General features: G+C 38.0%; 2 protein-coding genes across 2 annotated transcripts; both read left to right on the plus strand.

The window, feature by feature from the left end:
• The first annotated feature begins 7837 nt into the window (after positions 1-7837).
• Positions 7838-22610, plus strand: LOC130889654 (acidic mammalian chitinase-like). The gene is made up of 11 exons (XM_057793526.1): positions 7838-7862; positions 9024-9053; positions 9985-10186; positions 15221-15277; positions 15960-16125; positions 19683-19807; positions 19987-20110; positions 20384-20569; positions 21350-21469; positions 21556-21694; positions 22366-22610. Exons 1-11 carry the CDS (start codon positions 7838-7840, stop codon positions 22608-22610), a joined length of 1419 nt encoding a protein of 472 aa, XP_057649509.1.
• Positions 22611-53891: 31281 nt separating this feature from the next.
• On the plus strand, positions 53892-68924 carry LOC130889615 (acidic mammalian chitinase). Its single transcript, XM_057793472.1, has 11 exons — positions 53892-53916; positions 55056-55085; positions 55969-56170; positions 61387-61443; positions 62118-62283; positions 65837-65961; positions 66146-66269; positions 66554-66739; positions 67482-67601; positions 67688-67826; positions 68659-68924. Exons 1-11 carry the CDS (start codon positions 53892-53894, stop codon positions 68922-68924), a joined length of 1440 nt encoding a protein of 479 aa, XP_057649455.1.
• Positions 68925-72089: the final 3165 nt, after the last annotated feature.

Consider the following 72089-nt stretch of genomic DNA (forward strand, 5'->3'; position numbering starts at 1 on the left):
TGGGTCCTGTACCTAACCTACATTACAGGAGTATGCCATGAATTACTGGAAGAACAATGGAGCCCTGGCTGAGAAACTCATTGTTGGATTCCTAGAATATGGACACAATTTTCTCCTGAGCAATCCCTCCAATAATGGAATTGGTGCCCCTACCTCTGGTGCTGGCCCTGCTGGACCCTATACCAGGGAGGCTGGGTTCTGGGCCTACTACGAGGTCAGTAGATTGGCTGTCTAGTGCTCTGTGAATTTCACACCCAACATTGTACATAGCCTTCAATTTAGGATCTCCTGGATCTGAATGTTCACTTTGCCTATTACCTACCTGTAGTAAGCAGTTTACTCCTGGTGCCGTATGTTTGGAAAACATACTTCTATGTTTAGTCCAAATAATGTTCCTATAAGCAAAAGATTATGCTACTAAGAACAGTTACATTACATATAAAGAAACAAAATGAACATATTTATCATTCTACGGTGGATTCCAAAATTCTAGTACTAAAGCATGGGTAAAAAGAATTTGACAAATAACTCACTCTTCGAATGAAGCTCAGTGGTACAGCATTTACCTAGAATGCTAACAGCCCTGGATTTAATCTCTAGCTGCATAGGACAAAATGAAGTAGGATCATGTTGTACAATAGTTTTTGTGAAAGATTTTCCCAGGCTTGGTTGCTTGTTCCTTTAATTTGAACATTCAGGAAGCTGAAGCAGGATAATTCGAAGTCCAAATCAAAGCATAGACAGTCTACCTTAAAAGATAAGACTAGGGGTGTGATGTAGCTCAGTGACAGGGTCTGTACTGAGCAAGTATATATCCTGGGTCCATCGCCACCACTGCCATGATGAAAACAACTCAATATTTTTTTTGCTACTAACAAAACTGAATCATAAAATTGAGGTAGCTCCAACTGAAGATAAGAAAGGAAAAAAAAAATCAATGTTTTCTCTCTTTCATGGAATTAATATGTGAAGGGTTTAAATCTCTTGATGTTTAAAAATTTGCACCTTCCTGAAAAATGGAGCTACTGAGGTCTGGGATGCCCTTCAGGAAGTGCCCTATGCCTATATAGGCAAAGAGTGGGTTGGCTATGACAATGTCAGGAGCTTCAATGTCAAGGTAAGATCAGCTCCTTGGATTTTCTGACATCACAGCATCAAGGCTCGGGAAATCAAATTAACCTTACACCTTCAATCTTTAAACAGACTCAGTGGCTTAAGCAGAACAATTTTGGAGGTGCCATGATCTGGGCCATTGATCTTGATGACTTCACTGGCTCTTTCTGTGGCCAGGGCAAATTCCTTGTGACCTCTACTCTTAACAAAGCCCTGGGTGTGTCCACAAGTAAGTGATGACCTGAGTATGCAGATGGTGTGTTTCTAATGTCCCTTTATCAATATAAAGGCAGGCTTGAATGCTCACCACCATTGCATGGGGTAAACTCTTTCCATTCCACTCCCTTGTTCTTGCCCAGGTGATCTTTCCTAAATCTCAACTTCTAAGGGAATTTTGGGAAACCATACCTAACGTTGGAGTGTGTGGGAAAAATTTCCTAGGACTTCAAAGTTTGTAAGAGTCTGCAGAAATTGTGTTTATTATTAGCATCCAAATCTCTCTGTGTGTCCGTTAATGAGTGTGTGTGTCCCTCATTCAATGTCCTGCTTAACCTCCTGGAAGAATTAACAGGAAGCCACACCAGTGTTCATATTTATCCACCTCTCAGGGATTGTTACCATTTTCATAACTGTTTCCAGAATTTTTTTCCTCAGAGGTATTATATTCAGATCTTGAAAACATTTGCATGTGTCAATTATTGAATGCCTTAGATGACAAAGGAGACACAAATGAAAAGTAGGACTTGATCCATACTTTTTCTTATTTCTGATACGTAATTGTCTTTGAGTCTCTTCAGTTGTGAGATTGTCACTAATTGCATCTTCTCCTGGGAATAATGTACCTAGTTTTCTTTACTTACACTTCAAGTTCATGGCCACAGCATGAACACCCCTCTACTCTCTCTATTTTTATTTTTATATTTTAGGTTGTACAGCCCCTGATGTGCCCACTGAGCCTACGGAGGCAGTGACTTCTCCTCCAGGAAGCAGGAGTGGGAACTCCGGAGGAAGCTCTGAAGGCAGCGGATTCTGTGCTGGCAAAGCTGATGGCCTGTACCCTGTGGCCTATGACAGACATGCCTTCTGGCACTGCTCCCATGGAATCACATACCAGCAGCACTGTCCGGCAGGCCTTGTCTTTGATAGCAGCTGTAATTGCTGCAACTGGCCATGAACCTGACTCTGTCACACTTTTCCAAACTTCTGTACTTTCCACTATGCCTTGACAAAGACATCTTGCTTCCATCTAAAGCTATGTAATAAAATCAGCTGCCAAAACATGAGTGTCCTTGATTTTTATGATTTAGTGTAAAACTTTTATCCATTTAAATATCAGTTCTGTGCGTGTGAGAAAGAGGAGAGAGAGAGGGAGAGAGAGACAGAGAGAGAGAGAGACAGAGAGAGAGAGAGACAGAGAGAGAGAGAGAGAGAGAGAGAGAGAGAGAGAGAGGAGTTGAGGTAAGGAGTGTGATAACATGTTGCTGCCAAGAATACTACATTTTCTTCCCTCCCATGTTAATGTGCATGATAGCTTAGACTCTGGAAGACATCTGAAGCTTGGTGATAGGTCAGTACCCTAGTGACCATTTTTTCCAACTCCAGAGGATTCACAGTGCTGCTTACATTGCTGAAGAATGATTCAAGACTTTCTCCTATTACTGTTGGGGATATGTTGCTGTTCTAGCATCCCTAGAGTTGGAAACAGTGGCTAGATACATGCCATGGACCTCTCTTTGATGTCTGCCTAGCAAAGAGACTTGCAGGTGCCTTTATCAAGAGTATCAAACTAACTCCTAATGATTTACTGTCTCTCTAAAGCTTCACAAGAGGAGCTTTGTTCATCAGTAGATGGCAGTTAACACAAAGACTGGTCAATATGGAGAAAATAAGAAACTGTGGAATTCTTATCCCTAATTGGGATATCTACACCACACCCTGAGACTCAGGGAGAGAAAAGAACCCCATACCTTTGTTGGTAGGATTGAAACCTTGTATCACCACTAGGGAAATCAGTGTGGAGAACTCTCAAAATGTTGGAAGCAAATCTACCATTGACCTATACATAGCACTCCTTGTCATATGCCCAGCGGATTTGACATATATTTTTTTTTAGCCATGTACATTTTTGCTTTATTTCCAATAGGCAGGAAATAGAAACAACCTATGTGCCCTTCAACTGATGTATGGATAATGAAAACTTGGTAGATATATATCATGCAATATTATTCAGCTGCTGAAGAAAAATGAAACTATGAACTTTGAAGATAAATGGATGGAACTAGGAAAGACCATATTGTGTGAGGCAACCCAGAACAAGAAAGACAAACATTGCATGTTCTCTTCTATTGGAGACTTCCAGCTCCAAATCTTCAGATACACACATACACACACACACACACACACACGCACACACACACACACACACACATCTTAGGTAACAGCAAAAACTAGAAAGGTAAAAGGGGACCACTTCTGGGGTCTCAGGGTTGGGGAGCAATAGAGAATGGTATAGTAGGGTACAAGTGACCGGATCAGAGAAATGGGGAGAAATGAGGACTCTAATTAGGAAAGGGGGATGGAAATAAATACAGAATAATGAGGATAAAATAATGTTAAGGATGTCTGAAAAAGTAATAATGAATAATACTATCAACTATTTACCTAGAATTCTTATAATAGACACATCGGTGGACAATATATGAATAAATTTATAGATATAAGTGTACATATATTTATAAAAATTTCTCAACTTGTCTGACAATGCTTCTTCTAAAACCCCAAGAAATTCTAATAAAAACCCCAACACCAGGCATGAGCAGTGCTCTTTTGAGTTGTTAGTCAGGGTTGTCTAAGAGACTCACAAAATATTATATGCTACTGCTATTGCCCTTGTTGCCCTCCAAGAGTAAGTCCCTGTTGCTGAAGACATTTTACACATCAGACACAGGACACAACTCACCTGAGTGTCTCCTTCCAGAGGACTAGCTTACATTGTACCAGAAGATGCCATACAAGCCTCCAAATGACACAATAACCAACTGCAACACCTATGAATCATAGTAATGACCAACATTGTACAATAACCATAAGGTGCGGTAGTAGCATGCATATCTTGGTAGTAACTATTAGCTCTTTACTTGGCCTTAAGGTCCACCCAACAAGAGGGAAACAATTCTTGGTACTAGTCTAGTACCAACTGTCTAGTGCTAGTAAATTCATGGATCCTGGAGGAGAAACTTCTACCACCACATTACTAATCAGTAAATTCCTAACTGCATTCTAAATATTTGTCTCTGTACACACAGATAAGTGTAGTTCTCACCCTTTAACACAGAAAGTTTTCTTTGCAGCACTAGGAGCCCATTACAGAAGTCTACAACTGATTAAAATGTAGAGTTATGGAACCCAGACTCAACGGATGTATCTATCAAAGAATTTTTGAACCCAAGTCTTAGGGATCATTTCAGAAATGTGGTGGAAAGATTTTAAGAGCCAGTGGATCAAGTGGCTTGCTGTGAGACTGTGTCTTCTAGTAATGTCAGAAGTTACACCTACAGTCTTACATGATGGCCAAAGCATGAGTTGAACTAGGACAACAACTATGGACATTCCAAAGTGGAAAGGCAAAAGCCTATGGTACCTCTAAACAGCATAAAGCACTATAGGAAGTAAGGGATGCTAAAAGTAGGAGGAATAGTCTTCTCCAGGGAGGAGCACACAAATTATTTATCAAATGCCAAATACTACTGAAAACATACATATAATTGCATTATATACTGAGCAGGTTATACTCAGGAATTTATATGTTTTTACATATGCATATATGCCATGCAACAATTAATAAAAATAGTACATTTTAAAGAGAGCAATGAGGAGTATTTAGTAGGATTTGAAGGACAGAGGGGAAGGTGAAAATGATGTAATAATATTATTTCTCAAAATAAAAGAAAAACACTATTTTGAGATTCCATCTCACCACACTTACCATGGCTATCATATAGAAAACAAATGACAAGAAGTGCTGAATATAATGTGGGCAAAGAGGAACCATCATACACAGTTGGTAAGGAACACAAATTGGATCATCCACAATGTAACTCAATATGTAGGTTTTCAAAAAAAGATAAAAACAGAACTATGATATAACCCAACCCCACCACCAGACACACACCCAAAAGATTCAGTCGTACTGCAGAGACATGCCCACTCTCATTATTTCTCTATTTCAAGAAGGTTGGAAATGAAATTAGCCTAGATGTCCACCAGCTGAAGAATGGGTAATAAAAATGTGGCATATACAATGGAGCATTTGTAGAGACATGCATATAACTGGAAAATATCGTAGTTAACCTAGGTCCAGAATCATGAATGCCACCTGTTTTCTCTCATACACAGATTTCACCTTTTGATTTTTATATTTGTTCATTTAACATGTCTGCAAGATATTCATCAGTATGGCTATAGGATAGGGTCATTTCAGGTTCCCTTTCCTCAGTTGCCCAAGGTACTAGCTGGGACATCTCCCTGGACACCTGCGAGCCCCTCTAGAGTCAAGTCTCTTGCCAACCCTAAGATGGCTCCCTTAATTAGGATATATATTTCTCTGCTCCGGTATCCACCAGAGGCCAGGAAGCTCTAAAGGGCCTCTTGGGGTTCGTAAGAGTTCTTAGAAGTAGATAAGCACATATAGTAGAACACATGTATTATAGAAGTACAGAGAGAAATTCTGCAAGTAGATAGGTTTAAACTAGAATGATGTGGGGCACGAGTCTGAGAATATAATGTATGTGGTGTTTGTGGGGGCCTACATAGGAGAGAAGCACAAAACAAGATTTAGGATATATGAAAAGCCACCTGGAAATATATTACTTTGCAAACTAATAAACATGATTTTTTAAGGAAAGAGTTTTAAATCAGGTGTGTGTGGATGATGCCATAGTTATATAAACAAAAATTCCAGTGCTAAGCATGGAATACCTGGGTATGGATGTTAATTAGGAAGGTCCTTGTAATTCCCCAAACAATTTAAGTTTTTGCAATTGCTCTTGGATAGTTAAACCTTATTTCTGAAGGAGCTAGATCCTTATACCTTATTGCTGAGAAACTAGATAATTTGACCCTATTGCTGAATGAACTGGATAGTTAGACTCTGTCGCTGAAGGACTAGATAGTTAGACCCTATTGCTGAGGACACTAGGTAGAACTTTTTTTGCTGAAAAAAACTAGATACTTAGACCCTATTGCTGAAGGAAGTAGATAGACCATATTGCTGAAGAAACTATATAGTTAGACTTGGAGAGGTCAAGTTGGAACTCATGTGAAAGTTTTCACCTTTTATGTTGTGGAAGGTGCTGTGTAGGCTTCTGGTGAAGAAGAGCCAATCATTTTACAAGGCAGTAGATAAAGTGCACTAGAATACTGATGTGTCAGGCAAGGTGCTCTTATTTGTAGAGCAGTGAAGTGACTGCCATGGAAGTAACCAAAAGCTTTGTGGTCGGATATGAGGGCTTTTTGCCAGAGGGAATTTATATCTAGTGCTTTAAATATATGGACTTAAGAGCTTGAAGAACATATTTCTATTGTTCTGCAAAATACAAATGGTGTCAAACTGCCTTCTATATATTTATAAGTATATATTAGTGTTATTTTAGGAATAGTGGATACATCTTGGCTAAAGAAGAAGCTGATTAGGAATGATCAATCAGAATTAATTTCCAATCCTTAAAGTCTTGAACCAATTTTCTTTTTTTTAAAAAAATATTTATTTATTTACTTATCATGTATACAACATTCTGTCTGCAGACCAGAAGAGGGCACCAGACCTCATTCCAAATGGTTGTGAGCCACCGTGTGGTTGCCGGGAATTGAACTCAGGACCTTTGGAAGAGGAGGCAATGCTCTTAACCACGAGCCATCTCTCCAGCCCTCCAATTTTCTTTATAATTATTGCTTGAAGTCAATCCTAAGAACAGATATGGGCAGAATATTTAGGAAGCATCTCCAAAAGGGGTAAAGTTTTTTAGGTACTTACTGTGCATTTTACATGTGGAATCTCCATGAAAGCGAGATTTTTAAAACAGCAATAATTTTCAAAGATTTTTTTTGTTATTTTTTTATTATTTATTTTTATTCTTTTTTAATTATAATTTCCACCTGCTCCCCGTTTCCCATTTCCCTCTCCCTCCTCCCACATATTGCCCCCTCCCCCCACTCCCCTTCCCCTATCCCCACTCTTCTTCTCCTCCCCCCACTCCATTCCCCCTCCCTCTCGATACTGAAGAGCAGTCCAAATTCCCTGCCCTGCGGGAAGACCAAGGTCCTCCCACTTCTATCTAGGTTCATGTTTACTTTGCAATAAGAGCCTTCTTTAGTGCCAGGTACAAAATATCCACAAAATGAAAATTAACTTCAGTATATGAAGAGGTGTTTCTCCACACAGGGAAGTGCCAAAAAAGGTATTAAGTCTAAAGGTCACATTTAATGGATGTCCTACATGCCCTTCCTAAGGAGACATGGTGCTATTCATTTGACAAGAGGAAGGAAAGGTGATGACATTGATGACAGAATTAAGCAACCAAAGCTGATGAAGAGATCTATGAATTTAATGATTAGTAATGTACACATCTTAGATAAACACTGTCCATTCAGAAACCCCTGTGATAAGTTGGCACTCAGATGGTATAAAAAGCCATTCATGGCCTGCTTGAGCAGTACTGAAGGCACCATGGCCAAGTTCTTTCTTGTTGCTGGTGAGTCTGTAGCCTTGCCTTGTGTCTGTCTTTCTCAGGCTCTCTGAACCATTACACTACACCTCTATACTTTTACTTCCTTTCTTCTCACTGCAAGTGTTCTTCTTTCATACAATCAGTCTTTCTCTTGTTTTCAAAGCTCATGCTACTAGCATGGCCACAAAAGCAAGTGTCACTAACTTTCAATAATTGTCTTTCTCTTTCCTGTACCATCCAGTCATTTTTTCCATACTTATCTTCCTGTACCACCTGTTTTAAATGATATTACGTTCATTTATTTCTTTGTGACTTGGAACTAACTCCTTTGGAGGTAAAAATAGCATGATCCACGTAGAGTCAAGCAAGTTATCTTTGCTCTGCTTTTTTTCAGGATTATTTCTTATTTATCCTTTATAGTCTTGGTTAGGTGATGATGACATACGTGTCCCTCTGAGACAGTCAATCTAAGTGGTGGATGAAGTAATTGTTTAGACCCAGTTCCCATCTAAAGCTTGCTATCTGCTTTAAATTTGTGCTTCAGAAACTTTATTTTTCTTCAAAGACTTTTCAAAGGGATACTGAAGCCCAATGTATAAAAGAAGCAGTGGCCCACTTCTCTTGACAGTGTTCAAGCTTGTGGTTCCAGTACTCAGGTGACACAGGCAGGAGGTTCTCCATGTCAAGGCCAGATTGTGCTGTAGAGTGACGTGATGCCTAAAAGACAGTGCTCTACTGAAGCCAAGGAGCAGCTTCTGGAGGCTTGCATCGTACATTCTCTAGGAAATCTTCTCTGCAGATGCTTCTAACATATTCCTGCTGCTTGACTCACTTCTTTGGAGGATGTCTTATCTGTTGAAGTCCTGAGCTCATATCAGCTCTGGAAATGAGACACATCTGATGCACGGTCACTGAGTGCAGTGAATTTGGAGCAATTTCAGTCAGTGCTGCTTTGTAGATAGTAGACTTCATACTTCTAAAAATTATGACTCAGAGTGGAGAAAAGGGTGATGGGTATTTTTGATCAACTGGTAAAGTGTAGATCAAAGAATGTTTACTGAAAAGTTCGTCCTTTTACACAAGTCACAACACATGGCAAGCAGGATGAACCATAAGGCTCTAGAGTTATATCTGAGAGGATTCAGACAGCTGGTTCAGAATACATATGTACTTTTCTCTCACTAGGTCTGGCCCTTCTGCTGAATGTTCATCTGGGTAAGTCATTAATTCAATGTTTTATTGTTGACAAAATGATTAGCTACCCTAAAACTTAAACACCCGAATTTACATAAAGCGATTTTCTGATTAATATAGTTAAAAATACACCCTGTTGAAGTAAGACTTCCTTCTTTGTGGGACCACCAGCTCCCCAATATTGAAACTGAGACTTACTGTTAATTATGGGAACTTGTCCTTTTGCTTAGGCTTGTTACCAACTAATTCTATAACTTAAATTAACCTGTTTTTATTAATCTATATTCTACTATGTGGCGTTTACCTGTCTCCCCTTCTGTATGGCTGACCCATTCCTCAACTCAGTGGCATTACTCTTGCAGGTAGATTCTAATGGCCTGAGTTTCTCCTTTTGTCCAGAATTCCTGACTTTCCTTTCCTGTCTAGTTTTTGGCCACTCAGATTCTTTATTAAAACAATCACAGTGACACATCGTCAGATTATGTACAAACATCCAGCAACAAACAAGTGTTACTCTATTTGGAAAATAAAACAAGAGATAAAACAAGAGAGACAGAGACAGAGAGAGACAGAGAGATAGACACAGAGAGAGAGAGACAGAGACAGATGGGTTTGTTTTGTGTAAGAGTAGACTTTTAGCTCAGATGTTACTACTATCCTCTGTACCCTGACTACTTAAGAGTTATTAAATTCTCATTCACTGAGCTTCATGGGACCACTGGACTCGAAGAACTATGAGTATTGTATCTTAGAAGAAGTCTAAGATTTTCCAAACTCTCAAAGAGAATATATACAATTTCTTAACTCATCTGCAGGAGTGCTCAACTAGTCACCTCCAGCTGGAGATCAGGTTTATAAGGTGGGTGGGTGGGGGCGCAAGCAAAGTGCAAGCTTTCATCATAGTTAAATGATATCTATAATGGATCATCATCTTTATTTTTGACCACCACAGGGTCTGCCTACAATCTCGTATGCTACTTCTCCAACTGGGCTCAGTATCGGCCAGGCCCGGGTCGTTTCACACCTGATAACATCGACCCTTGCCTGTGTACTCACCTGATCTATGCTTTTGCTGGGATGCAGAACAATGAGATCACCACCATAGAATGGAATGATGTAGAGTTCTACAAAGCTTTCAATGGCCTCAAAAACAGGTAAAAGAAAGGGGTAAATCTCTAAATTAGAATCATTTGGACCAGTTGTTGCCAAATCCCAGTTTCTTTGAAGATATTCCTCAAAATTGACTAAAACAAGTCAACATTTATCTTCTATCTTTCTATATGTCTATCTATCATCTATCTATCTATCTATATCTATCTATCTATCTATCTATCTATCTATCTATCTATCTATCTATCTATCATATATCTATCTATCAATCAATTATCTATCTATCTATCTATCTATCTATCTATCTATCTATCATCTAGCTATCCATCATCTATCATCTTTTACTTTTAAAAATTAATTTTAAGAATTTGTATAATGTATTCAAATCATATCAGTACCTTCTCAATCCTCCTCAGATGCTCTATCTTTCTCTACCTATACACCTTTATGTAGTCTAATTTGTGCTGTCTATATATTTTTGAGTGTGCGGGAATTAACTGGAATAATGTTTGCCTACAAAAAGTCAACTACTCTCCCAGAACCTATCATTTGGCACCGATGCTTCAGATAGAGATGTGACCTTATGCCCACTCTCTCTTTCCATGATGATATTTATTCTGGCTTGAGATATTGGATGTCCTGTGCAGGGTGTTCCACCTGCAGTGACATGTATTCATATGTGCAACTTTCCTGTTATTTCTGGAAAACACTTTTTACTCTAGTCCACCATCTCTGCTTCTTTCTATCCCCTCTTCTGTGATATCTCCCTGTTTGATTTATGGCCTGGTCCACATGATGAAAGTCATAAAGGCATTATTGTCAGAACCAAGAACCTGTGGATAGACAGGTTCTTTTGATTTCTTGTTGATACAAATGGTTTTCAAAATATGATACAATGCTATGAATTGTAGGCCCTATCTTGTAGAGATAAGCTCTGAACTCATTGTTTCTAACTCACTCAAAGTTTGTATTGCAACATCTCTTTAATCCTTTCTTCCCCTGCTTAAACATTATAACTTCAGAATCATAGTTTTTTGCTTTATTTTATTATATTTTATTTTGTCATGTTTAGCTATCTTTTAGAGGCTTATTCTTTTCTAATAACGGAAAGGGAGTGAATACAGAGAGAAGATAAAGGTGAAGGAGTGGGAGTGTGGAGGGGGGATAAGCAATAATCAGGGTATGTTGTATGAGAATGCAATCTATTTTCAATAAAATAAAAAAGATAAAATTCTGCCATCTACTTCTATGAGTTCAAATATTTTAGATACTTCTTATAACTGGGATCTTGTATTATTTGTTAATCTGTGCCTTGTTAGTTTAAGTTAACATATCTTCAATTTAAAAAATTTTGTTACAAATGGCTGATTTGACTTTAAGCATTGCATATATGTGCTTCGTCTGTATAGCCACAGAGAGTATCTAATTTAAAAGGGATAAGACAAAAGGATACAGTCTTCCAAAGAAAAGAAATATAGTTTTATAAAGAGATAAAAGGAATATAGAATAGGAAGATTAACTCTGGGAGGGGATAGTGGGCCAAATAAAGGAGAGAATAAGGGGAGTGACAACCTACACAAAAGGCTTTTTGACAAATCGTATGGAAACATACTACTATAGAGATTATATATATATTAGATTACATATAATATATATATAAAGATATTTTTCTTTTAGTGAAGACAGATTCTTTTATTTTACAATATATCAAAATTATAGTTTCCCATTCCTCTTCTCTTCCTCCTTTACCTGGCTAAATGTGTTGAACAGTTGAGATATCATATGCCCCATTATTAGGAATCCTCATGAGGGTTATCCTTACAGATTTGAGGAAATTTTCATTTTATTAGGTTCCTACCCAACGACCCAAAATTCCCCTCCCTCTTCTAACTGTGTTATTGGGACTTTTTTCTCCTACCAGTGAGGTCCCAAAGCATGGAGACTTTCTTAATTATGAGAGCTCAGTCAATAACAGGCTGGTTTCTAACTAGCTTCTAGAACTTAAATTATCCCATTTCTATTAATTTGCATGTTGCCACATGGCCCTCGGCTTGTTAACTCATCTACATGACTTTCTTACTCTATGTCTGGCTGGTAACTCTTCCTTTCTTTATCCCAAAATTGTCTCTGCCCTGAAAATTCTGCCTACCTGTTGGCCATTTAGCTTTTTATTAAACCGAGCACAGTAACTTATCTATACATATATCTCACAACAGAGACTTCTCAATTATGAACACTTGGCCAAAAGAGTAGGCTTGCTTCTAACTAGCTCTTAGAACTTAAGCTAACCATTTCCATTAACTTATGTGCTGCCACATAACTCATGGCTTGTTACCTTATCTCCCTCATCACCTACTTCCTCTGTTTCTTCTGGAAACTCCACCCTTCTTCTTCCCAAAGTTCTTTTTGCCCTGAAAATTCAGCCTAGCTATTGGTCACTTAGCTTTATATTAAACTATTTACAGTGACATATCTTTATACAGAGTAATCAAATACTTTGCAACACAGCTGTCTCTTCCCACACGCTTCCTCTCTACCCCACATCTCTCTTACATGATTTCTCCACTCCCATCTTCAACCTTAACTTGCCCACAAAACCTATTCTATTCTCTGTCTCAGGGAGATGCCTGCACCTACCGTAGAATCCTCTTCTTTACATAACCTCTCTGTGTCTATGGGCTGTAGCATGGTTATCATTTACTTAATTGCTAACATCCCCTTATAAGTATATAAATCCTTTATTTTTCTTTGTGGGTCTGCGTAATCAGTGCGATTTTTCTAGCTCCATCCATATGATGCACATGTTGTGTCCTTTTCCTAATTCCTTTATTCTATTGTAGTGGAGTAGCTTTAATTTTATGCAATTCTAGTGCTCATTTTGCAGTTCCTACCCATGCAGCAGTCACAATGTAGCAGTTCCAGTCATAAGAACTCATCCCCCTACAGAGATCAGTGCTTAGTGAATCTATCATGGACCTCTCCTCATGTTCCCTATATTTCTTCTAGTAGTTTTATAGCTTTGAGTCTTATATTTAGTTAGTTTTTTTTTTTTAAATTTGGTAAGAGGGATGATTCAAATTAATTCTTCTGCTTGTGGGCAATACTATATCTATTAAACTCTGATACATGAGGGTGATGCTTCTGGTCCATGAGCCTCAATTCAAGTACCAAGGATGTAGATAACTTTTATACATATTATTCTAATATTGCCTGCTGCAGTCAGTATTAATATATATTACATTAAAATATTAAATTATTTAAAATAAAATAAAATTAAGTTAAATTAATAAAAATTTTAAAATGTGTGTTTGATGATTTGTTCTTTTCTGTCTTTGTGTAATGACCCAGGAAACTCCAAATCATTTTTACACACTGCAAGAGGAAACAAGGAACAGAGGATTTTAAAATTAGACATGTTTGAGTTCAAGAATAGAAGAATTTGCTGTATTTTGATAGCATTCTTTTTGTTTTTTTTTAAGTTTTTATTTTATTTTTATGTGTGCATATGTGTGTGTACTTGTATTCAAGTCCAGATGAATTCGGGAGTATAAATACAACATTCGATTCCCTGGATTTGGAATTACAGGTCATTAGTTGTGTTGTAAGTCACCTGATGTGAGTGCTGGAAAACTGGAGTTTGATTACTGCAATACCAACATGTGCTCATAATGTCTGAGCATCTTCTCCAGCCATTGGTTATTTTCATTAAAATTATGTGGGTATCTTGATAAAAATGTTTGTCTTCACCCTAAAGCAGAGGTTCTTAACCTGTGGGTTGCTATTCCCTTGAAGGTTGAATGCCCCTCCCACAGGGGTTTCCTTTTTTATTGTTTTTCTTGAGCTATACATTTTTCTTCACCCTCTCCTTCCTCCCCTTCCCTTCTACCTTCTCTCATCACCCCACACTGCCAAGTTACTCAGGAGATCTTGTCTTTTTATCCTTCCTATGCAGATCCATGTATGTCTCTCTTGGGGGTCCCCTTTGTTGTCTTTGTTCTCTGGGGTTGTGGGCTGTAGGTTGGTTTTTCTTAGCTTTCTGTACATAATATATTTGTCTTTCTGGGTCTGGATTACCTCACTCAGTATGACTTTTTCTAGATCCACCCATTTGCCTGCAAATTTCAAGATGTCATTATTTTTTACTGGTGTGTAGTACTCTATTGTGTAAATGTACCATATCTTCTTTATCCATTCTTCAGTTGAGGGGTACATAGGTTGTCTCCAGGTTCTGGCTATTATGAATAACGTTGCTTTGAACACAGTTGAGCACCTGTCCTTGTGGTATGGTTGAGCATCCTTTGGGTATATACCCAACAACAGTATTGCTGGGTCTTGAGCTAGATTATTTCCTTATTTTCTGAGTAATTGCCATAGTGTTTCACAAAGTTGTTGAACAAGTTTGCACTTCCATCATCAATGGAGGAGCAGTCTTGAGATAATTAGAAATACCAAATATTTTCATTACAGTTTATAATGGTAATATTACAGCTAAGAAGTAGCAATGAAATAACTTTATGTTTGGGTGTCACCACAACATGAGGAACTGTTTTAAAGGGTCACAGCATTAGGAAGGTTGAGAACCATTGCCCTAAAGTAATATTGTCAGAATCTTAGGGGAAAGGCAAATAAAGCTTTTCATGTCCTCTCACTACCCTTGCACTTGATTCTTATGATTCAGACATTTCATAATCACCATTCCCATCTATGTCTGTATAGTCAAGTCAATTAATTTATATTAATTTTACATAGTGTAATAAAGTAATTCAACACTTTATCTGATGGAACAGCAAGGAGGTAATTATGCTTTTAAGTTATATATAGTACAAATACTGTTAGTACAAGACAATAAGACTGAAAAGTTGTTTAATTCTGATTTCTCTGAGAGGCTCTGACCTCATTTATGGTGGTAATGAAGTTCAGTAGTGGAAGAAAATACCTCAAATAACTCTCCAGCAGACAGTACGACACCAACACTACTCTGAATAGTTTTAGAAGACCCAATGCTATAAACAGCAATGCTATTTTAAATGGCAGGAACCGTGAATTTAAAAATTTCTCTGTCTTGTTTTGCTTTAAAGGAATAGCAAATTGAAAACCCTCTTGGCCATTGGAGGCTGGAACTTTGGATCTGCCCCGTAAGTTTTCTTTAGATAAACAATTGTTCATTAAAAGCAATGTAGTTCAAGCATGGTCCTTGTCTTTTTAGATTTCAAAATTCCAGATGCAAATTAAGGGCCTCCATTAAATTAAGGTCTAACTTAATATATTGCCATGCAAGTTCATTAATTATTATCAGAAAATTTTAGGATGATTGTTGTGGCTTTCCTAGGATTAAATTTGGATGGATGCTTTGGGATGTCAACCTCTCTGAGTTTTAGTTGCTTGCTTCGGAAAAAGCCTCTTCATAAAGTATATTAAAGACACAAGGTCTGATGAAGGTTGTGTGTATCTTTTGTCTGTCTTCCTTAAAAAGAAAAGGAGATCACATATGTGAAGAAGACTTACTTGAATACACATGAACTGGGGGCTTTTATGAAGACACAACATTGTCTGTGAACTAAGTTGGTTAAGTATTGAAAACAATAAGGGCCATTTTAAAAAACCATCCGGGTTGGGAGTGGGGAAAGATATAAGCTAATGTGGTTGCTGAGGTCCTGTGACTGGCAAGAGTAATGATTGCAAAGAGAGAACCCTGGAATGTACTTTAATTCTCAATCAGGTCCCGGGCAAGAACTGTAAGCTGAACTGCAAACTGTTTTTATTCTTGTGTGTAAAGAATGTCAAGATCTTATTCTGCCTTATTTTGGTTTCTCTTAGCTTCACTGCCATGGTCTCCACTTCCCAGAACCGCAAGATCTTCATCAATTCAGCAATCAAATTCCTGCGTCAGTATGGGTTTGATGGGCTGGATCTGAACTGGGAATACCCAGGCTCTCGTGGGAGTCCTCCTGAGGACAAGCATCTCTTTACTGTCCTGGTGAAGGTGAGGAAAGTTGTAGGAGGTGGTATCCTTATAACTGAAAATCTATTTTTCCCAAGGAAAACTGGGTGCTTGCAAACCAAACATGTCTTAATATTTATGGAATATTAGCATAGTAAAATCTGTATGATACCATGTATTCCTTGAATAAGCTATATATTGGGACATTACTCTATATGTTTTTTCCAAACCACAATTCATTTCATCTTGACATTTACTATATGATATATGTTCACTAAGCATTATGGTCTTTGTTTTACAGATAAATAACTAAGGTACTGAAAATATGTAAGTAAATTGAACATCACACAGATAGTGTCACAAATACCTGTGTTGTCTGTTTCTGAGTCATTGCTCAAAACTGTCTATTGTTATTGAGGAACCTATGCTATGTGCAAGTTATTTGGTAAAAGCAAAGCCAAGGACAATGCAGAATCTTGACTTTAAAGAACACATAGCTGAGGAATGAAGCATAAGCAATAGCTCTAGTATATTTTGATAAATACTGATGTAATAATGGTCTACAGACTCCAAAACCAAGTGAGGAGTTACCTGATTCAGCTCTTGGGAAAAGTCACAGGGAGCTTTCTAGGTAAACTGTTGCTGGATTTCACTGAGAGAACTTGGTGTTATCTAATTCAGTGAGGGTGGAAATCACACAAGAGAAAAGAGATTTGTGTGTACAAGTGGGGAACGAGTTTCAAGCCTGTGAGAAAAATAGGTGGCAAGAATCAGATCATGTGGAGACTTTTATATTAAGTTAAAGAATTCTAAACTTACCCAAGGACAATGTAGATCTTTGAAAGATTTCATGGCCAATAAATATGACAAGGCTTGAATTAACTATGAGTCATGAATTGGGAGTGCAGAGGCAGGATAAAGCAGGAGTTCAAAGAAGTTAAGTGAAGCAAGAGGTAACCAAGGCCCCCTAGTGGCCTTAAGACTGATGGAAGAAAAGAATATGCAGAGATCTATAAAAAAAACAAATATCAGTAAGAATTGGCTTTGAAGTAGAAAGGGTCCCTAGTTTTTTGAATTTGAAGACTAATTTTATTGTAGTGGAACTGGTATAGATAAGAAAAATTATAAGATTGTTTAATTTAGCTTCAAATATGAATATGTCACACCTGGAATAACCATAAGGAATTGAATAAATACCAATCTACAGGAAAGAGCAATGAACACTACTGAACTCATCAGTAAGTGTATATAATTGTCAAAGAAAAATGAATGGAATGATAAAAGCAACCGTGATGATGTTGTTCATACTGTGGAAGAAAACAGTAGTGAATAAATTGACCCTTTACATCATAGCAATAAGAACACCTGGCTTCTTTCTTTCTTTCTTTCTTTCTTTCTTTCTTTCTTTCTTTCTTTCTTTCTTTCTTTCTTTCTTTCTTTTTGCACATTTGGAAGTAGAAGCAGTGATTAGAGGTCCACAAACAGTATAGCAAAGTAGGCTGAATATTGGAGTTGTTTCTGTTTTGGAGAAGTATTTGATGTTCAAGAGTGAATATCTTAGCATGCACTTTCTGGGTGTGTAGTTTCCACCGTGTAAATGAGTGAAGTCCTGATGACACACCTACTAAACACATCCTTTCCTGTCATACAATCTCTTCTAGGGAAATCAAGTCTGTAAAATTGAGGGACACAAAAGTTAAGGTAGTCTTGGTTGATCACAGTTGCATCCTAGGCAGTCTAGGGTGAGGTAGTATTGTGGTTTTGTCTGGCACTTCTAGTTAGCAGTTTGGCTGGAAACAAATTGTTTTCGTTTTGAAATTTCTGGACCAAGCTTGTGAAATTATCCTGTCCATTTTCTGACATTTCAGTGACCTCACCACAACATGGGTTTCATATAACAATGTAAATTATTTTCTACATCAATTCATGTATCAGGTGCTGCAGAACAATCCTTTTCTACACTATTACTCTCATTTGCTAATCAAAAGCTGGTTTGCTGCTAGCTAGCTGGGCAGGAAGATTTTGAGTGTGGGAGCTGGACTAGGAGCATTTTGGGAAGAGGAAGGACAGACACAGAGAGTTACCAGAGATAAGCAAATGAGAATGTTGACCTAAGAAAAGGTACCAAGTCACACGGCTAAACAGAGATAAGAGTTATTTATTAATGAAAGAGTAAGAGTTAGTAACAAGCCTGAGCTATTGTCTGAGCATTGTTGAATAATATTAATCCTCTGGTTTGGCTATTTGGTATTAATCAGTTGGGATAGGATAACATCTGTTTACAATCAGGACATCAACTGGCTTCACTATAACTTCAATTTTGGACTAGCAAGATGCCTTAGCAGGTAATGATTTTTGGCAAAACATGAAAAACTGAGTTCAAATTTCTACAGCCCACATTAGGCCAAATGCAGTAACACACAGCTGCAATCCAAGGCCTCCTATAGATATGGGAGGCAGAGACATGAGTATCATCCAACACAGTAGCAAAGAACAAAATGAACTGCCTTAAGGTAGGTAGAAGGTGAGACTGGCACCTATATTACATACATATATGTGGGCTGTCATTCTTCAGACACTGTCCACCTTGTGACAGTTTCTCAGTCACTAAAAATAATGAGTGGTACAGGCCAGTTGGCCAGTGAACCCTAGAATCTTTCTGTCTCAGTTTCATCAACACCAAGATTAACAAAAATGTGCCACTTTGTTTTGCTTAAACATTTTATGTGTGTTCTGTGGGAATTGAACTCTTGAACCTAGGTCCTTCTGTCTACCTGGTAAGTACTTCATCCACTGAGATATTTCTATAGGCCCACTTTAGTTTTTGTTGAATAGTTCCAAAGATCAGAAATAACATTTTTCTTAGTTGAAACATTAGTACTATAAATTATAACATCTAATTATTGGCTGAAGTTCTGCTCAGTGAAGTAGCAGAGAATAAAACCACCGACATTACAGTGTCTGGGTTTACCTATTGAAGACAGACATAACAATCTGCTTATATTCTTCTTCTAGTAAAATATTTCATTTTTTAAAACTATAACCTACACAGCAATGTTCAGAGGTATCCCTGGAATGCTCTGGTGATGCAAATAATGCCATTATCAGAGCTCAACTCAGTGTTCCAAATACATGAGAGTCATACACAATGCAGGTGAACTAACATCTGTCACTGAGTTGGACCTGTCACCTAGACATTGCCCCTTCCCCACTTGCTAATTCTGTACTTTATTGAATGATATGTTGGTGTTGTAAGGTGTATGAAAGCAACTTTCTATACTGCTGACAACTAAATAAAGGGCACCAATGAGAGTGTAGCTTCAGCATGGTGTGATATGGGACCTAGGAACTGGTTATGACCCAGACATTAACTTTCTCTGGTATTCTATTGAAAATTTCCAACTGTCATGCATATTGCATAGCTGTAACTTTTAAAATTAATATCATCTGTACTATTGACATTATTAAGATATTGATAGAGTAATGTCAGTCAAAAATAGTTGAAGTACTTTAGAGAAGAAAGACACTGTGAAAATATTCACTTATTTTATATATATGTCTCTGAAACTAAATTCAAACATGCTTGCCTTGTTCTATAGGAAATTCATGAAGCTTTTGAGAAGGAGGCTAATGAGAACAACAAGCCCAGGTTGATGATAACTGCGGCTGTAGCTTCTGGCATTTCCAACATTGAGGCTGGTTATGAGATCCGTGAACTTTCCCAGTGAGTGATGTACTTATTCTAAACTTCTGTGGGAACTATTAAGCACTGCGGTGGTCAGTCTAGAGATGTCTTGCACTCAAAAGACATTGCTTGTGTACTTGCTTTGGAAAAGCTGTTATTGTCTGCATAGATATAAGAAACAGTTATCAGAAATGATTTTAAATCTTACTACCTGTCAGGTACCTAGATCAAATCCATGTCTTGACATATGAGCTCCATGGCTCCTGGGATGGCTACACAGGAGAGAACAGTTCCCTCTACAAATACCCTACTGACACTGGCAGCAATGCTTACTACAATGTGGTAAGACCCAACAGGAATACAGATTGGGGGTAAAGTAAACCATATGGAAATAAGGTCCCCAATTTACACAAGTTCAGCAACTGTCCAATTTAGATAAAGATCTTCTTAAGTTACAGGCCATATTTCATGAACTATAACTTCATCAAAAGTTTTTGAAAAAAAAATCAAGAAATAAATCCATTGGTTATTAACATCGTATAATATGCCTGGGAGCTAATATAATTAAATACTGACCACTGACTGTTTGGGTCCTGTACCTAACCTACATTACAGGAGTATGCCATGAATTACTGGAAGAACAATGGAGCCCCGGCTGAGAAGCTCATTGTTGGATTCCCAGAATATGGACACAGTTTTCTTCTGAGCAATCCCTCCAATAATGGAATTGGTGCCCCTACCTCTGGTGCTGGCCCTGCTGGACCCTATACCAGGGAGGCTGGGTTCTGGGCCTACTATGAGGTCAGTAGATTGGCTGTCTAGTGCTCTGTGAATTTCACACCCAACATGTACACAGCCTTCAATTTAGGATCTCCTGGATCTGAATGTTCATTTTGCCTATTACCTACCTGTAGTAAGCAGTTCACTCCTGGTGCCGTATGTTTGGAAAACATACTTCTATGTTTAGTCCAAATAATGTTCCTATAAGCAAAAGATTGTGCTACTAAGAACAGTTACATTACATATGAAGAAACAAAATGAACATATTTATCATTCTACGGTGGATTCCAAAATTCTAGTACTAAAGCATGGGTAAAAAGAATTTGACAAATAACTCACTCTTCGGATGTAGCTCAGTGGTACAGCATTTACCTAGAATGCTAACAGCCCTGGATTTAATCTCTAGTTGCATAGGACAAAATGAAGTAGGATCATGTTGTATAATACTTTTCGTGAAAAAATTTTCCCAGGCTTGGTTGCTCATTCTTTTAATTTGAACATTCAGGAAGCTGAAGCAGGATAATTTGAAGTCCAAAACAAAGCACAGACAGAGTCTACCTTAAAAATGGAAGACTAGGGGTGTGATGTAGCTCAGTGACAGGGTCTGTACTGAGCAAGTACATGTCCTGGGTCCATCGCCACCACTGCCATGATGAAAACAACTCATTTTTTTTAACCACAAACAAAACTGAATCATAAAATTGAGGTAACCCCAACTGAAAGTAAGAAAGGAAAGAAATCAATGTTTCTCTTTTTCATGGAATTAATATGTGAAGGGTTTAAATCTCTTGATGTTTAAAGATTTGCACCTTCCTGAGAAATGGAGCCACTGAGGTCTGGGATGCCCCTCAGGAAGTGCCCTATGCCTATAAAGACAACGAGTGGGTTGGCTATGACAATGTCAGGAGCTTCAATGTCAAGGTAAGGTCAGCTCCTTGGATTTGCTGCCATCACAACACCAAGGCTCAGGAAAACAAATTAACCTTACACCTCCGATCTTTAAACAGACTCAGTGGCTTAAGCAGAACAATTTTGGAGGTGCCATGATCTGGGCCATTGACCTTGATGACTTCACTGGCTTTTTCTGTGGCCAGGGCAAATTCCCTCTGACCTCTACTCTTAACAAAGCCCTGGGTGTGTCCACAAGTAAGTGATGACCTGAGTATGCAGATGGTGTGTTTCTAATGTCCCTTTATCAATATAAAAACAGGCTTGGCATGCTCACTGCCACTGCATGAGGCATACTCTTCCCATTCCATTCCCTTGTTCTTGCCCAGGCGACCTTTCCTAAATCTCAACTTCTAAGGGAATTTTGGGAGTGTGTGGGAAAAATTTCCTAGGACTTCAAAGTTTGTAAGAGTCTGCAGAAATTGTGATTATCTTTAGCATCCAAATCTCTCTGTGTGTCCGTTAATGAGTGTGTGTGTCCCTCATTCAATGTCTTGCTTAGCCTCCTGGAAGAATTAACAGGAAGCCATGCCAGTGCTCTTATTTATCCACCCCTCTGGGAATGTCTCCATTTTCCTGTTTCTACAATTTTTTTTCTCAGAGGTATTATATTCAGATCTTCAAACCTTTTGCCTGTGTTAATTACTGAATGCCTTGGATGACAAAGGAGACACATATAGAAAGTAGGACTTGATCCACACTTTTTCTTATTTCCTGATATGTAATTGTCTTTGAATTTTTTTCAGTTGTGAAATTGCAGCTAATTGCATCTTCTCCTGGGAATGATGTACCTAGTTTTCTTTACTTACACTTGAAGTTCTTAGCCACAACAGGACCACCCCTTTATTCTCTCTATTTGTTTATTTTAGGCTGCACAGCCACTGATGTGCCTCCTGAGCCAGTGACTTCTCCTCCAGGAAGCAGAAGTAGGAGCCGGAGTGGGTGTGGGTGCTCTGGAGGCTGTGGATTCTGTGCTGGTAAACCTGATGGCCTGTACCCTGTGGCCTATGACAGACATGCCTTCTGGCACTGTTCCAATGGAATCTCATACCTGAAGCACTGTCCAGACTGCCTTGTCTTTGATACCAGCTGTAATTGCTGCAACTGGCCATGAACCTGACTCTGTCCTGCTTTTCCAAACTTCTGTAATTTCCACTCTGCCTTGCCAAAGAATCTTGCTTCCATCTAAAGCTATGTAATAAAATCAGCTGCCAAAACATGAGTGTCCTTGATTTTTATGATTTAGTGGGAAACTTTTCTCCATTTAAAATATCAGTTGTGTGTGTGTGTGAGAAAGAGGAGAGAGAGAGAGAGAGAGAGAGAGAGAGAGAGAGAGAGAGGAATTGAGGAGAGGAGTGTGATAACATGTTGCTGCCAAGAATACTACATGGTTTCCTTAATTTTTATGATTTAGTGGGAAACTGTTCACCATTTAAATACCAGCTGTGTGTGTGTGGGAGAGGAGAGGAGAAGAGAGGAGAGGGGAGGGAGAGAGGGAAAGAGAGAGAGAGAGAGAGAGAGAGAGAGAGAGAGAGAGAGAGAGGACAACATTATGGAGCCAAGAATCCTGTGTTTTTCTATTTTCCCATGTTAATGTGTGTGATACACATCTGAAGCTCAGTGATGGGCCAGTAGCCTAGAGACCATTTCTCCAACTGTAGAGGTTACACAGTGCTACTTGCATTGCTGAGGAATGATTCAAGACTTTCTCCCATTCCTGTTGGGGATATGTTGCTGTTCTAGCATCCCTGGAGTTGGAAGCAGTGGCTAGATACATGCCATAAACTACTTTTTGGATGCCTGCCTAGCAAAGAGACTTGTAGGTGCCTTTATCAAGAGTATCAAACTAACTCCTAATGATTTAGTTGTCTTTAAAGCTTCACCAGAGAAGCTTTGTTCAGAGGTAGATGGCAATTAACACAAAGACTGGTCAATATGTAGAAAATAAGAAACTGTGAAATGCTTATCCCTAAATGAGATACCTACATCACACCCATCCTCCTGAGAGTCAGGGATAATCATAGAAAAGGTTCTCAAAAGATTGTAAGAGTCATAGTTAGTGGATTAAAAACAAGAAACAATGATTTTTGGATACCACAAGACATATGCACATATGATGTCACAAAAGTTGTGACATTATGCACAAGAACAGCAATCCAGTAAGCACCCTCCATAACTTCTACATCAGTTCTTGCCTCCAGGTTCCTGCCCTGTTTGAAATTTTGTCTGACTTCCTTCAGTGATGGACTGTGATATGGAAATATAAGCTAAAGAAACCCCTTCCTCCCAAGTTATACTTAGGTTACAGTGTTCATTGCAGCAACAGAAACTCTAAGTCAATCTAGGACCAGGATAGTGGGGTATTGCTGCGACAAACCTGATTATGTCATTTTGGGAAGGATTGTGGAAGGACTTTGGATCTTTAGGCTACAAAAGCCATTGAGTGTTAAGAGCTCAGTGACCTATTTTGTGGGAGCTTGGGTGATAAGAATGTTGAGAGCAATGATAGAGGTATGGGTTTTAAAGATTCAGAGAGATATTTAAAGAGTATCAGGGCTATTTGTTATTTTGAATTAAGATTCTGTGGTTCTGATCATTTGGGACTGAAAAATCAAGAGACCAGCAGTACTGAAACGAAACCCTTGCATTATCCTCACATTTCAGCCTTCCTTTCCCATGGTTGTTCTGAAGGTTTGTCTTGACACACTGTGAACTCGGTGTGAAAGACTACATTAGTGTTATGAAAACAGGGTCAGGAAGCGATGGCATGGGCTATTTGTTGTCCAGCACATAGTCAATGTGTGTTTGACTTCCAAGGCTGGAAGGGCAAGCACTGTTTGAAGTTTGCGTTCCCAAGGAGGCTGACTCAGCCTGGACTCTGCTAGCAGCTTGTCCTGCCATTGAGCTCTTTGACTGAGTAATTAGCAGTGATTAGGAAGAGACCAGAGTCATTGAAGTAAAATCTTCCTAAAAGTGTTTCTTTGGAGTCAGCACAAAAAAACTGTCTTTCAGAGGTGCTCAAGGTTATACCTCTTGCTGGTAGCCAAACTTTGTTGTATAAGAGTTACCCAGGTAGTACTGATTTTGATGGCAGGATGTGAAGAAGTCATGGTGTGCGGCTGAGGCTTGGCATCATGGAAGGCCAAGAGAAGCCATTGGTGAACGTATAGCTAGAGTAGCAGCTGAAAGCCCAGGATTGAAGGGGTTATACAGAGAAATTGAGGCTTTGTCCAATGAAGAGAGCCAACAAAAGGGTGTGCAAATCAAGACAACTTTAAGATACCATCTTACACCTGTCAGAATGGCTAAAATCAAAAACACCAATGATAGCCTCTGCTGGAGAGGTTGTGGAGTAAGGGGTACACTCATCTATTGCTGGTGGGAATGCAAACTTGTTCAACCGCTTTAGAAAGCAGTGTGGTGGTTTCTCAGGAAATTCAGGATCAACCTACCCCTGGACCCAGCAATACCACTCTTGGGAATATACCCAAGAGACGCCCTATCATACAACAAAAGTATATGCTCAACTATGTTCATAGCAGCATTGTTCGTAATAGCCAGAAACTGGAAACAACCTAGATGCCCTTCAATGGAAGAATGGATGAAGAAAGTATGGAATATATAAATATTAGAGTACTATTCAGCAGTAAAAAACAATGACTTCTTGAGTTTTGCATGCAAATGGACAGAAATAGAAAACACTATCCTGAGTGAGTTAAGCCAGACCCAAAAAGAGGAACATGGGATGTACTCACTCATAATTGGTTTCTAGCCATAAATAAAGGACATTGAGCCTATAATTCGTGATCCTAGAGAAGCTAAATAAGAAGGTGAACCCAAAGAAAAACATATAGTCATCCTCCTGGATATTAACCTTCATCAGGCGATGAAAGGAGACAGAGACAGAGACCCACATTGGAGCACTGGGCTGAAATCCCAAGGTCCAAATGAGGAGCAGAAGGAGAGAGAGCACAAGCAAGGAACTCAGGACCATGAGAGGTGCACCCACACACTGAGACATGGGGATGTTCTATCGGGAACTTACCAAGGCCAGCTGGACTGGGTCTGAAAAATCATGGGATAAAACTGGACTCGCTGAACATAGTGGACAATGAGGGCTGCCGAGAAGTCAAGAACAATGACTCTGAGATTCCATCTTATACCTGTCAGAATGACTAAGATAAAAAATGCATGTGACTGTGTATGTTGGAGAGGATGTGGAGCAAGGGGAACACTGCTTCATTGCTGGTGGGAGTGCAAACTTATACAGCTACTTGGAAATTAATATGGTGGTTTTCCATAAAATTGGAAATAAACATTGCTCATGACCCAGCTTTATCACTCTTGGGTATATACTTAAATGATGTTTAATATACCACAATGATACTTTCTTGACTATGTTTATAGCAGATTTATCTGTCATGTCATATTAAGTCACACTCTTTCTTTCTCACTCATCCCCAAGATGCCATACTAAAACTATAAATAGCTTCAAAATTCCCAGTGTTTTCCAAAATCAAACACATTAAAAGTTTAGTCTCTTAGACCAAGTTTTTATCTTACCCTGAATTGTTTACCCTTTCTAGTCATCTCTTTCAGTACTGTCCCCCTCCATTTAACCCTCAACCTGATTCTTCAGGTTCCCATCCCCACCTTTCCCCTGTCCACCCATGAGATTTCTTCTATTTCCCTTTCTCAGGGAGATGTAATTGGCCCACATTGAACCCTTCTTATTATGTAGCCTTTCTGATGTGGTTGTGTGTCAAGTTGACAAGGTGTAAATTGTGCTGGAAAGTCTTACGCCAACTTGACCCAAGTCATAGTTGTCTGAGAGGAGGGAATCTAACTGATCCATAAGATCAGGTAGTAGGCAAGTGTGTAGAGCATTTATTTAATTTATGATTGATGAGGGAGGGCCCAGCCTGTTGTGGGTGTTGCATCCCATACTGGTGGTCCTTGGTTTCATAAAAGCAGCCTGAGAAAACTAAGGGCAACAAGCCAGTAAGAAGCACCCCTCTATGGCCTCTACATAAAAAACTCCCTCCTCTAGGTCCCTGCCATATTTGAGTTCCTGTCCTGAATTCCCTCCCTCAAAGAAGACTATGATGTAGAAGGTGCTTGCAGTGTTCATGCCTCCATCATCAGAATGGAGCACCAACGTGGTTTGAAATATTTGGGTCTGATGCTTGCCACTCACTTTGGGTCTGGATGCTTATGTGCCCACTTGGGGTCAGGAGGACAGCAGCTGGGGGCATACCCATGGCTCAGCACTCCCCACCTGGGCAGGTTTTTGAATTGTTCTGCTAGGCATGGATAGGCAGGAGAGCATGGCAGATTCCTGCCGCCATACACAGAGATATTTCCAGGCCATGCAGTGAGCTGCATGACAGATTTAGCTTTTACTCAGATAAAGAGGGTTTATACGCTGAACTGTGCTACCCAGAATTGAGGTGATGAGGATGGCTCCCACCTAGTAGTTCCAGAGCCAGCAATGAACTATCTCCACCATATTGAAAGCCTGAAAGAGGTGGAACCAGAATCCAGGGCTGCTGAGACTAAGCAGCTTACCATTTTAAAAGCATTCCTGGTCAGAAAATTATTACAAATATGTAATAAAGACAAATTCAAATGGAAAAGACCTCTAAATGGGTCACAGTGTTAGATAAATGTATATAGGCTTGGGAGAGAGAAGAAAAAGTAAATAGACAGTAAAAGTAATATAAAAGAGTACAGACAGTGATAGATTAAAGGAGTAATAATAATACAATAATATTAAACATACAGAAAAAGTAATAGAGCAGGAAAAATAAGCTATGTAAAGATGGAAAATACACAGAGAGTCTGGATTGTGTATATTGCTGTGTTTATTTTTTTTTGACTGTGAATGAGCTAAGTACAGAGAGACAATTCATTGTATAGGCAGCTAAGCTAAACCAACCATCTATATTTTAAACATATCTTGAGTTCAAAATTTGGGTTTAAGGATATGTTGCTTTGGAAAAGGGGTTCTGCTTTTGTTTTCATGGAGGATAAGAACATGTGGATTACTTCCAGACTAATATGGTTTGATAGAACAAGACCTCTGAAAAATCACTGGGAACCCCCTAAAATAATCATTAAACAAAAAGCAGGAAGCAGTTTGCAGAGTACTATGCCCAAATTCCCAAATACTGTTTATAAATGTTTGGTTACATTTAAATCAGGATATACTATAAAGATGAACACACTTCTTTGGGATGAATCTTGGTCTATTGATAGAAATTTAAGGTCAATTTTGTTATACGTCTATTTATGCTCTTAATTAATGTGCTGTGTTTATGATTCTCATTTAAAAATGTGATGTATAATTAAAAATATAGGCTAATAAATAATCATCTATAATTGTCAAGCTTGTAGTTATGTTAGATTTTCTAGATGTACAGAAATATATTTCAGATGGATAGTTATTCTTTAAAACTTCCAAAGACTAAAAAATATGACATTTATATATTTTACTGATTTTTATTGAGCTCTACATTTTTTCTCTACTCCCTTCTCTGCCTCTCCCCTCCCACTTCAGTCCTCCCCCAAGATCCCCATGATCCCAATTTATTCAGGAGATCTTGTCTTTTTCTACTTCCCATGTAGATTAGATCTATGTAAGTCTCTCTTAGTGTCCTCATTGTTGTCTAAGTTCTCTAGGATTGTGGTGTGTAGGCTGGCTTTCTTTGCTTTCTGTTTAAAAACCACCCATGAGTGAGTACACGTGATAATTGTCTTTGTGTGTCTGGGTTACCTCACCCAAAACAATGTTTTCTTTTCTTTTTTTTGGTTTTTCGAGACAGGGTTTCTCTGTGGTTTTGGAGCCTGTCCTGGAACTAGCTCTTGTAGACCAGGCTGGTCTCAAAACAATGTTTTCTAGCTCTATCTATTTTCCTGCAAAATTCAAGATGTTGTTATTTATTTATTTATTTATTTGTTTGCTGTGTAGTACTCCATTGTGTAAATGTGCCACATTTCCCTTCAGTCAAGGGACATTTAGGTTGTTTCCAGGTTCTGGCTATGACAAACAATGCTGCTTAAAAATTTTAATAACTGGCCGGGCGGTGGTGGTGCACGCCTTTAATCCCAGCACTTGGGAGGCAGAGGCACGCGGATCTCTGTGAGTTAAAGCCACAGAGAAACTCTGTCTCGAAAAACCAAAAAAAAAAAAAAATTTTAATAACTTAGGACTTTTCATGGCACTAAGACACATCTGTTTCTGGCAGCAGAAATTTGCTTCAAGAGGCTCCTTATGGAGTTAGTTAGCCATATGGGCAAGAAACTGCTCTTGCCTGGACTGCTTGATATTATGCTGTATAAACTGGAAATTCAGGACCCACAGAAAAATGACTGCTGAAGTTGCTTAAAGAAGGTGAGACGGAGCCTGGTGGTGGTGGTGTACACCTTTGATCACAGCACTCAGGAGGCAGAGGCAGGCGGATCTCTTCCAGGACAGGAACCAAAAAAAAAAAAAAAAAAGACGGTGAGACGGTCTTTCAGGGTTCCTTCTTAATGATAGAGTCTGCCAGACATTTTTCAGGACACAGAAGAAAGTGACTGACAGATTGCCAATATAGGTAGAACAATCTTTGAAATTTCCTGCTTCATGAAAAAGTCTGCCACATACTATTGGCGAGTAGGCTGAAAATGGATGCCTAAAAGGGTGTTACAGAAGAACTTCAGGTGACTTTTCAGGCAGTGAGATATCTCTATGAATGCTAGAGTTTTGAAAGTTGCTTATAATATACTTCCTTTTAACTTAGGAAATATATCCTTCTGGGGTCTTTGATGGAGTTTAAGAATATATATTTATAATTATAGTTTTCCTTAGTTATGATAAAAGATAAAATATATAAATATTGTAATTATAATTCTTGCTTGATACCTGTTTTGTTATATGTACTTTTACTATGTTAAAGTTAAAGCCTTCCTTTTTATTTAGAAAGAAAAGGGAAGGTTATATATATGGGATTCCCCCTCTGTATGCTGTGAATATGTTTTATTGTCATTGGTTAATAAAGAGGATGCTTTTTTTTGCCAATGGCTTAACAGAGTAAAGCTAGGTATGAAACTGAGCAGAGATATAGGGAGAGAGTAGGTAGAGCTGTGGAGGTGCCATGTAACCACAGAAGGAGAAAGACAACCACTGGAATCTGCTGGAAACTTGCCAGTAGGCCACGACCTTGTAGTGATGCATAGATTAATACAAACAGGTTGATTTAAGATGCAAGAGTTAGGTAGAAATGTGCATAGGCCAATAGGCCAAGCAGTGTTTTAATTAATGCAGTTTCTGTGTGGTTATTTCGGGTCTGGGCAGCCGGGTTACAACAAGCAGTCTCTGACTACACTTCTTCCCCAACATGGTTTATTTAGCTACGGTGTTTTATACAGCAACAGAAATCCTAACCATGACAATCCTCAACTTGACCACATGTGTCCCAATGATCAAATTCAGAACTCAGGATATTAAAGTTTGGTGGCAGGCACCTTTACCTGCTGAGATATTGCTCCTTGTGTGCTGTCTTTATATACAGTTATTTTGAAATATGATATCTTTAAAAGTTTTATACATTCTAAGGCCAGAAATAACAAAGTCCTCTCTTGAACACTGTGCATGCCTCCACTGAAAAAGCAAAAGTGGTTTAGAAAAGGTCAATAATATAGAAATGATAAATTCAACCAATTAACTAACTTCAAGTTGTTCAGCCCCCAGTGCAGAAACAAAACAAGATAAAAAGTCTAGGCAACCTATGTTCTCCAAAATTACTGATTTTATAATTATCTAAAATGACAATGATACAGAAGAACTTTGGAATAAAGAATTCAAAACAATAATGGTAAATATAATCAAACATTCCAAAGAATTACATATTTCAAGAGAACAAAGCCAGACAGCTGAATAACATAAAATGTCAATGCAAACTATGAAAGTAGATGCCCATTAAAGAGACAGAACAGTTGCAGGAAGTCAAAGTGAAATGAGGCTGAAAATGAAAAAGAAATATTGGTGATCCCAGCTAAAAACCTCAGTGGAAAACGTCATGAATGGATCAGGTGAGAAGCATGGTATCATAGCTGGAAGTCAAGGTAAAGGAATTGGAGCAGTTAGTAATGGTCAATGCTCAAATATGAAAAATTCATAAGAGAAATTTGGGACACCATGAAATAATTATGGACATAGAAAATGAAATACCATATCAAAGGCACAAAGAATATTCTTAAGAAAGTTATTGAGGAAAGTTTCTAAACCTAGAGAAAAAAGATGCTTATCCTGGTATAATAAAGCATATTTCAACTAGTAAAAGCACAGAGTAATAAAAGGTATTAATAGGTACAGAGCAGAAAGATCAACTCACTTGCAATGGCATGTTAGTTGGAATAACACCAGATTAATGTGTGTATATATATATATATATTTATATTATATTACACATAATGTATATTATATACATATACATTCATATATATCCTAACTAAACTAAAGATCAAGTGAATAATTTAAATAGACCTATAACACCTAATGATATAGAGCCATTATTAAAAGATCATAAGTAAACAGAGTTCTACCTGACTTCAAAGAATAGCTAATAGACATGCCTCTCAAATTATTCCATAAATTATATTTTTATGATGCTAGTAGTCCCATGCTATCAAAACCAGATAAAGATGCAATAAAACAGAAAATTATAGAACAATATTGCTTGTGAACACAGATATGTATATACTCAATAAAATAAATGCAAACAAATTCAAGAGCAATTCATAAAGATTATCCACCATAATCAATTTGGTGTCATCTCAGACATGTAGGGATGGTTTAACATATATACTTCAGTAAACATAATTCACAACATAAATTGAGTGAGAGACACAAAACCAATTTTTATTTCATTAGATGCAGAAAAAAACCTTTGGCAAAATCCAGCATCTCATCCTGATACATTTCCTTGTATATATACAAGAAATATATCACAGCATAATAGTGGTGACTTACGATAATCCCACAGATAAAATCTTTCTAAATGGGGAGAAACTCGATAGAAACTTTTAAAGACAGAAAGTCTATGAAGATGCATTCCAAGTTCTAAATGAACAAAACTGCCAACACAGAGTATTACACTCAGAAAATTTATTTATTAAAATATGAGATATCATTGCTTTTTACCACTGAGCAGTACTCATATGTGTAAATGTGCCACATTTTCTTTATCCATTTCATCAGTTGAGGGGGATTTAGGTTGATTCTATGTTCTGGCTATTACTAATAGTGATACTATGAACATAGTTGACTATTTCCTCCCATAGTTTGACTTCTTCCTTTCCAATTTGAATCCCCTTGCTCTCCTTCTTTTGTCTTATTGCTCTAGCAAGAACTTCAAGAATAGATATGGAGAGAGTGGATAGTCTTGTCTTGTTCCTAATTTTAGTGGGGCACTTTGAACTTCTCTCCATTTAATTTGATGTTGGCTGTCCGCTTGATGTATACTGTTTTTATTATGTTTAGGTATGTTCCTTGTATCCCTGAAGTCTTCAAGACTTTTATCATGAAGGCATGTTGGATTTTGTTGAATGCTTTTCAGCATCTAATGTGATGATCATATGGTTTTTTTTCTTTCAGTTTATTTATATGATGGATTATATTGATAAGATTTCCTGACCAAAAATTGAGAGCATTGTGGTGGGGGGAGTAGTGAGGGTGGAAGGGGAGGATGAGTGGAGAAGGGGAGGGGGAGGAGAACTTGAGGGAATGGAATAGTGAAGTTGGAGGAAGGATAGAGATGAGAGCAAGGAAAGAGACATTTTGATTGTGGGAGCCATTATGGGGCTAGCAGTTTTGATTCTACTGCATGGACGGACTTTGTGGGAGCCTAGTCTGTTTGGATGCTCATCTTCCTGGACCTGGGTGAAGTGGGGAGGACCTTGGACTTCCCATAGGGCAGGGAACACTGACTGCTCTTTGGACTGGAGAGGGAGGGGGAGAGCGAATGGGGGGAGGCGAGGGAAGTGGGAGGAGGTGAGGAGGTAGAAATTTTTAATAAAAAATAAATAAAAAAACAAATGCTAGTTACTTGAGTAAAACCCTTCCATTGTTGGCAGAAATATGAAAAACAATTGAAAGTCAGTTATTGGGGTAAAAACCAGAATGATGAAGAAAGTGACAGAGAAGCCACAGTAATGTTTTCTCTCCCAGTCTTCATTCTAAAAGTGCTAATATTCTCACTCAACCCTGACCTACAACTTCCTGTCGCCTATGTGTCCTCAGTCCTTCAAGACTGCTATGGTTAATTTTGGTTAGCTAGTGGCTAGCTCTGCCTGTTGACTTAAAGCAAGCTTTATAGCCAGAATATCATCAAAATTTCATGCAACAACAACAACACACACAGAACAAAGAAACATACAGGAAATGTAGGACACCATGAACAAAAACCAGTCTTCAAATTATAGGCATAAATGATGGTGAAGAATCCCAGGTCAATAAACAGTAAATTCAGGAAGATCATAGAAGAAAACTTTGCCAAGCTAAGTAAAGACATGAGTACACAGATATATAGAACATGGACAAGACCAGAAATGAAAAAAAACCCCAAACTTATAATAATTAAAATAGTAAATATATAGCAAAAAAGTGTGTTGAAAATGGCAATGGAAAAAAGGCACCAGTCATATAGTCATATACAAAGGAAAATCCACCAGAATAAGAACCGATTTTTCAATTGAATATTTGAAACCTAGAAGAGCATGGACTAATACATTCCAAGTCCTAAAAGATGATGACAAGCCTAAGCTATGATACTCAGTAAAATTGTCTGTCATAATTGAAAGAGAAAGAAAAACCTACCATGCTATAAACTGCCTAAAATTAATAACTATAACCTTTGACTTACAGTCTCTGCTGCCTGTGGGAGGTGCTGGGGTTGTTGGCTATCCCAGTTGCCATCAGAGAAACTTCATTTTGCAACCAATGGAAACAGATGTTGAGCCACATTCAGACATTAGGTGGAGCTTGGGGAATCCTGCAGATGTGGGGAGAAAGGATTGTAGGAGCAAGAGGGATCGAGGATACCATAGGAAAACTCACAGAATTAACTAACACAGGCACATTGGGACTCATAGAGACTGAACCAACAAACACTAAGCCATATTTTGCAGTGAAGAGAGGATTGAGCATAGCAGAGAGATTATGGAAAGAAATACAAGACCATAATTATTAAGATACAGAATAGCACTGAGAGCACAAATTAACAACATTAAGGCCAACAACTGTCAAGTGGTACTTTGCAATAGGGAATCCTTCAGTCAATAGCCTTTAAGATACCAACATACTTGGGTGTGGTCTCGTATACGATAAGTGCAGCCATGAAGCTTGTGCTCTCTTTCTCCCAGCTGCTGGATTCAGTTCCTATTCCCCATTTTTGCAGAGGACTGTGATCTGTGATCTAACCTAAATAAATAACTCTTTATTACACTCAACTCTGAGTTAGCGTACATTTACTTTATAGCATCCAACTTCATCTGGCACACATATGAATCCCAACTCCACACCCACTGGGATAGGTCCAAAATTTCCAAAAGGTCCACGACCTAGGAGCTCTCCCTGCCTGCCTGGCTTGATTTTACCTACTAAACAGTTTTCATTTATTTATTTATTTTTGTCAAACCTCCCCACACAGCTACCACATGGTGATTTGGCAATTTCTTGGGCTTGTGAACATTCCCCCCTTCCCCACCGCTGTCCTTGATGCATGGTGTCTTGTATAACTTCTAGCTTGTGGTCTCTGCTTGCAAGCTCTTGAATCCTTGATATTCTGGCCACCAGAAAACTCTCTCTCCATGTACAGAATTAATTTAATTGCTTTAAATTTGTCATGTAAAGCATATTTGTCAGTATTAAACCAGGCACCAATGCATAGAACCAAAGCGGTACAGTACTGTTCACTCTGCTTCTGGTCTCTCCACTGCACATCTGCAACCATGACACCTGCTGGCCAATAAAGATTATTAAACCTACAACAATTTATTGAAATCTAATGGAGTTTAGTAAATCAATAAATTTGATAGTTATACAATGGATGATAATATCACCTTTCAGGAATTTAATAATCTTTTAATTTATACTATGGATGGTATCCTGCAAGGCTTATATGGCTTTTCTAATACACCCATTTATTGGATATTGGGAGTTAGCTTTGATTTTCATATTATATCCTTAAGAAAATGATTTGATAACAGAGGCAAGAATGAGGCACTTTTAGAAATTTTACATTCATTGTTACAGACTAATAATGAACAGCTGGCTGACAGGATTAATACCATCAAAAATCAAAAGTTAGCTGAAAAATTAATATTATTGAAAAGGATAACATTAATTTGACAGACAAAATTTAATCAATGTCAAATGGTACTGAGAAATTGTCTAAAAGAATTTATTCTGTTGAATTTGACAATCAAAATCTGTTAAAAAGTTATGATAAGTTAACAGATAGTGTGTCTCTCCAGGAAGGCAATCTGCATGCTATCCAAATAATGTGAACCAAGAGCAGGAGAAAAGGATCCTGAAATTGCCACAGAAGATGGAAACTGCTACATGAAGCATCACAGATACAACTGATGCAAACAAAAATAGATGAACTGTGGTTGCTTATTTCACCTTCTCATATTTCAAAAATAAATTACTTTATCTCCAGGATCTGTCAAATGGTCCTGAAGGGGATAATTTTCTGAACATATCACTACAGCTTCCAGGTAATGACTCGTCAAGCAAAGGGATTAAAGACTATCATATTCAATTGCTCAGTAGGGAAAGTTCCTTCTACTCTAGTATTGAAGCCATCTGGGAAGTATGTAAAGAGATTGTGAAGGCCTCCTCGAAAAAATCTTAGCAGATTCAGAAACTGGAAGAACAAATTGAAAAATTTCAGGTGGAAGTAAAAGGCTACAGGGATGAGAACAATGAACTGTAAGCAAAGGAGAGTGAGGATAAGCATAACAGTCACCAATTGGAAGAGAAAGAAAGTCTTATACAGCAGCTCAGAGAAGAACTGCCAGAAAAATGTGTTAGTCTTGGTGTTCAAGGACAGTTGTAGCTGAAAGAGAGCAATCTCTTTCAGAGCTTACTCAGGATGTTGTGTGCTATAAGGTAAAAATAAAGGAACTTGAAATGATGGTAGAGACCCAGAAAGAGGAGTGTAGGCACTTAGCTAAATTAGAGTAAGGCATTTTAGAGAAGGAATCTGTCATCTTAAAGCTGGAAGCAAGTCTGAAGTAATTGGAAGCAAATCACTAGGATCACATCATCAAAAACACCAAAGATTTAAATGAAAAGGAAATCAAGTTGAAGGAAGAAATCACACAGTTGGAATGTGCACAATATGAAACAGTCACTTCAGTTAAAGGAAGAAGAAAGAGAAATTAGCAGACAAAAAACAGAAAAATTGAAAGAGGAGTTTGTTGCAAACCATAACCATGTTCTTACTCAGAATCTCCAAGCAAATCTTCAGAGGAAGAAAAAAGATCATGCTGAGCTGAAAGAGAAACTCACTGATGCCAAAAAGCAGCTTGAGCAGGTACAACAGTAAAAAAGAACAAATATCAAGTATAAAAATTAAAATTACAACCAGCATCAACAATATCAAGCCAGAAATGTGATAAATGTCTCAATAATTATCCTATCCTAAGGAGTCTAAGTCTTGTATTATAGATAACTTGGCCAATCATGATAAGAAAGTAACTATGACTATCTAGTCTTCAACCCCATCAAAGACCCGAGAAAAGAAATAATATTACTTGAGTAAGCAGGTAGTACAATCAAACAACTTCCAAAATGTGCAATAAATAACAGAGACAACTGGTTACCTGGGCAATCACCCAAAGTCTCATTTTCAATGTTGAAGCAGCCAACTTTAGCTAAGTCTTAGAGTAACTGACAGACAATTTTCAGAGGCAGGAAAGTTTTTAAAACTGTCTTACTCTGTATTGGCAGAATTTGACAGTCTTTTTTCTTGTATCCTGATTGTCCTGTCTGGACATCACGCATTTTATCAGTGGTCCATGCATGTGCAGTTCCTTGCCCAAAGGTCAGTTTTGCTAAGAAGAAAACAAGCTACAAGTGGTGCTTAGCATTCTCTCGGAAATAGATTGGTTCTGCCAGGAGCGATCGTGTCTCACATCAATAGAACCCTAAGTTATTAAAATGCCACATTCTACAGTTCTTTAAAGTGGCTGAAGATTACCTATCTATGCAGAATACAATCTGTATGTATCTAAAGAACTATCTAACTATAAGTATGACAAACGTTGATAACTATTGACCTATAATTCATAATATTTATATAGCTTAAAGACTAAGACTTCATATAGGAATATGAAACAATCTTTAAACAACTGTGCAACAAATGAGATCAATGACCTCAAAATGTATCAGTATACAAAATGTCTTAAGCAGAGGTAGAAACATGCATACATGCATACAACATGACAAAGTAACTTTGCCAAGGTATACAACTATTGTAGACAAAAATCAGAACATACTCAATATACAAAAATCTATACCAATATAAATCACCTATAAATAATACCTTACAAGTATTCACTCTAGTACTCACTATTATTATTAGTGTGAGTAAGCTCGCACTAATCTATTATCCCACCCAATTTCTCTTTTTTCAAAGATATCCCTTAGTCTACAAAATTTTCCCCCAGCTCCCAAACCTATATCAATTATAATCAAGCCCTAATTGATGTCCACCTTACTTAAATCTTCTGATTTGTACCATGCCATTCCTGATTTATTTGCATCAGTATAGAATGTAAAGGCTCCAGTCTATACAATTGTGTCCCACAAAATGCAGGGAAGGATCTAAATAGTTCTCTTTATAAGGTTAATTCTATTGCTTTTGGGGTAAGTGCAGTTGATATCTCCTAAAAAATGAACACAAGCTCTTTGCCAAGGTTCATTGTCTTCCCATAACTTTATAATTTCATCAGTAATAAAAGGCACTATAATCTATGCTGGGTCTATACCTGCTAGTTGACTAAGTCTCAAATGTTCTTTTTTGATTGATTCAACAACATCCAAGTGTTACTCTATTTTGGGAAATGAAACAAGAGATACAACATAATAGAAAGAGAGAGATGGGTTGGTTTTGTGGAGTAGTAAACATTCAGCTCAGTCATTACTACTATCCTCTATAGCCTGACCACCTAAGGGTTCTTAAATTCTCATTCACTGAGCTTCATGGGACCACTGGGCTTGAAGAACTATGAGTAGTCCATCTTAGAAGAAGTCTAAGATTCTCCAAACTCTCAAAAAGAATATATACAATTTCTTAACTTATCCGTCAGAGTGCTCAACTAGTCACCTCCAGCTGGAGATTAGGCTTATGAGGTGGGTGGTTGGGGGCATAAACGAAGCCCAAACTTTTATCATAGTCCAGTAATTTCTATAGTGGACCATGATACTTATTTTTGACCACTACAGGGTCTGCCTACAATCTGGTATGCTACTTCTCCCACTGGGGCCAACATTGGCCAGGCCTGGGGTGCCTAATACCTAATAACATTGACCCTTTCCTGTGTACTCACCTGATCTATGCTTTTGCTGGGATGCAGAACAATGAGATCACCACCATAGAATGGAATGATGTAGAGTTCTACACAGCTTTTAATGACCTAAAAAACAGGTAAAAGAAAGGGGTAAATATCTAAATTAGTATCATTTGGACCAGTTGTTTCCAAGTCCCAGTTCCTTTGAAGATATTACTCAAAAGTGACTTTAATGTTTATCTGTCTGTCTATCTATCTATCTGTCTGTCTGTCTATCTCTATCTATCTATCTATCTATCTATCTATCTATCTATCTATCTATCTATCTATCATCTATCTATAATCTATCTACCATCTTTTACTCATTAAAATTAATTTTGAGAATTTGTATAATGCATTCAAATCATATCACTTCCTTTTCAAACCTCCCAAGATGCTCTCTTTCTCTACCTATGCAACTTTAGTGTCCTCAGTTTTGTTTTAAACATAGTCTAATTTGTGCTGTCCATATATTCTTGAGTGTGTGGGAACCTACTGGAATATGGTTTGCCTACAAGTCACACCACTTTCCCAGAGCCTATCATTTGGCACCAGTGTTTCAGCTGGAAATGTGACCTCACACTCACCTTTTTTTCCATGTATGTATTTTGTCTGGCTTGAGATTTTGGTTGTCCTGTGCACACTGTTCCAACAGTAATGAATTCATATGTGCAACTTCCCTGTTGTATCTGGAAAACTTTTTTTTTTACTGTAGTCCACCATCTCTGTTTCTTTCTACCCCCTTCTGTGATATTTCCCTGTTTGATTTATGGCATGCCCCACATGATGAAACTCACAAAGGCATCATTGTCAGGATGAAGAACCTGTGGATAGACAGGATCTTTTGATTTCCTGTTGATGCAATTGGTTTTCAACATACAATACTATGCTATGAATTGTAGACACTATGTTGTAGAGATAAGCTCTGAACTCATTCTTTCTATCTCACTAAAAGTTTGTATGATTGACCAATATCTCTTTAATCCTTTCTTACCCTGCTTAAACATTATAACTTCAATATGATAGTTTTTGCTTCATTAATATATTCTATTTTGTCATGTTCAGCTATCTTTTAGAAGTCTGTTCTTTTGTAATAATAGACGGAAAGAGATTGAATACAGAAAGAAAAGTAAAGGTGGAGGAGTGGGAGTTGTGGAGTGGGGAGAAACAATAATCAGGGTATACTGTCTGAGAAAGGAATCTATTTCCGATAAAAGCAAAAGATAAAATTCTGCCATTACTTCTATGAGTTAAAATATTTTAACTTTTGCTTATAAGTGAGATCTTGTATTAGTTGTTAATCTGTGCCTTGTTAATTTCAGTTAACATATCTTTAAAGTTAAAAATTTTGCTGAAAATGGCAGCTTTTATTCTTTTAAAGATTGAATAACATAATTCATTGCATATCATAACACATAACTTTTAAAGTTTCATTCTTTTCTAGACTTTTGCAGTGATTATGTACCTTAAATAACTAAGAGTAATGCTACAATGAATATTGAAGTGTTATCATAGACAATATGACTTATCTGTTCTGTTTTTGATAAAATCCACTCACTAATATTTTGGTTTGCATTTCTCTTATGAGTAATGGATAAACTATTTTTATATATCTTTAGGACATTTATATTATTTTTTAAAAATGTCTACTTGGGGTCTTCTCCCTTTTACAATTAGGTTGTTTTCTTGCTATTGAGATGAGTTCTTGATATATTTGGGAGAGCATCCTTAGTAAGATAAATGGTTTGCAGATATTTTCTCCCATTTATTAAGCTGAAAATCAATTTACTTCAAGATCCAGTCCATCACTCATTGGTATATACTCAATGAACTCTACATCTTACTCTAGAAATACTTGATTATCATACATGGTCACTGCTGTAGTATTCATAAGAACCAGAAATGGGAAACAGCACAGATTTCCATCAACTGATGAGTAGATAATAAAAACACGACACATTTATACAACATAGTATTATTCAGCTCTCAAGAAAAATGAAATTTGCAGCTAAATGGATGGTATTTGAAACCATCATCCTGAGCAAGGTAACCCGGACTCAAAGGATAATCATTACATATTTTCTCTTACATGTGGATGTTTAACTTTAAGCTTAAATGTGCATGCTTCCTATGAATAGCCACAGAGATTAGGTAATTAAAAAAGGATTAGGCAGGAGGGTTCATTTTTCCAAAGAAAATAAATATAATATAGTTCTAAATAGATAAAAGGAAAATAGAATAGGAGGTTTAAATGGGGGAGGGAATGGTGGCAGAATAAAGGAAAGAATAAGGGGAGTAACAATCTACACTAAAGGCTTTTCAAAAACCTACTGCTATAGAAGGTTTAGATATATGAAGATATTTTCCTTTTATTGGAGATAGATCTTTTATCATATACTATATCAGAATTACAGTTTCCCCTTCCTTTTATCCTCCCATTCTTCCCTACTTCCCTTTCCAGGAAGATCTACTCTCTTTCTGTCTTTCATTAGAAAAGAAAAGCCTTCTAAGAGATATTAATTAAACATGACAAGAATAAGACATAATAAGGTAAAGGCAAGACTACCATTTTGAAGTTGAACATGGAAAACTAACAGTAGGAAAAGACTACCAAGCACAAGTATCTAGAGATAATGTTCACTCTGGGAATGGCAAAAGTAGAAGGTCTCAATCTTCTGAATCATGTAGAAGTTGTGGCAATGGCCACATTTGCACCAATGAATGTACATATACAAAAGACAGATAAGGCAACCTTTGGGATACTGATACCTTTGGGAAACTCCTTTGGAGGCTCTCATGAGCTCCCAAGTCAAAGGTGGTCCAGTCATCCCTAGTCACTCTGGTGGACATGTCTTACCAGGAAAATTAAAATATCCACTGGCATCTGTAAAATACCATACTGTTCTGAATGGTGGGATAAACTTGGAAGATGCATCAAAAATCCCAATAGGAAACAAGAAATGTATATTTTGTCAAACTTATAAACTTTGGAAAATATGTACACCACACCATTGACACTTATTCGGTTTTCAATGGGCAAATGTCATTAGCTATGAAAAAGCTGATTCAGTAATCACACATTTACTAGAAGTTCTGGCCATCATGAGTATATTTGCACCAATGAAAACGGACAATGGTTCAGCATATGACTCTAAGAAAATGTAACATTTTTTCTTATTATAATATAAAACATATTACAGGCATACTAAACAATTCTACAAGTCCGGCAGTTATAGAAAGAACAAACCATACTATAAAGGATATGTTAAACAAACAGAAAGGGATGGTAAATACCCCCATAAATAGATTATATAATGGTTTTTCTTAATGCTAATGAGAAAAGAACAGCAGCAGCAGAGAGATACTGGATAATAGAAAAAACTTTTGAATTAATTTAGCCAGTGTATTTCAAGGATGTGTTGACTTCACAATGGAAACCAGGAGATGTTGCTACATTGGGCAAGGGGTTTTCTTCTCCTGTAGAAACAGGAGAAGAAAAGCTATGGGTATCATTAAAATTAATAATGATTTGGTTTTGAAAAAGAGAAACATCTAGAGAAAGGGAAATTAAAAATCATCCACAGAGGTGACAACTATACATGTGGTAAGGAAACCTTATAATGTTTGGGGCAGGGTTCTGTTATTGTCTTTGCAGAAAAATACTCATCTTCAAAAAGTTGAGAGACATTGGACATCTAGATGCCTAAAGAAGAAAAGATAGCTATCCTTTTTTTAAAGAAACTATTTTTAAAGAATCACCAAGCAAAGCAAAATCTGATTTGTTATGTGATATTGTTGGCATGGTAAAATTTGATTATCTGAATATATATATATATATATATTTCAAAATCAAAGCTGGGTTTAGAGTTGGATGATAGCTATTCTTCTCTAAATTCAAGTATGTTGTTAAAAGAAAAATTCAGAGTTTCTGTCTCATGTCAGGAGTCATTTCATATGGGACAGAAAGAAAAAAGTACTTAGGAAAAAATTTCTTTTCTCCATACCCATTTTTGTTTCTATCATATCTTCTTTTAACATATATATATATATATATATATATATATATATATATATATATAAATGATACTGAAGTTTTCTACAATGAATAATAATTTTTTTGGTTGTAATCTTTGAAGTTTCCAGGAAGAAGATGGAGCCCCATAACACAGCTCCACCTGGTTGATATGACATGATGCTGATAGTGCTACTTTAAGACCAGTTTTGTGTACCAGTTACTCAAAATGGTTTTAACTTGGTTACCTTAAATGATGAATCTTCTTACAACATTCTGGCCAGAACTTCATATGGGAACCTCAGGAAAACCCTATTGACTACTCAGAGACTATTTTCAAGTAAATAGACAGTAATCTTGAAACTTTTTTTAACTGATTTTTATTGAGCTCTACAGTTTTCTCTGCTCCTCTCCCTGCCTTGCCCCTCCCCACTTCAACCCTCCCCCAAGGTCCCCATGCTCACAATTTACTCTGGAGATCTTGTCTTTTTCTACTTTCCATGTAGAATAGATCTATGTAAGTCTGTCTTAGTGTCCTCATTGTTGTCTAAGTTCTCTGAGATTGTGGTTTGAAGGCTGGTTTTATTTGCTCTATGTTTAAAAACCACTGATAAGTGAGTACATGTGATAATTGTCTTTCTGGGTCTGGCTTACCTCATTCAAAATAATGTTTTCTAGCTCCATCCATTTTCCTGCAAAATTCAAGATTTTATTATTATTTTTTGCTATGTAGTACTCCATTGTGTAAATGTACCATATTTTCCTTATCCATTCTTTGGTCTAGGGGAATTTAGGTTGTTTCCAGTTTCTGGGTATGACAAACAATGCTGCTATGAACATAGTTGAGCACATGTCCTTGTGGCACGATTGAGCATCCTTTGGATATATACCCAAAATGTGGTATTACTGGGCCTTGAGGAAGGTTGTTACATAATTTTCTGAGAAATTGCCACACTGACATTCAAAGGGGCTGTACCAGCCTGCACTCCCACCAGCAATGCAGAAGTGTTCTTTTTACCCCACAACCTCTCCAGCGTAAGTTGTCATCAGTGTTTTTGATCTTGGCCGTTTTTACAGGTGTAAGGTGGAATCTCAGAGTTGTTTTAATTTGTATTTCTCTGATGACTAAAGAAATGGCTTTCAGCCATTTTAGATTCCTCTTTTGAGAGTTATTTGTTTAGGTCTATACTCCATTTTTTTTTATTGGATTATGTGTTCTTTTGATGACCAATTTCTGGAGTTCTTTGTATATTTTGGAGATCAGACCTCTGTCTGATGTAAGGTTAGTGAAGATCTTTTCTCATTCTGTAGGCTGTCATTTTGTCTTGTTTATCATGTCCTTTGCCTTACAGAAGCTTTTGAGTTTCAGGAAGTCCCATTTATTAATTGCTTCTTTCAGTGTATGTGCTGCTGGGGTTATATTTAGGAAGTGGTCTCCTGTGTCAATGAGTTCAAGTGTACTTCCCACTTTCTTTTCTATAAGATTCAGTGTGGCTGGGTTTATGTTGAGGTCTTTGATCCATTTGGACTTGAATTTTGTGCATGGTGATAGATATGAGTCTATTTTCATGCTTCTACATGTTGATACCCAGTTATGCCAGCACCATTTTGTTAAATATGCTTTCTCTTTTTCCATTTGATATTTTTTGCTTCTTTGTCAAAAGTCAGGTATTTGAAGGAGTGTATATTAATATACATACATTCTGTTTGGTTCCATTGGTCCTCCTGTCTGTTTTTATACCAATACCATGTTGTTTTAGGGATTGTAATGCCTCCAGAAGTTCTTTTATTTTACAGGATTGTTTTGGTTATCCTGTTTTTTTTTTCTTTTCCATATGAAGTTGAGTACTGTTCTTTTGAGTTCTGTGAAGAATTTTGCTGGGATTTTTATGGGCAATGCATTGGACCTGTAGATTGCTTTTGGTAAGATTTCCATTTTTACTATGTTAATTCTGCCTACCCCAAAGCATAGGAGATCTTTCCACATTCTGGTGTCTTCTTCAATTTCTTTCTTTAAAGATTTAAAGTTTTTGTCATATAAGTCTTCCACTTGTTTGGTTGTAGTTACTCCAAGATATTTTATGGTATTTGTGGCTATTGTTAAGGGTGTTGCTTCTCTGATTTCTTTCCCAGCTCTTTTATCATCGTGTACAGGAGGGCTACTAATTTTTTTGAGTTAATCTTGTATTCTGCTACATTACTGAAAGTGTTTAGGAGTTGTAGAAGTTCCTTGGTAGAAATTTTGGGATCGCTTATGTAAACTATCATGTCATCAGCAAACAGTGAGAGTTTGACTTCTTCTTGTCTGATTTGTATCCCCTTTATCTCCTTTTGGTGTCTTACTGCTCTAGCTAGGACCTCAAGAACACTATTGAATAGATATGAAGATAGTGGAAAACCTTGTCTTGTTCCTGATTTCAGTGGAATCGCTGGGAGTTTTTCTTGATTTAGTTTGATGTTGGCTGTTGGCTCACTGTATATTGCCTTTGTTATGTTTAAGTATGTTCCTTTTAGTAATGTTTTTCTGTGGTTTGTGTATCAGGGTAATTGTATCCTCATAAAATGGCCACATTCCTTCTGTTTCTATTGTGTGGAATAATTTGAGGAGTATTGATATTAGTTCTTCTTTGAAAGTCTTGTAGAATTCTGAGCTGAAACCATCTGGTCCTGGGATTTTTTTTGGTTAGGAGACATTTGATGACTGTTTCTATTTCTTCAGCAGTTATATATCTGTTTAATTTGTTTATCTGGTATTGATTTAATTTTGATGAGTGATATTTATATAGAAAGTTGTCCATTTTCTTTAAGTTTTCCAATTTTGTGGAGTATAGGTTTTTGAAATATAACCTGATGATTCTCTGTATTTCTTTTACATCTGTTGTTATGTCCCCCTTTTCTTTTCTGATTTTGTTAATTTGGATATCCTCTTTTTGCCTTTTGGTTAGTTTGGATAAAGGTTTGTCTATTTTTTGATTTTCTTGAAGAACCAACTCTGTCTTATTGATTCTTTGTATTGTTTTCTTTATTTCCATCTTGTTGATTTTAGGTCTTAATTTGATTATTTCCTGCTGTCTAGTTCTCTTAGGTGAATTTGTTTCTTTTTGTTCTAATGTTTTCAAATGTTCTGTTAATTCACTAGTGTGGGATTTTTACAGCTTTTTTATGTAGGTATTTATTGCTATGAACTTTCCTCTTAATACTGCTTTCGTTGTGTCCCATCAATTTAGGTATGTAATCTTGAAACTTAACTATCATTTTAGTTTTACAGGACCCCATAGAAAGAACAGCACCCTCATGACAACAGGAAGTAATCCTAGAAGATGACAAAGCAGGGAGGTGCTATGGGAACTCCTTCAGCCAATAGCTAAGATACCAGCCCACTTGGATGTGGTCTCTTATATTATAAACGCAGCACTAATGCTTGCATGCTCTCTCTCCCACTTGCTGGATTCTGTTCTTGTTTTCCACTCATGCCGAGGACTGTGAAAAAAGTCCTCAAATTTGGCTAAGAAAAATCACAGAAGAGTTCTAGTTCTAGCATTTAGTGAGAGACAAATAAAAATACATTTGAGATTGCATTCTACCTCAACCAGCATGGCAGTTTAATAAAACCACTGACAACAAATGCTGGAAGGGTGTAGGAGAGAAAAGAACCCCATATCTTTGTTTGTAGGATTGAAAACTGGTATCATCACTATGACAATCAGTGTGGAGAACTCTCAAAATGATAGAAACAAATCTATCATTGGCCTATACATATCACTCCTTGTCATATAACCAGAGGACTTGGCATACACTCTTTTAAGTTTTGTACATATTTATTTATTCCCAATAGGTAGGAAATAGAAACAACCTAAGTGCCCTTCAACTGATATATGGATAATGAAAATTTGGTACATATATATCATGTAATACTATTCAGCTACTGAAGAAAAATGAAATTATGAACTTTGAAGGTAAATGGATGGAACTAGGAAGGATCACATCACGTGAGGAAACTCAGACTAAGAAAGACAAACATTGTATGTTCTCTTCCATTGGAGACTTCCAGCTCCAAATCTTCAGATGTATATATAGATATCTTAGGTAACAGCAAAAGCTAGGAAGTTTAAATGGGACCAGTGCTGGGGTCACAAGGTTGGGGAGCAATAGAGGTATAGTAGGGTACAAGTGACATCATCGGAGAAATGAGGAAAATGAGGAGTCTAATTCAGGAAAGGATTGGGATAAATACAGAATGAGGATAAAATAATAGTAATGATGTCTGAAAAATACATAATGAATCATATTATCAACTATTTACCTAGAATTCTTATAATGAACACATATGTGTACAAATATATGAATAAATTTATAGATATAAATGTACATATACTTATGAAATTTTCTCAACTTATCTGCCAATGCTTCTCGTAAAACCCAAAGAAATTCTAATAAAAACCCCAATGCCAGGCGTGATCAGTGCCCTTTTGACTTGTCAGTCAGGGTTGTCCAAGAGACTCACAAAATACTATATGCTACTGCTATTGCTCTTGGTTGCTCCACTCAGAGGAGTAAGGTAAGTTCCCTATTGCTGAAGACATTGTATAATGGTAAAGTAAAAATGCTACAAGGTCCCCAAGTGGTGGCACTGGGCAGTGTGTCCAAGAGCAGCCAGTCCCAAGCAGGGACAGTGCAGTACAGTGAGTGACTGCAGTGGGCCATGAGCCCTAGGCAGGGAGTTGTGTGGTGGGTAAGAAACTTTGATGTGGCAGCCAGTCCCATGAGGAGAGACAGACAGATAGGCATGTCATGAGAACATGCCACAGGTCTCCAAAAGTGGCTGGTCCCCGGCAGGGAGCCATGTGGTGGGTGAGAGACAGAGACATGGATAGGCACACCATTCAGAGTGAGGTTAAATATTTATTTAGTGTGTTATGGAAGGGAAGCAGAATAGGGTAAGGGAAGAAGGTGGTAGAGCAGAGAGAAACACAGAGAGAGGGGGAGGGAAGGGGAGAATGAAGCGAGGCAGAAGCTACCTCTTCAGGGAAGAGAACTGAAGCTGGAAGCTGACAATCAGCTTGACTCTGTAGACAGGGGAGGAAGTGGGCAGGGTTTGTCTCTTAAAGGGACAGGATAGATCATTAATTCTCATCTCCTTTTTATAATAAAAAAGGATGAAGTTTAGACACAACAGGTTAAATAATTGGGGTGGTGGATTATCAAGACTGCTTCATGCTTATTTGTGGGAGTCATCTTTGGAGGGGACCCGAGATAGGTGGGTGCTGGTGACATTCTAGCATAGCTGGTCTGTTTGTTCCTGTCTGGTGTTTGTGTTATGGAAATATCTTGTGTCTCTTACAACTTTTTAAGATATTGGCAGAAGAGAGGACAAAATCAATTTTAGGAAGAAAACTTAGGACCAGGTAATTGAGGGGGATGTATCTGACCTGTTTAAGGTGGATCCTTCCATTTGTTTCCCTGGAACTTACAAGATTTTTTTTTGGGTTTATAAAAACAGAACTTTTAGATCTATATATTGTATAAACAGTAGCATGTTTATGTCAGAATGACTGTGACAGATATTTTTTGCACAATGAGATCTATTTTTAAGACTATGGAAGGCAGCGTGAGAAAGACATTTGATAACTTGTATTTGTCCTCACACCTTTACAACTTGTTCAGTATTTTACTGAAATTTATTTGTTGAGGTTGTCCTTTTGTACTGATAAAACCTCTCAGCTATCAAACTGCATCAGAGATCTTAGAGAAGGATAAAATTTTACATCAGCCAACCCTTTCCTGGCTCAGAAGGAGCAGAGCCAACTGGACCACACATGGGGAGAGTGAAATGCATGAGGGGACAACAGAGCCCCTGATGTGCCTCACACGAACCCCCATGAACCACAACGAGGAGTGGGGGGGCTTTGACAGGGCTTAGACTGGATAACCACACCCCTGCCTTCCACACATGACCAGTATCTGTTGGGAGGCTGGAGAGGTTGTCGGGAAAAGGGAATACTTCTGCATTGCTGGTGAGAATGCAAGCTGGCACAGCCTCTTTGGATGTCAGTGTGGCAATTTCTCAGAAAATTAGGAAACAACCTTCCTCAGGACCAAGTAATACCACTTTTGGGAATATATCCAAAGGATGCTCAATCCTGCCACAAGGACACATGCTCAGCTGTGTTCATAGCAGCTTTGTTTGTCATAGCCAGAAACTGGAAACAACCTAAATGGCACTCGACCAAAGAATGGATAAGGAAAGTGTGGTACATTTACACAATGGAGTACTACACAGCAAAAAATAATAATAACATCTTGAATTTTACAGGAAAATGGATGGAGCTAGAAAACATTATTTTGAATGAGGTAAGCCAGACACAGAAAGACAATTATCATATGTACTCACTTATAGGTTTTTTTAAACATAAAGCAAATAAAACCAGCCTTCAAACCACAATCTCAGAGAACTTAGACAACAATGAGGACACCAAGAGAGACATACATAGATCTATTCTACATGGAAAGTAGAAAAAGACAAGATCTCCAGAGTAAATTGGGAGTATGGGAACCTTAGGAGAGGATTGGGGGGGGGGGAGAGACAGGGAGGGGAGCAGAGAAAAAATGTAGAGCTCAATAAAAATCAATAAAAAAGAAATGAAAAAAATGATGGTGGTAAGGCCATCTGACCTCAGTCAAAATGGCAGCTGTCACATATTGTAAGGAGAAGCCACAATTTTTGAGCTGCAGGGATTTTAAGTTTAATAATAAGAGAGACTTAGAGGTATGATCTGTCCTGTCGGTTAGCCACCTTGCCACAAGCCGCAGCAGGGAGCTAAAGGCTAGAATTGAAAATAGATGCCTCGTGGATCCAACCAATCTTGTTGGTGGCAGTCGCGATGGCAGGGACAGTTTGAGGAAACTCCTTCCATTTGCCTGTGCACTGACAGTAGTTAGAAAGCTCCCATAAAAGTGGAGTCAGTGGGAAACTGGCAGAGTGAGGGTAGGAGCTGAAGAAGCAAGATATTAAGACCTGGAGTTTTAGGGCCTCTAGAAGACATTCATCTCAGGGGGAGGCTGGATTGACAGACATGGATGGCTTGCTACCCATAGCTAAAAGCATGAAAACCCGCTTATAATGGTGACACCACAAGGTCTTTAATGGGATGTCTCCCACTACAGGAGGGGTGTAAATCAGAGGTGAACACCACAGGTCCTTTAGGAGAGTGTCCTCTGCCCACAGGTGGAATGCTACAGCTTGACTGGATCTGGTCAGGGTGACTTGGAAGCCAGAAAGACCAGAGGCAGCTCTGAGTGGTCTTTCACAGCAGGAAAAAAAGAAAAAGAAAGAAAAATGAACAAAAATAGAAAGAAGAATCCATGGGACCCTGGGCCCCCAATTGTGGCAGGACCAGCCCCAGGTTGTCCAAACCCAATTTTAGCTAAGGGAAGCAATCTAGAGATGAATGTCAATGAAGGGCTCAACCGTAGTCTTAAAGACCATGGTTGGGGGCTCTCTCCCCATTTCTAGGAACACCAGAAGATTTCCAGGAGCTCAATGGTCAATTTCCTGGGTTTGGAGAAATGGTTAAGCTGACCAGAACAGGGGAAACTCACCAACTGAAGTCCATGGTGTGCATAGAAATCATGCTCAGGCATATGGAACACGTGGTTGTTGTGGAAAAAACCTGGTTCCAGATCCTGACCCAGGGAGAGGGGCTTGGGGCGTGAGAGCCTCCCAAGTCGAATAGCACCAATGTAATGGTAAATTAAAAACAGTGCAGGTCCCCAAGCTGTGGCAGTGAGCAGCGGGTCCCAAGAGCAGCCAGTTCAAGGCAAGGATGGTGCAGTTCCTCAAGTGGCTGCAGTGGGCCATGAGTCCCAGGCAGGGAGCTGCATGGTGGGTGAGAAACCTTGATTGGGCAACCAGTCCCACAAGTAGAGGCAGACAGATGGGCATGCCATGAGACCACGTCACAGATCTCCAAAGATGGTTGGTCCCAGGCAGGAAATGAAGTGGCAGGCAAGAGACAGAGACATGGACAGGCATGCCATGCAGAGTGAGGTTGGATATCTATTTAGTGGAGTATGGAAGGGAGAGGAAGAAAGGGTAAGGGAAGAAGGGGGAAGAGCAGAGAGAATCAAAGAGAGACACAGAGACACAGTGAGGGGGAAGGAAGAGGCCGAAGCTGTCTCATCAGGGGAGAGGACTCAGGCTTGAAACTTCAACCACCACTTCACTAATCAGTAAATTCCTAACTGCACTCTGAATATTTGTCCTTGTACACACAGACAAGTGTAGTTCTCACCCTTTAACACAGAAAGTTTTCTTTGCAACACACAAAGCCCATTACAGAAGTCTACAATCAATTAAAACGTAGAGTTATGGAACCTATACGCAATGGAAAAACCCATCAAAGAATTCCTGAACCCAAGGTTCAGGGAATATTTCAGAAGAGTTGATGGAAAGATTTTAAGAGCCAGTGGATCAAGTGGTTTACTGTGAGACTGTGTCTTCTAGCAATGTCAGAAGTTACACCTACAGTCTTATATGAAGGCCAAACCATGAGTTGAACTAGGACAACAACAATGGACATTCCAAAGTGGAAAGACAAAAGCCTATGGTACCTCTAAACAGCATAAAGTACTACATGCAAGGGATACTAAAAGTAGGAGGAATAGTCTTCTCTAGGGAAAAACACACCAATTATTTACATGCCAAATAATCAGTACTGAAAACATACATATAATTGCATTAGATAGACTGAGCAGGTTATACTTAGGAATGTATATGATTTTACATACACGCACAAACATATGCTATGCAACAATTAATAAAAAAGGGTACATTTTAAAGAGAGCAAGGGAGGATATATAGGAAGATTTGAAGGACAGAGGGGAAGGTGAAAATGATATAATAATATTATTTCTCAAAATTAAAGAAAAACACTATTTTGAGATTCCATCTCACCCTACTTACCATGTCCTTTATAAAGAAAACAAATGACAAGAAATGCTGAATATAATGTGGGCAAAGAGGAACCATTATATAGCTTTGGTAAAAGGAACACAAATTGGTTCAGACACAATGGAACTCAATATGTAGATTTCCAAAAAAGATAAAAACAGAAGTATGATATAACCCAACCCCACCATGAGACACATACACAAAAGATTCAGTCGTATTTCAGAGACATGCCCATTTTCATTATTTCTCTATTTCAAGAAGGTTGGAAATGAAATCAGCCTAGATGTCCATCAGCTGAAGAATGGATAATAAAAATGTGGTACATATAATGGAGTATTTGTAGGAAAATGCATGAAACTGGAAAATACAGTAGTTAACCTAGTCCCAGAATCATGAATGCCTCTTGTTTTCTTCTCCTACACAGATTTAACCTTTGGATTTTTATATTCGTTCATTTAACATGAATGTCTATAGATGCCAGGAAGCTCTAAATGGCCTCTTGGGGTTGGGAAGAGGCCTTAGAAGTAGATAAGCACAGATAGTAAACACATGTGTTACAGAAGTAGAGATAGAAATTCTACAAGTGGAAAGGTTTAAACTAGAATCATGTGGGGCATGAGCACGAGAATATAATGTGTGTGTTTGTGAGGGCGTGCATAAGAGAGTAACATGAAGCAAGATTTAGGATATATGAAGAACAACATAGAAAAAGAATCTTACTTTGTAAACTAATAAACATGCTTTTTTTTTTTAAAGGAAAGAGTTTTAAATCAGGTATCCTGTGTGTGTGGATGATGCTTCAAGAAGCCATAGTTATATAAACAAAAATCCCAATGCTAAGCATAGGATACTAGCATATGGTTGTTATTTAGGAAGGTCATGGTAGTTCCCCAAATAATGTTGTTGCAATTGCTCTTGAATAGTTAGACCTTATTTCTGAAAGAACTAGATGCTTATACCCTATTGTTGAAGAAACTAGATAATTAAACCCTATTGCTGAATAAACTATATAGTTAGACCCTATTGTTGAAAGCACTAAATAGTTAGACCTTATTGCTGAAGGCACTAGATATTTATACCCTTTGCTGAAGGCACTAGATAGTTACACACTATTGCTGAAGGCACTAGATAGTTACACACTATTGCTGAAGTAACTAGATAGTTAGTCCATATTGCTGTAGGCACTAGATAGTTAGACACTTTTTGCTGAAAAAACTAGATATTTAGACTCTATTGTTGAAGGAACTAGATAGTTAGACCATGTTGCTGAAGAAACTAGATAGTTAGACCCTGTTGCTGAAGGAACTAGTTAGTCCTTATTGCTGTAGGCACTAGATAATTAGACACTTTTTGCTAAAAAACTAGATATTTAGACTCTATTGTTGAAAGAACTAGATAGTTAGACCATATTGCTGAAGAAACTAGATAGTAAGACGTGGAATGGTGTGGGAGAATTGTCTGTATTCTGTCAATCATGTTTTAAATAAGTGCTGATTGGTCAGGCAGGAAGTATAGGCAGGTCACCCAGACAGGAAGTAGAGGCTGGGCGATGAGAACAGGAGAATGCTGGGAAGGAGGAAGCCAGTCCTCCCCAGAACACCGAAGAAGCAGGATGTGACCTGCCCCGCTGAAAGAGGTACTGAGCCATGTGGCTAACATAGATAAGAATAATGGGTTAATATAAGTTACAAGAGCTAATAAGAAGCCTGAGCTAATGGGTCAATCAGTTTATATCTAATGTAGACTTCCGTGTGATTCTTTGGGGCTTACTGGCTGTGGGAACTGGGCAGGATAAAAACCCTCAACAAGCAAGCCCCTCATGTTACAATGGAAAAATCAAGTTGAAACTCATGTGATAGCTTTCACATTTCATGTTGTGGAAGGTGCTTGGCAGGCTTCTGGTGAAGAAGAATCAATCATTTTACAAGGCAGTAGATAATGTGCACCATAATACTGATCTGTCAGGCAAGATGCTCTTATTGGTAGAGTAGTGAAATAACTGATATGGGGGTAACCAAAAGCTTTGCTGTTGGATATAAGGGCTGTTTTTCAAAGGGAATTTATGTCTAGTGCTTCATATATACTTACTCAAAAACTTGGAGAACATATTTCTATTGTTTTGCAAAATGAAAATGGTGTCAAACTGCTTATATATATATTTATAACTATAAATTAGTGTCATTTTTAGGACTACTGGATACATCTTGGCTAAAGAAGAAATTGGCTAAGATTGGTCAATCAGAATTCATTTTGAATTCCTAGAGTCTTAAACCAATTATCCTTGTAATTATAACTTGAAGTTAGTCCTAAGAACAGATATGGGTAGAATATTTAGGAAGCATCCCCAAAAGAGGGATAGTTCTTCAGGCACTTACGGTACATTTTACATGTGGGAAGTTCCACAGAATAGAGATTTTAAAAACAGCAATAATTTCCAAAGATTTTTGGTGTTTACTTTGCAATAAGATCCTTCTTTAGTGCCAGGCACAAAATGTCCACAAAATGAAACTTAACTTCAGTATATGAACAGGTGTTTGTCCACCCTGGGAAGTGCCAAAAAAGATATTAGGTCTAAAGGTCATATTTAATGGATCTTCCACATGCACTTCCTAAGGAGACATGGTGCTATTTATTTGACACAAGGAAGGAAAGGTGATGACATTGATGACAGAAGTAAGCAACCAAATCTGATGAGGAGATTTGTGAATATAATGATTAGTCATGTACATACCTTGGGTAAACACTGTCTGTTGAGAAACCCTTGTGATAAGTAGGCACTCAGATGGTAGAAAAAGCCATTCATGACCTGCTTGACCAGTACTGCAGGAATCATGGCCAAGCTCATTCTTGTTGCTGGTGAGTCTGTAGCCTTGTTTTGTGTCTGTCTTTTTCAGGCTCTCATAATCATGAAACAGTCATTACACTACACCTCTATACTTTTCCTTCCTTTCTTCTCACTACATGCATTCTTCCTTCATGCAATCAGTCTTTCTCTTGTTCTCAAAGCTCATGCCACTGGCATGGCCACAAAAGCAAGTCTCCTTTCCTGCCCCATCCAGTCATTCTTTTTATGCACTTATCTTCCTGCACAATATGCCTTAAATGATTTGTGTTCAATTATTTCTTCGTGTCTTGGAACTAAATCCTTTGGAGGTAAAATCCACAGGAATAGACATAAAGCCATGCAAGTTGTCATTGCTTTGCTTTCTGCAGGATTATTTCTTTCCTTTATAGTCCTGGTTAGGTGATGATGACATACGTGTTCCTCTGAGACATTTAATCCAAGTGGTGAATTAAGTAGTTGTTAAGGCCCAGTTCACATCTAAAGCTTGCCATCTGCTTTAAATTTGTGCTTTAGAAACTTTATTTTTCTTCAAAGACTTTTCAAAGGGATACTGAAACCCAATGTATAAAAGAAGCAGTGGCCCACTTCTCTTGACAGTGTTCAAGCTTGTGGTTCCAGTACTCAGGTGACACAGGCAGGAGGGTCTCCATGTCAAGGCCAGATTGTGCTGTAGAGTGACGTGATGTCTAAAAGACAGTGCTCTACTGAAGCCAAGGAGCAGCTTCTGGAGGCTTGCATCGTACATTCTCTAGGAAATCTTCTCTGAAGATGCTTCTAACATATTCCTGCTGCTCGACTCACTTCTTTGGAGGATGTCTTATCTGTTGAAGTCCTGAGCTCATATCAGCTCTGGAAATGAGACACATCTGATGCACGGTCACTGAGTGCAGTGAATTTGGAGCAATTTCAGTCAGCCCTGCTTCACAGATAGTAGACTTACAAAAAAATTTTATGACTCAGAATGGAGAAAAGGGTGATGCGTATTTTTGAATAACTGGTAAAGTGTAGATCAAAGAATGTTTACTGAAAAGTTCGTTCTTTTACACAAGTCACAACACATGGCAAGCAGGATGAACCATAAGGCTCTAGAGTTATATCTGAGAGGATTCAGGCAGCCGGTTCAGAACAAATGTGTATTTTCTCTCACTAGGTCTGGCCCTTCTGCTGAATGCTTATCTGGGTAAGTCACAATTCCATGTTTTATTGGCTACAAAATGATTAGATACCATAAAACTGAAACACCCAAATTTACATAAAACAATTGTCTGATTAATATAATTAAAAATACACCCAGGTAAAGTCAGACTTCTGTCTTTGTGGGACCACCAGCTCTTCAATATTGACACTGAGACTTATTATTAAATATGGGAGCCTGGCTTTTAGCTTAGGCTTGTTACCAACTAACTCTATGACTAAAATTAACCTGTTTTTATTAATCTATATTCTACTATGTGGCTTTTACCTGTCTCCCCTTCTGTATGCCTGACCTATTCCTTAACTCACTGGCGTCACTCTTGCAGGCAGATTCTAACTGCCTGAGTTTCTCCTTCTGCTTAGAATTCCTGCCTTTCCTTTCCTGTCTAGTTTTGGCCACTCAGATTTTTTATTAATACAGTCACAGTGACACAACTTCAGACAGTGTACAAATATCCAGCATCACCCCAGTATTACTCTATTTGGGAAATAAAACAAGACATAAAACATAATAGAAAGAGAGAGATGGGTTTGTTTTGTGTAAGAGTAGACTTTTAGCTCAATCATTACTACTATCCTCTATAGCTTGACCACCTAAGGGTTCTTAAATTATCATTCACTGAGCTTCATGGGACCACTGGACTCGAAGAACTATGAGATTCTATCTTAGAAGAAGACTAAGATTTTCCAAACTCTCAAAGAGAATATAAACCATTTCTTAGCTCATCTGTAGGAGTGCTCAACTAGTTACCTCCAGCTGGAGATCAGGCTTATGAGGTGGGTGGGTGGGGCATAAGCAAAGCCCAAACTTTCATCATAGTTCAGTGATATCTATACTGGACCATCATCCTTATTTTTAACCACCACAGGGTCTGCTTACAAACTGGTATGCTACTTCTCCAACTGGGCCCAGTATCGGCCAGGCCTAGGGCGTTTCACACCTGATAACATCGACCCTTGCCTGTGTACTCACCTGATCTATGCTTTTGCTGGGATGCAGAACAATGAGATCACCACCATAGAATGGAATGATGTAGAGTTATACAAAGCTTTCAATGACCTCAAAAACAGGTAAAAGAAAGGGGTAAATATCTAAATTAGAATCATTTGAATAAGTTGTTGCCAAGTCCCAGTTTCTTTAAAGATATTAGTCAAAACTGAATATCAAAAGTCAATGTTTATTATCAATCTATCATCTATCTATCTTTGTATCTATTATCTATGATCTTTTACTTTTAAAAATTAGTTTTTAGAATTTGTATAAATGTATTCAAATCATATTACTACCTCCCCCATATTCCTCATATGCTCTCTCTTTCTCTACCTATACAACTTTATTGTCCTCATCTTTGTTTTAAACTCACATAGTCTAATTTGCGCTGTCTATATATTCCTAAGTGTGTGGGAATTAACTGGAATAATGTTTGCCTACAAGGAGTCAACCACTTTCCCAGAACCTATCATTTGGCACCAGTGCTTCAGCTAGAGATGTGACCTTATGCCCACCCTCTCTTTCCATGATGGTATTTAGTCTGGCTCAAGATCTTGGATGTCTTGTGCAGGGTGTTCCACTTTCAGTGAAGTGCATTCATATGTGCAACTTCCCTGTTGTTTCTGGAAAACAACATATTGTAGTTCACTGTCTCTGCTTCTTTCTACCTTCTCTTCTGTGATATTTCCCTCTTTGATTTATGGCTTGGTGCACATAATAAAACTCATAAAGGCATTATTGTCAGGACCAAGAACCTGTGGATAGACAGGTTCTTTTGATTTCTTGTTGATACAAATTGTTTTCAAAATATGTTACAATACTATGAATTGTAGGCCGTATGTTGTAGTGATAAGCTCTGAACTCATTCTATCTGATTCAACGTTTGTATTGCTGACCAACATCTCTTTAATCCTTTCTCTCTCTGCTTAAGCATTATAACTTTAATATGATCATTTTTGCTTCATTTTATTATATTTTATTTTGTCATGTTTAGCTATCTTTTAGAAGCCTATTGTTTTCTAATAATAGTAAGAAAGGGAATGAATACAGAGAGAAGAGTAAAGCTGAAAGAGTGGGAGTTTTTGAGGGGGGAGAAATAATAATCAGGGTATATTGTATGAAAAGAAATCTATTTTCAATGAAAACAAAAAAATAAAATTCTGCCATCTACTTTTCTGAGTTCAAATATTTTAGATCTGCTTATAAGTGAGATCTTGTATTATTTGTTAATCTATGTCTTTAATTTTTAATTTCAGCTAACATGTCTTCAAAATTAGAAATTTTGTTTCAAATGGCAGATTTTATTCTTTTAATGATTGTATAACATATTTATTTGCATATTATAGCACATGGTTTCTAAAGTTTCATTCTTTTTCTAGACATTTGCAGTGATTTTGTACCTTAAATAACTAATAATAATGCTACAATGAATATTGAAGTGCTATCATTGACAATATGGCTTATCTATTCTGTTTTTGATAAAATCCACTCTCAATAATGTTTTAGTTTACATTTTTTCCTGATGAGTAATTGGCCAACTATTTTATATGTCTTTAGTACATTTAAAGTATTATTTGAAAACATCTATTCAGGGTCTTCTCCCTTTTACAATTAGGTTGTTTCCTTAAAATTGAGATGAGTTCTTCATATGTTTGGAATAGCATTCCTAGCAAGATAAATAGTTTGCAGATATTTTCTCCTCTTCATTAAGCTGAAAATCAATCTACTTCCAGATCCAGTCCATCACTCATGGGTATATACTCAATGAATTCTACATCTTACTGTAGAGATACTTGCTTATCCATGGTCACTGCTGTACTCTTCATAATAGCCAGAAATGGGAAACAGCTTAATTGTCCATCAGCTGATGAGTAGATAATGAAAACATGACACATTTATACAATATGGTATTACTCAACTGTCAAGAAAAATGAAATTTGCAGGTAAATGGATGGAGTTAGAAACCATCATCCTGAGCAAGGTAACCTGGACTCAAAGATAATCATCACATATTTTCTCTTATATGTGGATGTTTGACTTTAAGCTTTGCGTATGTGTGTTTCATCTGAATAGCCACAGAGGTTATGTAATTAAAAAAGGATCAGGCAGGAGGATACACTCTTCCAAAACAGAAAACAAAATATAGTTTTATAAAGAGATAAAAGGAAAATAGAATAGGAAGATTAGGTCGTGGAGGGGATGGTGGGCTGAATAAATGAGAGAATAAGAGGAGTGACAATATACACTAAAGGCTTTTTGACAAATCATATGGAAACCTACTACTATAGAGATTATATATATTAGATTACACATTATATATAAAGATATTTTTCTTTTATTTAAGATAGATTCTCTTATCATACAACATATCAAGATTACAGTTTCCCCTTTCTCTTCTCCTCCCATTCTTCCCTACTTCCCTTTTCTGAAAGAGTACTCCCTTTCTGTCTTTTACTAGAAAAGAAAAGGCTTATAAAAATAATAATTAAAAATGATAAGAATAAGATAAAACTACCATATTGAAGTTGGACATGGAAAACCAATAGTAGAAAAAGAGTATGAAGCACAGTCTCAAGAATCACAGTTCCACTTGCTTTTACAGTGAGGAGCACCATAATATACTAAACTAATATTTATAGTATGTATGAAGAAAACTTGTTCCTGACTACTGTAGACCATGTGATTGATTTTTCAGCTCTATGAGCTTATGTTTACTTGTTTAGTTGATTCAGAAGTCCTTGGTCTTCTGGTGTCCTCTGTCTCCTCTTGATCTTAGAACCTTTCTGCCAGCCTGGTGGTGGTGGCACATGTCTTTAATCCCAACAGTCAGCAGTCAGGTTCAGGCAGATCTCTGCGTGTTCAAGACCAGCATGGACTACAGAATGAATACAAGATAGCCAAAGCTACACAGAAAAACTCTGTTTAAAAAACAAAACAAAGCAAAATGAATCTGCTTCTCATTTGGTAAGGATTCCCTGAGCACAGAGGAGAAGGACTTGATGGGGACCTCTCAGTTTCACTCTCCCAATGTATAATGTCTGACTGTGGGTCTCTGACTCTGTTCCCATCTGCTGCCAGAAGAAGTCTTTTTGATGATGATTAGATAAGGCACTAGTCTATGACTATAGCAGAATACTATTAGGAGTTATTTTATTTGTATTTATTTCTTTATTTATAGATCAGCAGTGTTTTGTTTTACCCTAGTTCTTTGGGCTATCCATTCGCTCATTCTTGGCCACCCTAGAAGTGTCAGCATGAGTTACCTTTTGTGGAGTGGGTCTTAGGTCAAATCAGACATTGGTTGGCTTCTCGCAGAAGTTCTGTGCCACCATTGTAGTAGCGTATTTTATAGCAGGACAGATTGTAGGTTGAAGATTTTGTGCCTGTGTTGGTGTCCATGTTTGTGTTTCAGTAGCCTGCAAAGTACTTTCCCACACCAAAGAGACTAGGACACAGGGTTGAAGGCTACATGTGGGCACCAGCTTAGCTTCTCCATGTTCGATGAGAGATGTATGGATGTTTTCCTTGGCAATGGGTCCCCACTGTCAGTATGTGGAGAGTGGCCTTTTGTTTTAGCAACATCCTGGGTGCATTTGGGGATTTCCAAGGGATACCCTTGGCCAACAACTCAATTAAATGCAAATTGGTCCTACAACTGAATAACTTACCTGGCTAAAAGTGGTGAATAGTTGAGATATCATATCCCCCATTATTAGTAATCCTCATGAGGGTCACCTTTATAGATTTGAGGACATTTCCATTTTATTAGGTTTCCACTCAACAACCTCAAATTCCCCTCCCCATTCTAACTGTGTAGTTGGGACTTTTTCTCTCCTACCAGTCAGGTCCCAATGCAGGGCATGGAGACTTTCTTAATTATGAAAGCTCAGTTAATAGCTTAGACTGGTTTCTAACTAGCTCCTAGAACTTAAATCAACCCATTTCTATCAATTTGCATCCTGCCACATGGCTCTTGGCATGTTAACTTTTTCTTTTCATTGTTTTTCTTGAGCTATACATTTTCCCTCACTCCCTTCACTTTCTCCCCTACTTTTACCCTCTCCCATGACCTCCAAGTGACCAAGTTATTCAGGAGATCTTGCCATTTTCTCCTTCCTATACAGATCCTTGAATGTCTCTCTTGGGTCTCCCCTTTGTTGTTTAGATTCTCTGGGGTTGTGGACTGTAGGCTGTTTTTTCTTTGACTTCTGTCTAAAAACTACTTATTTAGTGAGTGCATATTATATTTGCTTTTCTGGGCTTGGTTTACCTCACTCAATAGGACTTTTTCTAGATCCACCCATTTGTCTGCAAATTTAAGATGTCATTATTTTTTACTTTTGTGCAGTACTCCATTGTGTAAATGTAACACATCTTCTTTATCCATTCTTCAGTTGAGGGGTAGCTAGGTTGTTTACAGGTTCTGGTTATTATGAGTAGTGCTGCTTTGAACACAGTTGATCACATGTTCTTGTGGTATGGTTGAGCATCCTTTGGGTATATATCAGACAATGGTATTGCTGGGTCTTGAGATAGATTATTTCCTTATTTTCTGAGAAACCCCCATACTGTTTCCCAAAGTAGTACAAGTTTTCACTCCCACCATCAATGGAGGAACATTCTTGAAGAAATTAGAAATATAAGATATTTTCATTACAGTTTATAATACCGATACTACAGCTATGAAGTAGCAATGAAATAATTTTATGTTTGGGCATCACCCCAACATGAGGAACTATATTAAAGGGTCACAGCATTAGGAAGGTTGAGAACCATTTGCCCTAAAGTAATATTGTCAGAATCTTAGGGGAAAGGAAAATAAAGCTAGAGTTTTCATGTCCTCTCACTACCCTTGCACTTGATTCTTATGATACAGTTGTTTCATCAGTACTATTCCCATCTATGTTTGTAAAGTTAAGTCAATTAACTTATATTAATTATTATAGTGTATACTAAAGTAATTACACTTTAGCATTATTCAACACTTTATCTGATGAAACAGCAAGGAGGTAATTATGCTTCTAAGTTATATGTAGTACAAATACTGCTAGTACAAGACAATAAGACTGAAGAGTTGTATAGATCTGATTTCTCTGAGTGGCTCTGACCTCATTTATGGTGGTAATAAAGTTCAGTAGTGGAAGAAAATACCTCAAATAAATCTTCAGCAGACAGTATGACACCGCCCTATTCTTCATAGTTTCAGCAGACACAATACTATAAACAGCAATGCTGTTTTAAATGGCAGGACCCATGAATTTAAACATTTCTCTCCCTTTTTTCTTTTGCTTTAAAGGAATAGCAAATTGAAAACCCTCTTGGCCATTGGAGGCTGGAACTTTGGATCTGGCCCGTAAGTTCTCTTTAGAAAAACAATTGTTCATTAAAAGTGATGTATTTCAAGCATGATCCTTGCCCTTTTAGATTTCAAAACTCCTGATGGATATTAAGGACTGCCATTAAATTAAGGTCTAACTTAATAAAGTACCATAAAAGGTCATAATTCTTATTAGAAAATTTTAGGACGTCTATTGTGACTTTCCTAGGGATAAATTTTGATGGATGCTTTGGGATGCCATCCTCTGAGTTTTAGCTGCTTGCTTCTAAAGAAGCCTCTTCATAAAGTATATAAAGGGCACAAGGATTGATGAAGGTTGTGTATATCTTTTGTCTGTCTTCCTGACAGGTATACCAACAAGACTTACTTGAATACACATGAACTTGGAGTGTATTTGAAGATACAGAATTGTCTGTGAACTAAGTTAGTTAGGCATGAAAAACAACAAGGCAATTTGCAAAAAAACCCATCTAAGTTGGGAGTGGGGATGAATGATAGGATAATGTGGATTCTGTGGTACTGTGACTGGCAAGAGTAATGATTACAAAGAGAGAACCCTGGAATGTACTTTAATTCTCAATCAGGTCCCGGGTAAGGACAGTGAGGAAGAAATTGAACTGCAAATTGTTTTTATTCTGATACATAAAAAATGTCAAGATCTTATGCTGCCTTATTTTGGTTTGTCTCAGCTTCACTACGATGGTCTCCACTTCCCAGAACCGCAACACCTTCATCACTTCAGCCATCAAATTCCTGCGACAGTATGGGTTTGATGGACTGGATCTGGACTGGGAATACCCAGGCTCTCGTGGAAGCCCTTCTGATGACAAGCATCTCTTCACTGTCCTGGTGAAGGTGAGAAAAATGGGAAGAGGTGGTATCCCCATAATTCAAAGCCTATTTTTTCCCAAGGACAATTGAGTGCTTGCATAGTAGAACCAAATATGACTTGATAATTATGGAATCTTAGCATAGTAAAGGTGCTTAGATACCATGCACTCCTTGAACAAACTACGTATTGGACATTATATGCTGTTTTCAGAACAATTCATTTCATCTTAACATTTACTCTATTATGTAGGTTTGCTAAGCATTAGGGTCCTCATTTTACAGACAAGCAACTTAGGCACTGAAAATATGCAAGTATATTGACTGTCACAGAGCTAGTAAGTGTCACTAATACCCGTGCTGTCTGTTACTGAGTCATTGCACAAAACTATCTACTGTTATTGAGGAATTTAGCTCTGTGCAAGTTATTTGTTAAAAGCCAAAACCAAGGATAAGGCAGAATCTTGACTTTATAGAACACATATCTGAGGAATGGAGCACGAGCAATAACTCTAGTACATTTTGATAAATACTGATGTATTAACGGTCTACTGACTCCAAAACCAAATGAGGAGTTACCTGATTCTGCTGTTGTGCAAAGACACAAGGAGCATTCTAGGCAAAGTGACGTTGGATTTCATTGAGAGAACTTGGTGTTATCCAATTCAGTGAGGGTGGAAATCACACAAGAGAAGACAGATTTGTGTGTGCAAGTGGGGAACGAGTTTCAAGCCTGTGAGAAAAATAGGTGGCAAGAATCAGACCATGTGGAGACTTATATTGAGTTAAAGAATTCTGAACCTATCTAAGGACAATGTAGATCTTTGAAAGATTTCATGACCAATAAATATGACAAGACTTGGAATTTTGGAATGGTTATTTCTGGATTAACTATGACTCATGAATTGGGAGTGCAGAGGCAGGATAAAGCAGGAGTTCAAAGAAGTAAGTGAGGCAAAAGGTGACGAAGGTCCCCCTAGTGGCCTTAACACTGGAAGAAGAAGAGAATATACAGAGATCTATAAAAAGAACAAATATCATTAAGAATTGGGTTTGAAGTAGAAAGGATCCCTAGTTTTTTGAATTTGAAGACTAGTTTTATTGTAGTGGAGCTGGTATAGATAGGAAGAATAATGAGGTTGTTTTATTTAGCTTTGAATATGCATATGTCACATCTGGAATAACCACAAATAATTGAATAAATACCAATCTAGAGGTCACAATAAAAAGCACTTCTGAGCTCATCAGGAAATGTATATAATTGCTAAGAAAAAATAAATGGAATTGTAAAGCAATAGTTATTATGTTTGTCAAATTGGGAAAGAAATTGGTAGTTAATAAATTGACACTTTACACCACAGCAATAAGAAAACCTGTTTTTATTTGTTTTCATTGTTTTTATTTTTGTACATTGTGAGTAGAAGCAGTGATTAGAGGTCCACAAACAGTGTAGCAAAGTAGGCTGCATGTTGGAGTTGTTTCTGTTTTGGAGAAGTATTTGATGTTCAAGAGTGAATATCTTAGCATGCACCTTCTGGGTGTGTAGTTTCCACCGTGTAAATGAGTGAAGTCCTGACTACGCACCTACTAAACACATCCTCTCCTGTCATACAATCTCTTCCAGGGAAATCAAGTCTGCAATACTGAGGGACACAAAAGCTAAGGTGGTCTTGGTTGATCACAGTTTCATCCTAGGCAGTCTAAGGTGAGGTAGTATGTGGTTTTGTCTGGCACTTCTAGTTAGCAGTTTGGCTGGAGACAAATGGTTTTCATTTTGAAATTTCTGGACCAAGCCTGTGAAATTATCCTGTTCGTTTTCTGACCTTTCAGTGACCTCACCACAACATGGGTTTCATATAACAATGTAAATTATTTTCTTCATCAATTCATGTGTCAGGTGCTGCCAAACAAACTTTTTCTACACTATTACTCTCATTTGCTAATCAAAAGCTGGTTGGCTGATATCTGGGCAGGAAGTGTGAGAGTCAGACTCGTAGAATTTTGGGAAGAGGAAGGCCAGACACAGAGAGCCACCAGAAATAAGCAAGATGAGAATGTTGGATTGAGAATAGGTACCAAGCCATATGGCTAAACAGAGATAAGAGTTATTGATTAATTTAAGTGTAACAGTTAGTAACAAGCGTGAGCTATTGTCTGAGCACTTTTGAATAATATTAATCGTTTGGTTTGGTATTTGGTATTAATCAGTTGGGATAGGAAAACATCTGTTTACAATCGGATTATCAGCAGGCTTCATAATAACTTCAATTTTGGACTAGTGAGATGCTTTGGTAGGTTTTTTGTCCAAAGTATGAGAACCTGAGTTCAAGTTTCTAGAGCCCACATTAGGCCAAATGCAGCAATGCACATCCGCAGTCCTAGGCTTCCTATAGAGATGGGAGGTAGAGACAGGAGCATCCCTGGAATCATGTGGACAAGCTAGTCTGGCAAGCACAGTAGCAAAGAACAAAATGAACTGCCTCAAAGAAGGTAGAAGGTGAGACTGGCAATTGTGGTTGTCACAAGTGCTTGTATTCACACATGTGAACATGAACATTTTATGTGTATGTATGTATATATTGCATACATGTATGTGGGGTGTCATTCCACAAACATTGTCCACCTTGATTTTTGAGTCAGTTTCTCAGAATCCTAAAAATAATGAGTGGTACAGGCCAGTTGGCCAGTGAACCCTAGGGATCTTTCTGTCTCAGTTTCATCAGAACCAAGATTAACAAAAATGTGCAGCTTCGTTTTGCTTAAACATTTTATGTGTGTTCTGTGGGAATTGAAATCTTTAACCCAGGTCCTTCTGCCTGCCTGGTAAGCACTTCATCCACTGAGATATTTCCACAGGCTCACTTTAGCCTTTGTTGAATAGCTCCAAAGATCAGAAATGGCAATTTTTTCTTAGTTGAAACATGACCACGTAAATTATAACATATAATCATTGACTACAGTTCTGTTCAATGAAGTGACAGAGAATAAAACCACAGACATTACAATATCTGTGTTTACCATTTGAAGACAGACATAACAATCTGCTTATATTCTTCTTCTTCCAGTAAGATATTTCACTTTTTTAAAGTGACAACCTGCACAGCAATGTTCAGAGCTATCCCTGGAATGCTCTGGTGACGCAAATAATGCCATTATCAGAGCTCAACTCAGTGTTCCAAATACATGAGAGTCATACAGAATGCGGGTGAACTAACATCTGTCACTGAGTTGGACCTGTCACCCAGACATTGTCCCTTTCCCACTTGCTAATTCAGTACTTTATTGATTGATATGTTGGTGTTGTAAGGTGAATGGAAGCAACTTTCTATACTGCTGACAACTAGTTAAAGGGCGCCAATGAGAGTGTAGCTTTATAAAATTTCCTACTGTCATGCATATTGCATAGCTGTAATTTTTAAAATTAATGTTATCTATACTATTGAAATTATTAAGATATTGATAGACTAAATCAGACAAAATAGATGAAAGCACTTTAGAGAAGAAAGACGCTGTGAAAATATGGATTCATTATATATACATCTCTGACACTAACTTCAAATATGCTTACCTTGTTCTACAGGAGATTCGTGAAGCTTTTGAGAAGGAGGCTAATGAGAACAACAAGCCCAGGTTGTTGATAACTGCGGCTGTAGCTGCTGGCGTTTCCACCATTGAGGCTGGCTATGAGATCCATGAAGTTTCCCAGTGAGTGATGTACTTATTCTAAACTTCTGCAGGAACAATTAGAGCACGGTGGTTATGCTAAAAATGTCTTGCGCTCAAGACCTTGTCTGTGAATTTGCTTTGGAATAGGTGTCTTTGTCTGCATAGATGTGAGAAACAGTTATCAGAAACGTTTAAATAAGTTTAAATCTTAACTACCTATCAGGTACCTAGATCAAATCCATGTCATGACATATGACCTCCATGGCTCCTGGGATGGCTACACAGGAGAGAACAGTCCCCTCTACAAATACCCTACTGACACTGGCAGCAATGCTTACCTCAATGTGGTAAGACCCTACAGGAATGCAGAATGGGGATAAAGTAAACCATATGGAAATAAGGCCCCCAATTTACACAAGTTCAGCAACCGTCCAAATTAGATAAAGATCTTCTTAAGTTTCTGGATATATTTCATGAACTATAACTTCATCAAAAGTTTTTGAAAAGAAAATATCAAGAAATAAATCTATTGGTTATGAACATCTTATAATTTGCTTGCTAAAACAGGGAGCTAATATAATTAAATACTGACCACTTACTGTTTGGGTCCTGTTCCTAACCTACATTACAGGAGTATGCCATGAATTACTGGAAGAACAATGGAGCCCCAGCTGAGAAGCTCATTGTTGGATTCCCAGAATATGGACACAATTTTCTCCTGAGCAATCCCTCCAATAATGGAATTGGTGCCCCTACCTCTGGTGCTGGCCCTGCTGGACCCTATACCAGGGAGGCTGGGTTCTGGGCCTACTATGAGGTCAGTAGATTGGCTGTCTAGTGCTCTGTGAATTTCACACCCAACATGTACATAGCCTTCAATTTAGGATCTCCTGGATCTGAAAGTTCATTTTGCCTATTACCTACCTGTAGTCAACAGTTCACTCCTGGTGCCATATGTTTGGACAACAAGCTTCTAAATTTAATCCAAATAATATTTCTTCAAGCAAAAGATCATGCTACTAAGAACAGTTACATTAGCATAGAAACAAACCATATGAACATATTTCTCATTGTACTATGGATTTCAATATTTTAGTACTAAAATATGCATAAAACGTAAGAACTTGATAAATAACTCGATCTGGGAGTGTACACTATTTGCCTAGAATGCCACAGCCCTGGATATAATTTCTAGTAGCATAGGACAAAGCAAAGTAGTAAGATGTTGTACAATGACTTTTTGTAAAAAATATTCCAAGCCTTTTTGGTCGTTCATTTAATCTGAACATTTAGGAAGCTGAAACAGTCCTACGTCCAAAGCAAAGCATAGACAGAGTCTACCTTTAAAAGGGAAGACTAGGGATGTGATGTAGCTCAGTGACAGTCTGTACATTGCCACCACTGCCATGATGAAAACAACTCATTTTTTTTTTACTACAAACAAAACTGAATCATAAAGTTGAGGTAGCCCCAACTGAAGATAAGAAAGGAAAGAAATCAATGTTTCTCTCTTTCATGAAATTAACATGTGAACGGTTGAAATCTCTTGATGTTTAAAGATTTGCACCTTCCTGAAAAATGGAGCCACTGAGGTCTGGGATGCCCCTCAGGAAGTGCCCTATGCCTATAAAGGCAACGAGTGGGTTGGCTATGACAATGTCAGGAGCTTCGATGTCAAGGTAAGGTCAGCTCCTTGGATTTGCTGCCATCACAACACCAAAGCTCAGGAAAACAAATTAACCTTACACCTCCGATCTTTAAACAGACTCAGTGGCTTAAGCAGAACAATTTTGGAGGTGCCATGATCTGGGCCATTGATCTTGATGACTTCACTGGCTCTTTCTGTGACCAGGGCAAATTCCCTCTGACCGCTACTCTGAATAAGGCCCTCGGTGTGACCACAAGTAAGTGACAACCTGGGTATGCAGATGGTGTGTTTCCAATGTCCCTTTATCAATATAAAGGCAGGCTTGGCATGCTCAACCCCATTGCATGGGGTAAACTCTTCGCATTCCATTCCCTTGTTCTTGCCCAGGTGACCTTTCCTAAATCTCAACTTCTAGTGGAATTTTGGGAAACCAGCCTAACTTTGGTGTGTGTGGGAACAATTTTTATTTTTATTTTATTTTATTGAGCTATACATTTTCTCTGCTCTCCTCCTTGCCTCTCCATTCCCCCTCAACCCTCTCCCATGGTCCCCCTGCTCCCAATTTACTCAGGAGATCTGGAAAATTTATTTAGGACTTCAAGGTTCGTAAGAGTCTGCAGAAATTGTGCTTATCTTTAGCATACAAATCTGTGTGTGTGTCCTTTAATGTGTGTGTGTGTGTGTGTGTGTGTGTGTGTGTTATTCAATGTCTTGCTTAGGTTCCTGGGATGAAATAACAGGAAGTCATGCCAATAGTACTCTTATTTATCCACAACTCAGGGAATGTCTCAATCTCTCTGTTCTAGATTTTTTTCTCCGAGGTATTAATATTCAGATCTTAAAACCATCTCTTTGTGCTAATTCGTGAATGCCTTAGATGGCAAAAGAGAAAAAAATAGAAATCGGGACTGGATCCACACTTTTTTTCTTCATTCCTGATATGTAATCGTCTTTGAGTTTCTTCAGGTGTGAGACTTCAGCTAATTGAATACCCTCCTGGCAATAATGTACCTAGTTTTCTTTCCTTAGATGTGAAGTTCATAGCCATAGCAGGACCACCCTCTACTCTCTCTATTTGTATATTTTAGGTTGCACAGCCCCTGATGTGCCTACTGAGCCTACTGAGCCAGTGACTTCTCCTCCAGGAACTGGAAGTGGAAGCGGGAGTGGCAGTGGGAGCTCTGGAGGAAGCTCTGAAAGCAGTGGATTCTGTGCCGGCAAAGCTGATGGCCTGTACCCTGTGGCCGATGACAGAAATGCCCTCTGGCAGTGCTCCCACGGGATCACATACCAGCAGCACTGTCAGGCAGGCCTTGTCTTTGATACCAGCTGTACTTGCTGCAACTGGCCATGAACCTGACTCTGTCATGCTTTCCCAAACTTCTGCACTTTCCTTTATGCCTTGCCAAAGACATCTTGCTTCCATCTAAAGCTATGTAATAAAATCAGTTCCCAAACCTTGGGCGTCCTTGATTTTTATCCATTTAGAAAGACCAGCTCTCTCTCTCTCTCTCTCTCTCTCTCTCTCTCTCTCTCTCTGTGTGTGTGTGTGTGTGTGTGTGTGTGTGTGTGTGAGAGAGAGAGAGAGAGAGAGAGAGAGAGAGAGAGAGAGAGAGGAGGGAGGGAGAGAGAAGAGTGTGTGACAACATAGTGGAGTCACGAATTCTGCATTTTTTTTTTACCCTCTAATGTTCATGTGCACGAAAGCTTGGGCTCTAGAAGATCTTTGGTGGTGGGTCAATAACCTAGAGATCGTCTCCAAGTCTAGAGAATACACAGTGCTGCTTGCATTGCTAAGGAATAAAGTTCAAGATCCCCACTCTTGCTGGGGATCTGGTACTGTTCTAGCAACTCTGGAGTTGAAAGCAGTGGCTAGATACATGCCCTGGACTCCTCTTTGGATGCCTACCTAGCAAAAAGGCTTGCAGGTGTCTTTATCAAGAGTATCAAATTAACTCCTAATGATTTAGTGTCTCTCTAAAGTGTCACCAGAGATGCTTTGTTCTGCAGTAGAATACAACTAATGCAAAGACCCATAACTTGTCAATACGTGGAACACAGGAAACTGTGGAATGTTTATTTCTAAATGAGATATCTACATCACACTCCTCCTCCTGAGACTCAGGTATAATCATAGAAGAGGTTCTCAAAAGATTGTAAGAGTTGTAATCAGTGGATATATACAAGAGAACAGCGTTTTTCTGGACACTATCAGAAACATACAACATCACAAAAGTTGTGACAGTTTACACAAGAATAGCACGTCTGTAAGCACCATCCATAACCTCTACATCAGCTCTCGCCTCCAGGTTCCTGCTCTTTTTGTGATTTTGTCTGACTTCCTTGAGTGATGGACTGTGATGTGGAATTATAAGTCAAACAAACCTTTACCTCTCCAATTTACTTTGATTATGGTGTTTCATGCCAGCAACAGAAACACCAAGACAAACAGGATAGTGGGGTATTGCTGTAACAAACATGATTATGTCATTTTGGGGAGGACTGTGTAAGTACTTTGGAACTTTGGGCTAGAAAAGCCATTGAGTGTTGAGAGCTCACTGAGCTATTTTGTGGGAGCTTGGGTGATAAGAATGTTGAGAGCAGAGCAATGATAGACGTATGAGTTGTAAAGTTTCAGAGAGATGTTTAAAGAGTCTCAGGGCCATTTGTTACTTTGAATTAAGATTCTGTGGTTCTGATCATTTGGGACTGAAAACTCAAGAGACCAACAATATTGAAATGAAACCTTTGCATTACTGGGAAAACTGATGCTCTTTGACTGAGAAATTAGCAGTGATTAAGAAGAGACTAGAGTCATTGAAATGAAAATTTCCGGAGTGTGTTTTTTCAGTCAGCACACCAAAGCTGTCTTCCAGAGGTGGCCAAGGTTTTGCCTCTTGCTGGTAGCCAAACTTTGTAGTGTAAGAGTTACCCATGTAGTACTGGTTTTGACAGCAGGACATGAAGATGTCATGGGGAACAGCTGAGGTTTGGCACTGTGGGAGTTCAAGAAAACCCACTGGTGAAGGTATAGCCAGGATAGTAGCTGAAGGCCCAGGACTAAAGGAAGAAAAATTGAGGTTTGACAGCATGAGAAAGTCAAGAAGAGGGCATTGGTGAAAATGTAGCCCAATTGCAGCAGAGATCCCAATACTTTGAAGATGCTGGTACCATGGGATTAGCTCCAAGAACAGCATCAAAGGCCACTGGAGCCACCTGAAGCACAGAAGACAAGCTGTGTGTCGGTGAAGAGAGAAAGACCTTTCAGAGGTTTCAAGAAGATCAAGAGTGAATCCTATACTTTGGACCTGGAGCTATTTGTACGTTGTTGGAGTTAGATTTTGCTTTGATCAGACTGCGACTGTGTAGTTTTTCCCTCTTGAAAAGTTTTTAACATGATTTTAGTTTTTCAGGAGCCCCAAATTGAGAGATTTTAAACTGTTAAAAGAGATTTTGGATTTTTCAAAGAGACTGGATATTTTAAAGGGAGTAAACTTTTTTTTAAAATTAACTAAAACTATTCATTTGTTTTCCATCCCAAAGGAAGTATCCATCCTCTCCTCCCATTTCTTTCCCCCTCCATTCACTTTTCCATTTTCACTTCAGAAAGGGGTAGGCTTCCCACAGATAGCAATAAAACATGGCATATCAAGTTGCTGTAGTAATAAGTACCTCCCCTTTTATTAAGGCTAGACAAGGCAACCCAGTATAAAGAATAGGTTCCCAAAAGTAAGCCAAAGCATTAGGGACAGCCACTGCTCCTCCTGTTAGGAGTCCAACAAGTAGACAAAGCTCAAAATTCAAGACCTCGACGTGAATCCAATTACCCTTAATCTGATTGAAGAGAAAGTGAGACATAGCCTTGAACACATTGTAACAGGAAACAACTTTCTGAATAGAACACCAGTAGCACAGACACTAAGATCAACAATTAATAAATGTGACTTCATGGAACTGAAAGTATTCTCTAATGCAAAGGACACTGTCAATAGGACAAAATGGCAGCTTACATAATGGGAAAATATCTTTACCAACCTCACATCAAACAAAAGACTGATTTCCAAAATATATAAAGAACTCAAGAAACTAAACATCAAAACCCAAATAATCCAGTTGAAAGACAGGGTACAGTTAAACAGATAGCTCTCAACAGAAGAACCTAAATGGTCCAAATCTCAAATCTCAAATAAAAACACTTAAAAATGTATTCATATCTTTAGCAATCAAGGAAATGAATTGCAAATCAAAATGACTCTGAGATTCCATCTTATAACTGTCAGAATGACCAATATCAAAAACACAAGTGACAGTGTATGTTGGAGACGATGTGAACAAGGGGAACACTCCTTCATTGTTAGTGGGAGTGCAAACTTATATAGCCACTTGGAAATCAATATGGTAGTTTCTCAGAAAATGGGAAATAAATGTTCAAGACCCAGCTTTATCACTCTTAGGTATATACCTAAAGGATGCTCAATATACCACAAGGACACTTGCTCAGCTATGTTTACAGCAGCTT

Source organism: Chionomys nivalis, chromosome 18 (assembly GCF_950005125.1).
Source record: "Chionomys nivalis chromosome 18, mChiNiv1.1, whole genome shotgun sequence".
NCBI lineage: Eukaryota > Metazoa > Chordata > Mammalia > Rodentia > Cricetidae > Chionomys > Chionomys nivalis.

What these genes read in the sequence shown, in the direction of transcription:
- LOC130889615 (XM_057793472.1), top strand. Translation starts at nt 53,892, where the DNA reads ATGGCCAAGCTCATTCTTGTTGCTG. An exon ending in TGGAACTTTGGATCTGGCCC is followed by an intron (nt 61,444 to 62,117) that starts GTAAGTTCTCTT and finishes GGTTTGTCTCAG; the next exon opens with CTTCACTACGATGGTCTCCA. An exon ending in TCAGGAGCTTCGATGTCAAG is followed by an intron (nt 67,602 to 67,687) that starts GTAAGGTCAGCT and finishes ATCTTTAAACAG; the next exon opens with ACTCAGTGGCTTAAGCAGAA.
- LOC130889654 (XM_057793526.1), top strand. Translation starts at nt 7,838, where the DNA reads ATGGCCAAGTTCTTTCTTGTTGCTG. An exon ending in CAAGTTCTTTCTTGTTGCTG is followed by an intron (nt 7,863 to 9,023) that starts GTGAGTCTGTAG and finishes TTCTCTCACTAG; the next exon opens with GTCTGGCCCTTCTGCTGAAT. An exon ending in GGTTCTGGGCCTACTATGAG is followed by an intron (nt 20,570 to 21,349) that starts GTCAGTAGATTG and finishes TGATGTTTAAAG; the next exon opens with ATTTGCACCTTCCTGAGAAA.